Genomic DNA, 70213 nt, shown 5'->3' on the forward strand with positions numbered 1-70213 from the left:
GTTTGGAGGGCAGAACAAAGAGAAGGACTGCGACAAAGACTGCCACCGTGGCATCTGATACATACCTGAAGGATGGAGTGAAAGCAAAAATCAAATAATACCACAGTTTTATAAAGTAAATTTATGAATGAATAAAACTTAGGTGTTGAATTGTATGTTTTTCATAAAAATATGTATACAAACTCTGCTTGGGAGTTGAAGATATCTGTTGCCCAGCCACTGACAAAGCCTGGATCCCTTGTGAACCACAGCAACACGAGCAAAATGAAGAGACACAGGACGCTTATCTCTCCAAAAGACATCGGCCCCAGCAGGCGATGCTGTTCACGGATCACATTATATGCAGCAATCTCCTTTTCTGTCTTCACAGCCCCACAGCCCCATGTCTTCTTAAAGCTGGAGGATCACATGGGAAGAAAAGTCTTTGTGTCACTTCTACACTCACTCACAGGCTTAGTGCGGTAAAAAGTTTCTTGGTGGTGATTCAAGTCTCTGTCACTTATAATCAGGCTTTAAGCATTATCAAACTCACTTGAATCCCATGAAGACAAACTGCAGCCAAAGCCATGCCAGTGTGAGCATGATGATCATGTTGGGGAAGGCAAAACCGAACCAGGACACAAAGTTAATAATGTCCCCGTTTTCTGGAAACAATCTAATACAAAAGAAAATACAAACGTGAGGAATATATAAATACACATGAATTGAAATATTGGCACAATACTAATAACTGATAAGAGGACACTCACTGGTTCATCTGGCCCATGAGCACCAGATTGGGACCAGTTCCTGTCAGTGTGGCTGTTCCTCCGATGCTGGCAGCATAACAAACACACAGGGTCATGCCTTTACACATTCTCCGCCGTTCTGCTGCCTCCTTATGCCTGACAGCCTCAGTCGTGGCATCTAAGAAAGTCACTACTACTGGGCCTTTAAACAAAGAGAAAGAAATAAAAAGGGGCTACTAGCAGCTTTATAAAAGTCTTTGACGCTGTTGATTTTTATTGAGTTTGTGTCCTAGCCAAACATAAACAAGTTACAAAGGGCTCACCTTGTCCCTCATTCTGTTTCTCTGTTTGTGAATCAGCTTTATTGTCAGTCTCTGATGTTTGGACCTGCTCATCCGAGCTGAAGATTTGAGGCATTTCTGGCTCACTGGTGTTTAGCTGTTCCAGCACTGCTTGGACAATTGGCACCATCATAGCTGTGGTAGCGGTGTTACTGATCCACATGGATAAGAATGCTGTTACACCCATGAAGCCCATCATCAGTCTGCCAAGAAGATAGAGTAAAATTAATAGTAAATTAAGAAAAAAAATCAGAAAGGTGCTCTTCGTGCTCTTGGGACAGAACATGAAGTATGTTAAAGTTTTATGATGGGAGTGAAAGGATTATTTTTTTAATTTACATCATATCTGTGCTTTTGATGTCATAACAGATCTGAAAGGTAATTAACCGCTCACAGTGCTGGACGCACACCAACAATGAGTAGCACCCTCAAAGCTATGCGCTTGTGCAGATTCCAGTGCTCCACGGCTACAGCAACCATGAGTCCTCCAACAAACAACATGTTTGTGTCCTTTAGGTACTGCATACACACCTGAGACAAAGGGATCACACTGGATAAGATGTATGCACACATAAATAAGCCTATACACTGTGGCATATTTTTCTTACTTACATCTTTGGACTCCATGATGCCAAATAAAGGGAAAAGGAGAGCTGGAAGCAAAGCGGTTACAGCCAGAGGTAGAACCTCTGTGCACCAGTACACTGCCATCAGGATTATCACATAAGCACATTCTGCCACCTGCAATAAGAAAAAATTATAACATACAGACAACTGCACAAAACAAAGACATTACATTCAGTCTGTGTCAGCAACTTATCTATGAAAATCTGACTTAAGTTCATAAACAGCTAAGATCAATAATTATGATGCAATTTTAATGAGACACTATGATAGTTCAAAGGGTGAAGATAAGATAATCTGTAGTGTCTCATCGCCAGGTTCTACATCTGTCGGGATAATATAAGTGAGATCTAGACAAAACTTGGATGGTCAATGATACTATCTTATTTAGAATTGTTTCATTCTGGTTAAATATCAGCTGCTTGAAAAACCGATTTTTCTTTTTTTTTAATGCTTCGCATTTAAACCTGTGCCAGTGATAACATGCTTGCAACCTGTGATTTTTTTTTGTCTCTGTGACCCACAACGCGTAAAGAGCCCTTTTTACTCTGTGGCCCCACGCTTAAGCTTTATGCTACCAAAAGGAAGTTAAATTAACAGAACCGGAGAACACACCAGCCAACACTGGACAGCTCTCGTGCACTCGCTCCAAGCGCTGTGCACTTGACCGCGCATCAACAGGTGCAAAAGACCTAGTGCAAATTAAAATGCGCGAAAGGTAAAATCTCACTTAATTTCAGTTCATTCAAGTTCTTCAAGTAAGTAACATCTCTCTCATTAAAATTACTTTATTCTTTCATCCTTTCTTATCACTGTGTTTAGTTTTAAGCCAAACGCAGATTAATTACATACCTGTGTCCCGATCACCAAAGGCAGTGGAAGAAGAAGTAACGGAGTTATGAAGAGGATCACTTCATTTTTGACAGAGTAAAGGCATTTCAAGAATGCCATGTTGAAAGGAAAATGGAGAAAAGCAGACTTTGCACCGTGGATGGCACTTTTGAGGCGCAGAAGAGAGAAGAGGGAGGGGGGGGGGAGTCCCACGCAAATAAAAGAGAGCGAGAGCGAGAAACGTAATGAGGAGAGAGGGGGGGGGGGGGGGGGGAGGGGTGCAAACGCCTAAACTACTGACCTAAAGTACTGACCAATTAAAAGTGAAAAAGTTCATCCACGTAATAACCACAATAGTTTACATCTTTTACATTTACCATCTTGAAACCGAGGATTCCCCACAGTAGGTCTATCACCTCTATCACCCCCGCGGGGGAGAAAGGGGCGAATGCGGTTGACAGACTTCAGTCTTGCTGTTGCTCAGGCAAGAGACACAACAAATAATGCAACCAAGTATTTTACTTTTCAAGCTAGGCTTTCTTGAAATTCAATAAACGTATATAAGGTTTACTTTTCAAAATGCTAAAAGTTAAAATTTCTTGGTCACTGTCTAACAAAAGGGTTTTGGAGTTAGTTTTACAAAGGTCAAACAACTGGAAAAAAAATAAACCCTTATAACGGTGGCAGTAATCCGCCCAAAATCCCGTTGTATCTTTCTTTAAGACAGCACAATAAACATTTCACCAAAAACATCACAGAAGCTTTGACTGAACTGAATTCCTTTTCCCCTTTCCTTTTCCCAAACAAATAATACCCATTTTTATGCAATTTTATTTTCTCTAACCCGTCCAGTGAGTTTATTAAACATTGGTCACATTATTTCAAATGAAAACTATTTAATTATCTATGATCATAACCACTTATGGAACTAGTGTAGTGGGGGAGCTGGATCATGATTGCATTACAAAATAGTACAAATAAGTACAAACAGTATTTACTCCAGGGCTACTGTAATACACTGAAATGTGATGCACAATACGCTTCATTATGCCTCCCTTTCAATGTACTGTAAGCTTGGGATATTTGTAGTGAGTGCCATAAACCCAAGCCAACACTGCTTTAAGACATCAAACACATTCTGCATGGAAGTTAAATAAAACTAAGAGCAGAAGTAAGAGAAGAACATAAAATGCTGAGCCAAGGAATGTCATGTTTTTTGGCTGCATCTTTTCTTTGAAAGTGCTAACAGTAATTATCCTGCATTGGTGGTATGCTAGGATGAGAAAAGCTTTTAATTTGTGTCCCTGTAATTGTGAGTCTTCAACCATGTGTAGTGACATTTCTTACCAATTTTAAAGGCATGCAAATATATACTATAATGTGGACGGTCAATTCCCTTAATTCTGCTGCTTTACGTCCATGCATTTACAATATATATATCTATATGTATGTGTGTGTATACACACTGTTTAATACATGTTTTGTCCACAGTGTTAACATGAGTGCTGTCTCAGATGTTGACAAAAGGATTCATACAGCAATAAAACAACGTTGATCATTGCATAGTGAGAGCCATATTGTTCAAATGTGCTGTGTTTAGTGAATTGCGGCCATAAAATTTGCAGCTGTGACCATTGTAGTAGTCTGTATCTCAAATTTATGCAAGTTCTATTTATTTACAATATCAGAGAAATAATTTGAATAGAAACACTGAAATCGATATATACATGGAAACATAAAAAAAAAGATATGCACCCAACCCCCCATTTCATTTCATCTATGACATGCAATGTACTTCAGTTTATTTCATAGTCTCTAATTGAGTCACTAATTTAGTTGGGATAGAAACAACTGACTCTAAGCAGATTTCATGTTTTTGGTGTTGTAATTACAAACAAAAAAGTGACTGTTATGATGACAGGACCACGTTACAAATAACAATGGCAGACAAAGGTCCTAATGCAGGTATTTGCTTGGGATGTTATAAGCATAGCAGACACTCAAGCAAATTGGAAGAATTTCACTTGTGCAGATTGCAAAGTCTGCACAATCCTTCACTTCCTTCACAAGTGAAGGATTTAAAAATCCTTCACTTCCAAGGAATAAAAATACACACATCATGCCACCTTGTGGAGAGAATCCGTACAACACAGAAATCAGGTAAATACAGCATTTCTCTTTGTGAACTTGGAACACTGGGAAATTGGGAAGTAGCCTATCATGTGATGCGTCCTTAAATAGGATTTAGTTGGGATAGAAAACTAACACTAATTTAGTTGGGATAGAAACAACTGACTCTAAGCAGATTTCATGTTTTTGGTGTTGTAACTACAAACAAAAAAGTGACCATTATTGAATGCCAGCCATCAGTTATAATGACAGGAGCACATTGCAAATAACAGTGGCAGGCAAATATCCGAAAGCAGGTATTTGCTTGGAATATAAACTCAAGCAGATCGGAAGAATTTCACTTGTGCAGATTGCAAAGTCTGCACAAGTGAAGGATTTGTCTATAAAAATACACACATCATGCCACCTTGTGGAGAGAACCCGTACAACACAGAAATCAGGTAAATACAGTATTTCTCTCTGTGAACTTGGAAATTGGGAAGTACCTATCATGTGATGCGACTTTAAATATGATCAGGTGATTTCCTGGGTCCTTAAAGGTCAGAAAAAAATGAATAAAAACCTGGAAATTGTGGCTAGATTTCATCCATATTATTTAGACATTAATGGTAGTGCTAGTGTTTCTGTAATACGAGGGATTTATTGTTAGTAAACAGTATTATTAACCAATGCATAAAGAACCACGATGTGCCAAGAGGACTGGCTAAATTTCGGACATTCTTTACCTTTAATATATTATCCTTAATGTATTACATCAAAAGTAGGCTGTCAATACATCTTCTCTAAAAAGGTAACTACAAACATTACTTCTGCGGTTTATGGCAGAATAAAGTGCTGAAGAGCAAATATAGGTGTAGTGCAGAGGAAGCGCTGCCGTCACAGCTGCAGGGAGCAAGCATCAGTAGCAATCACATGAGAGGGGCCTGGTGTTATGTCACGTGAGGTATCGCTTCTAAAACATGGCTCCAAATAGCTCAGAGCAAAACACAATCGGCTGACTGACTGTCGTCTGGCTGCTGACACTCATCTCTAAATGCCAGAAAATGAAGCAAACACATGTCATCATGCAGGATGTTCAAGTGTTATGAAGTTAATGTCGGACAAACTCATCATGCATGGAACCGGGGTGCGTTGTTAGCTCAACGCTAACTAGCTGTCAACTGCTACAAGTGGTGAGAGGTGAGCTATACGTTGGTGGCAATTGGTCTGCAATTGCATTATCGTTATTGTTTAACGAGGTAGTTGCTTTCGTTTAGCTTTGTGCTAGAATTTTCAGCAACTAACTGCATGGTTGCGTTTTTCTTCCATCAGTTATGCCTCGTAAGGTTAGTCCCTTTGTTAAGCTAACTGTTAGCTAGCGATAACTTTCGACGTTACTTCCCTAATGATCATTTCTTTACCTTACCGACGGTTTTTATTAACTTTGTTCGTTGAGTTACTTACTATGTTAAAAAGGTTGCCATAATGTAGACACAGTTACGTGAATTTGTTAAGTTTTCATCCCCGAAAGAGTCGTTTTAAATTGGGAAATGTTGTTTCTTTGGTGTCATATCTGCCTGCAAGCTGTGAGCATTTATGAAAAGCAGTGACTTCAAAACCTGCCCACAGGGCAGATTAGATTTGTTGTCGGGTAGAACTTGAGTTATGTGAGCTGAGCTCAAACTTTATGTGAGAAGTAGAAAGCATCAAAGCAGTATTGTTTTTAAAGTGGTTGCTCATCTAACTGTCTGTTTATACTTTACAGTTCTTTTTTTAAAGGGACAGGTGGATGAGGAGATAACGTTTGCTGTTGGTGATTTTATATCTTCCACCATGGATATCTGAAAACTGAAAACTTCTAGTGGCTGACAGCGAGTGGAAAGTAGCTGAAAACTGTCTAAGTGAGAACAACCAGTTGCAGATTGACCATGGATTGGCTGATGCATGCAGTTGAAAAAGACTTGGGGATTGAAAGACGGCAGCAAGGCCCAGGGCGCCGTCCTCAGGAGCTTGTAGCCCTTGTTCCTGTGCGCTGGGTGATGGGCCTAAGAGAGGGGCGAGTCATGCGCTGTGCCCGTTTTGACAGCATCAGTGAGGCAGAAATTTGCACATACCTTCAGTCTTCTCAGGCGAAACTGCCCCCTGGGTGGACTAGAGTGTGCATTCAGGGTTTGAGGAAAAGTAAGCTGAGCTACAGACTGGCCAAAGAGCCATGCCACCAACAAATGGAATTTCTGTCACAGGATTCTTACGTCAAAACAATGCAGAGTGTATCACAGCATAATATCAGGTACTCAACATAATTTTAAATTCTAATGCAAAATATGTCTTTGCCTACCACCTTATTGTAGTTCTAGATCCCGATTAAGCTAAGATTATTTGTCTAAGAAAACATTTTCTGCAATATTGGGTAGAGCTGATCAAGTTAATTAATTGTTGAGGACTGAAAGACTGTGTGAGAGAGTATTTGTGAGGGCTTTTATTCAATAAATAGTTTACTAAAAATTGTTAGATTAGTCAGTAATGAAAATATGTTTAGGTCCACAGCTAATATGTTAGTGTGTAATGCTTTCATATTAAATGAGCTGTGTTAGGTATAATTACTTGCTTTAGTTAGGACATGGTTACTCATTACTTAGAGGCATTTCTTAATCATGCAGTCCTAACAACATTAGGCATTATGATCTAAGAGCAAGTTTAATGCCTAACAGTCTTCATTGCCCTTCTTTTTTCTTCCAGGAATCTATGGCGTGAAGCTCATAACAAACTTGTGCGGCCATATTCAGGAGCCAGTGAACAGATGCATGTTGCAGCTGTAGATGCAGTACGCCATGCATTACAGAAGCTCTTTAATTCCACATTTATCTCAACTGAAAAAGTATCTCCATTGCTTTCTCCTGCCAGAGACAAGGAGAAAGAAGTCTGCTTGCCATCTAGCTCTTCTTGTTTTTCCAAATCCCAGTCAGACAGTCTGTGTCCTAACATTCTGCCTGCAGAATGTCTTTTGGAGACAGCAGAAATGCTCTATGTGATTCTCCCTTACACTCAGTATTCACTTCGTGATATTGTCTCCTTCAGCCCAGCCAAGCTTGCTAACAGCAATGCCAAAGTGTTGTTCATTCTCTACCAGGTTCTAATAGCTATGCAGGCATGTCATGCAGCAGGCCTATCTTGTGGAGAGCTGTCTCTTCAGGACATAACAGTAGATGATCAGTTGTGCAGCCGCCTAAAGCTCAACCTAGCTCATTATGAGGAACTGGGAACAGAAGGGGATGCAGAAAGTAATGTTAGTCGCAGAAAAGAGCCAAAAAGTGTCCTGCCAAGGGAAATTCTGTGTGTGAGCCAAGAGAACAAAAGACTTTGCAAAAACTGCTTTGATGAATTAAGGACTTTGGTTCTGGACTGGGTCCATGGACGGGTCAGTAACTTCCGCTACTTGATGGAACTAAACAGATTAGCGGGGCGGCGAGAAGGAGACCCAAATTATCACCCAGTTCTGCCTTGGGTGGTGGATTTCACTGTGCCAGAGGGAAAATTTCGGGATCTCAGGAGGTCAAAGTTCAGGCTCAATAAAGGGGATAAGCAACTGGATTTTACATACGAGATGACCAAAGAGGCTTTGGCAGCTGCAGGAGGCAGTGGGGTTGGTGGAGGAGGTGTCGGTGGAGACCTCAGTGGAGGTGGTGCTGGTGCAGGACAGTCTGACCACCTCCATGTACCTCATCACATATCCGATGTTCTGTCAGACATTACATACTATGTCTACAAAGCCAGGCAGACTCCCAAGTCAGTTTTGTGCAGCCATGTTCGATCCCAGTGGGAGCCCAATGAATACCCAGCAAGTATGGAACGCATGCAGAGCTGGACCCCTGATGAGTGCATTCCAGAGTTCTACACAGACCCTTCCATTTTCCACTCAATTCACCCTGACATGCCAGACCTGGATGTGCCTTCGTGGTGCAAGTCTTCTGAAGAGTTCGTTGAGGTCCATCGGCGGCTTCTGGAGAGCAGAGAGGTGTCCCAGCATTTGCATCACTGGATTGATCTCACATTTGGCTATAAGCTGTCAGGTAAAGAAGCTATCAAGGCCAAGAATGTGTGCCTGCATCTCGTGGACAACCACACTCATCTAACTACCTATGGTGTAGTTCAGCTGTTTGACCAGCCACACCCACCTCGCTTATCTCCTTCTCAGTATGCCCCAGCAGAACCTCCTCCTCTTGGCCTTGCTGCTCTTACTGTGCCTTCTCTACCCATCACTCCAAATGAGACTCTGGCCGACACTTTGGATGGAATGGTGCCAGAATCTACAGGATGTGAGTCCAGTGGCTGGACCACAGTGGACAAAGATGAAGAGCTTGAACAAGGTACAGAAGCTCTGGACTCTTTAGCATCCACTGGCTCATCCACTTCTGCATCTTGCTCTGTGCCAATGCCAGGTATTAGTGCATCAGGTGGAAAGACAGGAGGAGAGCACACAGCACTTACTGTATCTCAGTCTCCAGGTTCATTCCCTGGTGACCTCTCAAGTGGTGTTGGTCCTGGTTTCCGAAGTGCCATGCTGCAACGAGGTGGGACGATGAACAAAAAGCATGGGGAAGGAAGCGTGACTGCCTCCAGTACAGAGGAAATGAAGATCATTCTCCCTGAAGGCTTTAACCCATTTCAGCCTTTAGAAGAGCTGGAGAAGTTGAACAATTTTCTGGTAAAAAGTCTGCACGCTGATGTATGGCATTCTTCAGGTTCTAGTGTACGATCTGACCTAATGAGCGAATCCCTCCCCTCTCTTATGCATCTCTACCAAAGAGATATGCAGGCTCTTGGTGTTCTCATCGCTGAGATATTTTACGCCACTAAACTAAGGGGACTGAAACCAGATACTGCACTCAAACAGCGTTTCCAAGCTGTTATAAAGCTATGCTCTGCCAGCCTCCGTGATGTACCACTGTGTTTGCACCATGCTCTTGAGACACTTTTGCTAATAGAGAAACATTCTGGAGAGGCAAACAAAGATATATCAGATTACCCAAGTCCTCTCCTCTTCAAATATGACCCCATCTTCAATGGTCTGCCTCCTCCAAGCCCCTCTCAGTTACTGAACTCTGTCATCACTCCCTTTCCTTTCCCTTCTTATTTTGCAGCACTTCATCATTTTATTTTTTCCTACCATGCTAAGATGGAAAATATTAGTAGCCTTCAAGGAAGAGATGTTGTCTTTCACTTGTGGCAGCAGCTTGAAGCACTGCTGCGGAGTAACATCACAGCAGAGGGTCTTGAGATCCTCTTGCCCTTTATTCTAGCCCTCATGCTTGAGGAGTCCACTGCTGTCTATGCATCTTGGTACCTTTTTGAGCCCATCTCTACAGTACTGGGTCCCAGAAATGCAAACAAATACTTACTGAAACCGCTGATTAATGTTTATGAAAGCCCTCACTGCCTCCGAGGCCGTTTCTATCTTTACACTGACTGTTTCGTTCTGCAGCTGATTGTGAGACTGGGCCTGCAGGCCTTTCTATCCAGCCTACTTCCCCATGTGCTCCAGGTCATCACTGGCTTTGAAAGCTGCAACTCAGGCTCTGGAACAGAACCTTTTAAAGGGTTGAGAAATGGCATGTGTAATATGGGAGAGGAGGAAGAAGAGGAGTTTCAGTGTGGTGAGGTTCGGCCAACGTCTGGGTCTGTTGGCGGTAATATGGGGGCTAGCGGCAGCATCAGTCTTAGTGACCAAGTGTTTCTTTCAGAGCCAGAAGACTTTCAGAATGGGTTTTATGTCAACAGCGGAGCAGGGGTGCTTACTGGGAAACAGCAGAGTCAGAACTCTGCAGCCAGGGAACAAGACCAAGAGTCTCTCAGTGTGGGGAAACTAAGTGACAAAAGTAGCGCAAGTGAACTCTCTCTGGGTGAGGACTCAATGCGGGATCGAACCAGCCTGAAATCAGCTGACAGCAGCCAGGACCTGAAACACACTAGTGAAGGAGAGGAGGGAGGAGAGCTGGAGGAAGATGAGGGGCCAGATGCTGGTGAGGATAAAGAGGGGACAAATGACCCAGAAGTCTTCAACCTTGAGCTTACTCTTTCTGGTTGCACAGAAGCTTCAGGTGCCACAGTTGCCATTTTAGAGGGTGAGTTTGTGAATGGGATGACACTGGAAGAGACAGAGAAAGAGATTGTGGAAGGACAAGACGAAGAGGATGACCATGATCCGTCAGAAGAATCTGAGGGAAAAGAGCACAAAATTCTTCTTGGTGAGTTAGTGACGGTGGTTCATTCAAATGTTTTTACATAAAGTGGCAGTATCTAACATTTTGATCATGTTTCTAAAAACAGATACAGTCTGCAAAACAGTTAGATGGCTGTCAGCGAAACTTGGACCAACAGTGACATCTCGATATGTAGCCAGAAATTTGCTGCGATTGCTCACAAATTGTTACATTGGTATGTAAATGTATGACAGGTAAAGCTTAATTGTCTAATTGGTAATTAATAAAATGATGCTCTGGAGTTTTGCATTTCTTAACTCTTGTTATATCTTATGGTGTTTTGTTTTAATTTTCCCTTTTCTTTCCTCTTTTTTTTTTTTTTTTTCCTCCCTTCCTTCCTTCCTTCTTTCCTTTCTTTTTTTGCCTTTAGGACCTCAAAATCACCAGTTTGTGACCCCGACATCTGACGGGAGCAGCCTAGAGAGTGTGGGAATGGGCAGTGTATATGAGAAGAAACCGGTTGTGGGTGACCACACTGCAGGGCCTGTGCTGGACTGCCTCATCTATATAGCTCAGCTTTATGGAGAGCCTGTACTGACTTACCAGTACCTGCCTTATATTGGATATCTAGTAAGAAGGGAACAATAGACTTTTTTTTTTTTTTCTGACAATTACACATGAAGCCATCTATTAGCATTTTGAGGCTAGTTTTCTTTGTCATGGGAAAGCAAATGTATTTTAAGATGTAAAAATATAAATGAAAATATGCTATTCATTTAATAAATGTTCATGTTTTCCAGGTCTCTCCACCCTCTTCTCAGCGTCTTAACACACGCAAGGAAGCAAGTCTGCTTGGAGCTGTTGCACTTACACAGAAGATCATTGTATTTCTCTCTGATACCACTTTAATGGACATGCTTATGAAGATCAATCAGGATATTCTTCTGCCATTGTTGGACCTGCTTACTACACCTCGTATGGGGTAATTTACAAACTAAATTATATACAAGTACATTATATATAATGTACTTGTATATAAAGTTGTATATATGAACTGTGTATAATAGACACTGAAGGGGTTCCAGAATTCAGTAAAACCTTTTTAAACAGCAAACTGTTGGATGATTTAGCTTTTTTTTTTTTTTCTTTAACTTGTTGAGTTGTTGTTATGTTTTGAAGTGAAAAAGCTTTAAATTTTGTTTCAGAAAGATGATGATTATTTAAAAAAACTCTGTTACATTAGATCTGTTTATCCTTTGTTTTGTTCTTCCCATTCTGCTGTACTCTGTAGGTTTCCCAGTGGAGTTCAGACACGCACTGCTGTCTGTCTCAAGACACTCAGCCTGATGGCTCTCATCTGTCTACGCATTGGGAGGGAAATGGTGCAGCAGCATATGGCTGACACTTTGCGTCGATTCTTTGCTGTTTTCTCGCTACTGCATTCTCTGCAGCCCCAGGTATGCATACACACACGCGTGCTTTTTCAAAATCTCCAACCTTAGCCGTCACAGCTAAATGCTGACCACCAAAAACTAAATCATAACTCTGACACAGAGGGTCAGGGTCTCAGTTTGGTCCTCACAAAGATGGATAACCCAACAACTAATACATAATGACTCGCGAGTGTTATGTTGCATGTTTGTTTGTTTTTCTAAAAGGCTTTCAACTAGAAATTTGTCACAAATAGCTTCATGAAAAATATTTGACACGAAGTGACAAAACAGTAAAACAAACAAAAAAATAGAAACCTATAATAACTTTTTTTTTTTTTTTAAATAAATGTAAAGGTGTATTTTAGTTACACTTATTTCTTGGAGTTGCAAAAAAGGAATACAATTTAAAATGACAGTTATGTCAAATATGTCAGTATAGTCTGTCTTTATCCTGTAGCTCAACAACGCCCCTCGCAGGGTTGTGGGAGAAGTCACAGTGGTAGATGTCTGTACCACTGAAGAGTCAAATGTGACATATGAGCTGGGGGTCTTGGAAGAGCTGCAGACTGTATTTAACCCTCAAATGGCTCATGCCTCTTACATCCCCTTCTACTGCCTCATCGGTAGGAGATGTCTTATGTTTTGTAATGTAATACTTTATCTAATGGAAATTCTGTGCTAAAAGTAATATTTGTTTTGTTTTTTTAATAATAAAGAGATATAAAACAGCATTCTTTTGTCATTGCTCTAGGTGATACAGCAATCCGGAAACTAGTTCCTAATCATGAGCTGGTCTGGGAGTTGGCCCAGTCTTACCATCAGAGTGTAAGTCAGAGTCAAGAAACAACCACCATAGCATCCAGGGTGGATCCACTTCCACCCTCTGGTTTTGGCAGACGTGTGGATTGTAGCACGTTTTCATCCCTCTCAACTAGTTCCACCCTGCAAGGAGACTTGCTTCCTGAGTCAGGCACATTTGGGAGCCACCTCGTAGGAAACCGAATTCAAGTATCCAGAGACACTGACTATGGTGGCTGCTCAAACGTTGGCTTGACTCACCCTTGGGGACGCTCTGGTCATACCACACCTATCATTACAACAGCCTCCACCTTCACAACACCATCCACTGGTGCAGCTTCTTTCTCCTCCTCCTGGGTGACAAGCCCCACGCCAGAGGACAGCGTCTTGAAACAGGAGCTCCCCCGAAGTAGCCGCTCCCTGCAGGGCAACTGGCTGGCCTACTGGCAGTATGAAATTGGTCTTAATCAACAAGATCCACATTTTCACTTCCATCAGATCAGATTACAGAGCTTTCTGGGTCACTCGGGCACCACAAAGTGTTTGGCACCTCTTGCAGGAGAGGATTACTTTCTTTCTGGTAGTAAAGACAAGACTGTGAAGCTTTGGCCGCTGTATAACCACGGTGATGGTACGCAGGATGTGGAGCCCAGGCTGACGTACAACGACCATCGAAAGTCGGTGTTCTATGTTGGACAGCTGGAGGCTTCACAGGAGGTAGTCAGCTGTGATGGTACCGTGCACCTGTGGGACCAGTATACAGGTAGGGAGATGAACTGCAGTGCATTACTACACACAAGTTCAACTGTTTCATTTAGCTTAAATATAAGTTTTTATCTCCTTAGGCAAACAGATCCGCTTGCATGAAACCGTGGATGGGAAGAATCCCATTACAGCTGTCACCACCATGCCTGCTCCACACAGCAGTGTTGTGTACGGCAGCGCAGATTCTGTTCTCCGCTTCATTGATCCTCGCAAGCCTGGCTTGCAGGTAACAATTTCAATCTATCTGTTAAGGCCTAGTTTATACATCACCCACCAATTATTTTTCATTACTGTGTTTTGAAAGCAATAGCTCTTTTGTGCTTCTCTACTATAATAATTATAGCAATCTTTCCCCATGTACTCAGCATGAATTTCGTCTGGCATGCAACAATGTGAGTGCTGGGCTCATCCGTTATCTGGCTGTAAACCCTTCAGGACGCACAGTGGCGGCAGGTTTTTCATCTGGCTTCATTGTTCTGCTAGATGCACGCACAGGGCTTGTACTGAAAGGCTGGCCAGCTCATGAAGGAGACATACTCCAAATGAAGGTATATTTACAGTTTGTATGTGGTGTATGCAGTTTCAGTCACCTTTCAGTCAAATGGGTAAGGTGGTATGTCTGGGTGACAGCTTGAGTTGTCAGGGGAGTATGTAGTCAGATTTTGACTGTTGTTCTATACGTGCGCTGGCCAATTTGTCAAGTACACCTATTTATGTCTTCAGACTACTACTTAGTACTACTGAAGTTCAAACTTGGCATCAGAATGGAAAAGAATTGTGATTTAAGTGATTTTGAACTTAGGATAGTTTTTGGTACCAGATGGGCTGGTTTGATTATTTCAGAACCTGCTGATCTCCTGGGATGTTTCCCACACAACCATCTCTAGTGTTTACAGAGAATAGTCTGAAAAAGAGAAATTATCAGTTAACTTGGTTAAACTGCCTTGTTGAGGAGAATGATTAGACTGCTTTCAGCTGACAGAAGGGCAACAATAACTCAAACACTTGTTACAGCCAAGGAATGTAGAAGAGCATCTCTGAATGCACAAAGTATCAAACCTTTAAGCAGATGGCTACTTACCACACCAATAAACTTCAAATAGGAAACTAAGGCTACTTTTTAAATGGGTTCACCAAAGTTGGACAATAGAAAACTGAAAGAATGTTGCCTGTTGCCTAATGTCTCCTCTTTGCTGCAACATTGGGATGGTAGGGTGAGAATTTGGCATAAACAACATGAAAGCAGGCTGAATGTGGTGGTATAATGGGGTAAAGGAAAATTTTCTTTTCTTCTAATGGCTGTTTCCAGCAGGATGATGCACTGTGTCAAAGTGCAAACTAGTTTCTTGAACATGACAATGAGTTCATTGTAGTCAAATGGCCTCCACATTCACCAGATCTCAATCCAGTCGAGCACGTCTGGAATGTGGTGGAGCAGGAGTTTGACATCGTGGATGTGCAGTCAACAAATCTGCAGTAACTGTGTGATGCTGTTATTTTAATATAGATCAAATGTAGATAAAAAGAAGGTAAAGGTTTATTCAGCTTAGAATAATACTTTCTCAATGTATATGATACTTTGATTCATGAACCTCAATCTTTGGCTACGTTCACACTGTAGGCGAAAGCGCATCAAATCTGACTTTTTTGACCCTATGCGACCCATATCCGATAGGGGTGCAACGATATTCGTATCAAGGACAAAAGTAAAACAGTATGTCGGATGTGCCACACAATGCTCAATTACATTGGTGGGAACTAGTGCGTTAGCGCAGTTAGCTCATTAAGGTTTTGGCCGTCCAGCGTTCCGCGGTAGCTCGTTAATGGAGATTTGCCGTGTTGTGGCGTCAACGTCATTTCAGATTAACGCTGACAGCACTAGTGGGAACACAACAAATATGACTGCACATTTACGCTGACATCATCCTAGTGCAAAGACAAGTGGAAGCAGAGTCATTTAGACAGCCGTTAGCACATGATTCTCCTTATGGGGACCTGATATGTTTAATATGCTGCTGAGAATATAGCCCAGAAGAAGCGTATAGTATAGCTTTTATTTTGGAAAGAGCCATTTCTCTGTAATAAACTCTCTTTTCCAAAGATGAGTGATTCCTCAATCAGATATATTTATTTTTATTACTTTGTTGTTTCAGCAACATTAAATTTAAAAACTGTACTTTTGAGTTAAAATATATATTTATAATTTTAATAAATGACAAATTAAAAAGGCATGAACATTCTTTTTTTTTTTTTTTTTTTTTTTTTTTTGTATCGAAAAAATATCGAACCGTGACACCAAAGTATCGAACCGAACCGTGAATTTTGTGTATCATTGCACCCCTAATATCCGATCATGGTGTGACAGTGTGAACAGCACAAATCCGATATTTTCAATTCAGACCTGGGTCATTTTCGTATGTGGATCTGAATCAGATACATATCTGATGTTTTAGAAAGCGACTGCTGTTTGAATGGTCATGTCGCATTAAATCCATCTTTCACGTCACTGACACAAGACGGACGCCAATTATCAGCGCCGGAGAAGACAAACGATAAAGCATGGCGGCCGAAACTAGAGACAGAGGGAGTCAGTGGACAGAAACTGAGGTTTTGGACTTGATTAGCATATGGGGTGACAATTCCATTCAAGCTAAACTTGAAGGGTCGTATCGTGACCAGGCTGTGTTCGAGTGCATTGCCAAAGAAATGGTTGAACGAGGGCACAGGCGAACGTGGCTACAGTGTCAAAGGAAAGTGAAGAGCCTCAGAGCCAAGTTTAAAGAAGCTGAAGATGTAAACAAACAAAGCGGACGTGGTCAAGTCACCTGCCCGTTTTATGATTAGTTTGGGCGACAAACCCAGCTGTCACCTGGCTGTGATGTCTTTTGCGCATGCGGGCCGCCTTGAGGGGCGTGAACCGTTCACACTAGAGCGTGTTTGCTGTCACATTTTATTTGTAATGTGAACAACCAGACAAAAAAAATCTGATTTGATCAAAAAATCGGACTTGAGCATTAAGACCTGCAGTGTGAACGTAGCCTTTGTTACACCAAGTACCAGTCAAGTTGTTTACAGAAGACTTGGGCTGGATGCATGGGAATCATGAGATTGTTAGATATATTGGTCTCTGCTTTGGTCAAGCTTTTTATTTTGTCACCAGGAGCAGTTAGTATGGGGTCAGATGATTGGATTATATAAAATCCAAGACCCCTGCAGTTATTTATTGGTATAATGTAACCATTTCATTGTACACTTCAACCAGCTGAATCTGGGCTGTACAAAATCACTATCGGGCTTTCTGGTAAACAGTGGAAACTTCTGGATGACCACACAGCCCACGCAGTGCACAGCTAATCGCTCGTCAGTTGCATAGACTCCATCGCTCTGAGTGACCCACATTACATCAGACACAAAATGGAAAATTTTGTTCTGTTACCTACTTGAACTGTTTTTGATGTACTTGGTATAATAGCAGCATCATCGCATTTTCCTCCTCTGATTACTGAAAAATGCATTTTATTATGTATGTGCATCTAACCTCTAGTTTGATAAGTGTAGTAATAAAGTAGTGATAATTTACCAGCGTTTATTTAAGATTTACAGATATTGCCTGACACCAGGATTGTCCAAAAAAGGGGTCAGACTTTTTTGCTGTTGGATTCCTAAACTAATTTACTCAAGCCAGGAAGTGTAGCTGTGTTGTTCAGTGGTCAGGTAAATAAATATTAAAACAGTCAGTCAAGTGTCTTTTATTTTTTGGTATTCCCCATAGGTAGTGATTCAGAGATACTAAGGGGCACAGAGATGGTGAAAGTTGTACCTAGCAAATATGTTGTTAACATAGTGCAAACTTTATTTAACCCCAAATTAGGTCAGAGATAAGGGCCCCAGTTTTAAACTCACAAGTTTGGGCAAATATGGACACAGGTTAGGTATTAGAAAGACCACGGAGATTTCTCATTGGCGCGCACACATCACTCGGACCTCCCCCCCTTTTTTTCTTTTTTTTTTTCTTACCTGCAGCAGCCTATTCCAAATGTACTTTAAATATTAATTTTCCTTGCTTCTAACTGAAGGTTAGGAATCTATGGATACAGAACATGTTATTCAGTGGTTGTTATTTATTTTGTTTTTTTGTTTGTTTTTCAATGGTAGTTACTGATAGTAAATGATTATTTAGAAACTTAATATAAACAAGGCTAAAGGCTGATTTTTATTTATTTATTTATTTTTTTTGGTCTGTCTGAATATGTGCGAAATGTTTCTGTTTTAAATATATTTTCAAATAAAACCCCTTTGCCATTTAATTTTATTTACTAAGAGTCTGTGTTTCTGTGTTTATTCAGCTCATCTTTTGTTGTATTCCTTAAATTTTAGAGTATTTGCAAGGTCTATAATGATTTTGCTGTATTTGACATTTTAGTCTTTTTTCCTAATTTTTGTTTTGTTTTAATTTACTGGGACACGACATCCACAATCACTGATTCTTGTTTCTTGTTTTATTTTTCAGGCTGCAGAAGCAAATATTGTTATCAGCTCCTCCACTGACTACACACTGACTGTGTGGAAAGATCTGGAACACAAGCCTCTTCGCCTGTACAAGTCACCATCCGACCCCATCCACGCCTTTGACCTTTACGGTTCAGAGATTGTAACGGGAACAGTGGCTAATAAGATCGGAGTGTACTCTATGGCTGATATCTCCCTGAGCCCCGTTAGTAGCACAAAACTGAGCACGGAGAACTTCCGCGGTACTCTGACCAGCCTTGCGGTCCTGCCCACCAAGAGGCTTCTGCTGCTGGGCTCTGAGAACGGTGCCATTAGGTTATTGGCTTAAATCAATAGTTACAAGCTATACTAAACACTCTCTGCATTGACCTTCAAAGTGTCTTATTCATGCCAGATGCCAAGTGTCTGAGCTCCTCTGTCCCTTCTGTGCTTTTGGTCAATTATACTGATAGGGCAGGTTGTCATATCCTTTAAACTGTTTGTTGAATGAGGCAGCACAAGTAGAGGCATTGTATAAGCTTCATGTCTACTGCATATTGCCATTGAGGCTATTGACATGCATCATGTACATTGATATTGAATTCCTTTATTATTTTGTTCTTTTAAACCTATAAATGTATATACGAGGAGATTCTCATATAGACAAGGTCACTTATTCTTTTGACTAGGTTCCTTATTCTGTTCAAAGGAATGAATTGGAAGACAAGCTCAGGAAGGTCTTATGTAGTGTTTACACTTTTCCAAATAGATGCATAACAAAACCAAAAATACATTGACCTCACCTTTTATTTCCCTCATGATAGAACAAATATGTATCCAAATGCACTGATTAAACTATGCAGTATTTGTAGATCACATCCTTTGTTTGTGTTAGTGTTGCTCCATTTTTCATTAGATATTTCAGTGTTTGTGTATACATCACGAACAATAAAAGTACACTCGCTGTTGTGATGACAGTCTTGGTGTATCTTCTCAGAGAGGAGACACTTAAGTTGTCACATTAAAAAGTTAGTGACTGATGCACAGCCTTTATTCTACTGCACAAGTATGGCCTGAATTGTAACATTTAGAGTCTCACTCAGATTTTAAAGATTGAATGTTTTTTTTTATCCACTAATAAATTACTTGAAGTTGCTTTGGGATTTTCTAAACAATGTTTAGGTATTCTTGATTTAACACTTCACAAAAACCTGTAGCAACAATACACTGGAAGCGGAACCCGGCAGATGCTGCTTTAAGTGGGTTTGCCAACTATTGCAGAGACTTCTGTAATCAGCTTCTTCTAATTTTTGACTTTAAAAGCTAGCATCAGAACAGTCAATGCCAAGATAAACTGCTTTTGTATTTTAACCATTATGTTTAACTGCTTAAACTGCTGAGATGGCAACAGAAGCTACAGATCAATAAATGTGTTGTATAATGTAGTCATGGTGTGATGCAAATTAACATACAGTTGAAATTTTGCTCCTTAAAATTAGCCCAATCTCAAGTTTACAAAGTTTAGTAGCATTTAACTATGAAAGCTCTGCTCTTTGCCTACTTTTCTAATTATTTGCCTAAAGTTCAAAATTGTTAAGTGTACTACATGTTTTGAATTTTTTGTTTTTGTTTTGTTTTTTAGAAAATCCAGAGTGAAAGCGCAACCATTAAAAAGACCAACTTTGTTTTAAAGTTTGTAGTTGCACATTGATAATTGGTTACAATCGATATTCTGTCTCCGAACATTTTACAAGAAGTCAGTGAAAAACGTATTTATTAACTGGATTAATAAAAATTACTCCAATGTTTTTCTGTGTGTGTACCAGTTGTTCTGTGATTCACATACATTGACTGCTAGCATGTCCTTCGATCTTGGCTGAATCACTAAAGCTCAGATTGTACAAAGTCCTCTTTGTGTTTGCAGACTGCAGTCATGTGATCTGAAAGATATCGTTTTTGCTTAGTGGTAAAATGTGACCAAGTCCAACAAATGAGTTTCTTTTTTTATATATATATTTCTTTGAGAATCTAAAGGGTATTATTGGTCACAACACAAAACAGTGATTTGTTAACCGAAGCCTCTGGTTTTGCTGCCTGAGATCTTAAGTTAATTATGGATTAAATCCAGGGCTTCTGGGAAATGTGGGGGTGTGTTCTCTGACATCAAATGTATTACTTTGAAATAAGCAACTTGTATTTGTTTACTGACACAAAGATGGATTAATCAGACCTTTGCAATAAGTTGCCGTGTTTCCTTTGGATTTAAATGCGTCATGAAATTATCACCTCCCCACTGACGTGCTAAATAGCTGCTCGTGTTTAGCTTCAACATTTAACCCTGCAAGAGTTTCCAGAGCTACATTTACAAACAAATAGTGGCTTAAATGAGGCCCCAATCAATCTAAGTTGATATTTAACTGTTTGCTGAGCAAATGCCAATCTCTTACTCCCAGGAATCCTGACATGCGCCGCACTTAGTTGCTCTTTTTTTGGACAAGCCAGCAAGTTTTTTTTCTAATTTAAATATAAGGTAAGACATACTCACATATTTAAACACTCCTGCACATTTGAATACTTTAAAGACTTAAATGGTTACACAAAATATCACTGTTTTAACATTTTTCATGTATAAGGTCTGCAAGGGAGGTAATGTTGCAATCCGAGTTAATGCCTTTTTGACATTTGACTTAGATTTCCATACCATGTTTAAATTCCACAGTACAAATGGTTTTCAAAATATTTGTAAAGCAAATAATTATTTAGAGATTAATCTGCTCTATTATAATGTGCTTTGGCAACTTGAATAATACTTGAAAGTACACAATTTATGGTTGAAATCCACATGTGTTTTAGGCACATTTCTGGGGATTTCCTTTGAAAGTGAGCGCAACTAAGTAGAGTGAAAGTGCTCAATTCTTTCAGACAATCCATCAAAGTAATTCTAAATAAAGGTGAGGAATGTTGTGTCTTAATGTCTTTCTTTTTTCAATAGCTTGTAACTATTAGCTGGAAGAATGAATATGGTGCTTTCAGAGGCATACTCATTTTTATCGCATAGCATGCTAAATTGCAGTGAGCATGAAAGGTAATTGTGTCGATCCATAAAATCTAAGCAGGATATAGAATTTTGCCGTTAACCTAATTTTCTCTTTCACAGTTGCATTGTGAGGAAATGGACCTCTGCCTGACACTCCTGTTGATCTATCTCTGTAGCCAAGGAGCCACTGTAAACCTCTTAAAGATCTCAAAAAATCACTGTTAAGATTATACTGGATGATTACGTCCTGTGCCGATTGTTAATCTATATTATCTTTGTGCTCAACAGAATGCTGAGGTGGAAGAAAATCAACCAGTCTCGCTGGTGCCTCTTACAAAACCAGAGGAGGTTAGAGTCAAAACGCTTTTGCTGTTTTTTTTCTTTCTTTTTGTTTTTCCGTGGTCATGGTTCTGGACTCCTAAATTAACAACTTGGAAAATAATAAGCTTTGGAATTCTGATGTGTGTCTATAGGAAACAGGAAACAGCAGTACAGCACAGCCAGAATCTGCTGGTACTACAGAAGCCTCTATAATTACAACATCCTATCAACCACCTACAACAAGTAGTGGGCCCACTGGAGCCTCGTCGACAGAAGAAGATGATGGGGGCTGTCTGTCTCTTGGCAGAAGCCCACATTCCAAGGAAATTGTTGCTGCTGCCATTCAGAAAATGGGTGTGCAGCTGCTGCAGAACCTGGAGATGACGCCAGAGCAGCCAAATATTATCATATCTCCTTTAAGCATATCTCTAGGCCTTTCCCAGCTGGCTTTAGGTATGCATGTCTTGTTAATGTGCTTTTACTGCATCATATTTTATCTAAGCAAGTTGTTATTTTTATATGGTGTTACCACATCTGATGAATTGTGTCAGCAACTTACCCTAGTTTATTATTGTCTAGAGAACACCATATTTCTCATCCAGTAATTGTACCCCTCTTTTTTTTCTCTTTTTACAGGTGCTGTAAATGAGACGAGGGAACTGCTGATGCATCATCTTCATGAAAACACTCTCCCCTGCTACCACCAGTCTCTGCATAGTATCTTGATGCAGCTAAAAAACAGTGATCTACACATTGCCACACGTATCTTTCTGCGTGAAGGTTATGACTGAGAAGATTGTGTCTTTAAATTTTAAAACAATTTTTCTCGTTACACCTTAAAGATGATCTGAGAGTATTTAGGAGAAATAAAGTCGGGATGTTTATGTTTTTAGGGTTTAAGCCAAAGGAAGTATTTGTCAATGAGTCTCATCGCTTTTATCGCTCGGAACCAGCAATCTTGGAGAATCTGGAGCAAATAAACACATGGGTAGAGAACGCAACTCAAGGAAAGATAGATGACTTCCTTTCTGCTTTACCTCCCAATCTGCTTCTCGTGCTCATTAATGCCGTCCATTTCAAAGGTGAGTGAGATTTTTAAATGCCACTGTATTTGTAAAATTCTGCCCATTTTATAAGATACTGTTTCCTCTCTAATCCCGAATGAAATCGACTGTTCCGAAGTGTTTTACATTTTGCTGCTATCTCAAACCGAGATCCTCCCTCCTTTGCTCCCACAGGAGAGTGGAAAGCTCGATTTGACCCCCGCTTTACCTCCAGAGGTGTGTTCTATCTCGATGAACAGCACATGGTTGATGTAGAGGTAATGGAAGATGCCAAACATCCCTTGAGTTTCTTCATTGATCATGAACTGGAGGCTCAGGTAAAACAAAAATATTTTCAAACCTCAAATGTTTGAAGAGAAAATTAAATTCCTTGGATACCCTCCATTTTACTAAAGCGCCATTCTTTTTCTTTGTGCAGGTAGCAAGCTTCCCATTCCTGAAGTCTATGAGTTTGTTGGTGGTCGTGCCTATGTCTTTGCAGACAAATATCTCTTCACTTGCTGCAAAGATCGATGTCTCTAACCTTTATAATCGACTGCCCAAAGAGAGGGCAGTTCAAGTAAAAGTCCCCAAATTCAAACTAGAGTATGGACAAGAGTTAAAAGATGTCTTTATCAAATTGGGTAAGACCTGTTTTCTGTGAACTTAGTGTTACATTTATAATTCATGACTTATACATTACATTATTGCTTGATGAAACTACTGGACTTTGTGTGAGATAAAGGTAGCGACATTTAACCCATGAACTGACCTTATACTCTGTGCTCTTTGTTAGGCCTTGGTGAGATATTTTCTTCTCCCAACTTGGCTGAGATTTCAGATGGCCCTCTGCTGGTGTCCAGTGTAATGCATAAGTCCAGCATGGAGATAAATGAGGATGGTGCAGAGGCAGCTGCAGCTACTACTGTGGTTATTTCAAGGGCATCCAATCCAGTTTTCCATCTCAGCCAACCCTTCTTCTTTGCACTTATGCATGATGTAACTAAAATACCGATTTTTATGGGTGTAATCAACAACCCCAATCCCGGAGCTCCTGTCCTACAGAAAGGGGAATTTGGAAGCAAGGATAAAGTGGGATTTCCCATTGACAAGAATGATGGGGCCCAATTTGGAGGCCCACCTAAGTAAGGACTAAAACCCTTTACAGCTCTTCCAGAGAAACTCAGACCAGTACAGGAAAGACTATTAGTTAACTCAATCAAAATATTTGTGAAAACTGATTCTGTGAACAAAATGGGGAGCCCAAAACTTGAGTATTCCTTTAAAATAATATAGTTGCTATTAGATGAGATGTCCTTGTCAAAAATAATAATTAAACAAAAACAGTATGGTCATTGTTGCTTATACTGAGCCTATTTCAATTTGATGGCACATACATTTTGATCTCAACACAAAGTAAATTGGTTAGTGTCAGTATGAATCAGTATGTGTATTGGATGGTTTGATGTAATGACTCAATAAACTGAACTGATTTGAATCACACGTCATGCTTATGAGTTTCATTGTGACACATCGTGAAAACAGGTCGAAGCTTCAGCAACACTAAGACTACAACTTTATTACTTGACCAGCGCGTTTCGGCCTGTGGATGACCCTGGCTACAGACCGAAACGCTGACTTTTTCCAGATCCTTGTTTTTCACCATGCAGCTTAGAAGTAGGTGAAGTTGTGGTGAAAACCTTCATTCTGTTTTCAAAATGACATATCTTTAAAAGAAAAGGGTTGTTGTAAGTTGTTGCATTTCTAAAACTGGGAAAATGTAATGACGCAAACAGTGGTAGGGAGTATTCTTACATATATTGTCTCAGCAATTGCTTGCTGTGGATAATTGTCTTTGCCTCTTCTTTTCAGGTAATGAAGTGGTATCTTCTACCTCACCATTTTCCTTTTTGTGATTGTTATGAAAAAGACTTAACGGACACGATCTTCCTAAATGCAAAGAAAAGAAGCAGATGTTCAGTTAACATTACAGTTCGTTTTTTTTATTTTTTATTTGGCAAATAAAAATATTAACATATCAAATCTATGTTCCTTAAGGGATTTCTTTGTATCTTACAAAAAATGTTACGGTAAAGTCTGAAGAATCCCAGTTTCCTATAAATGGGAAGGCACCATGAAACCCGCCTGACGTCACGTCATTGTTGGCGGTGACTTTAGCGAAGCTGATCTCTGATCAGTTTTCAGTATAACCAAGACACGCAGATGCACGATGTTTAGAAAGGCTAAACTGAACGCAGATCTGTAAACGGAAACGGAAGTCGTGGCAGCGCATACGCGCCTTGGCGCGTTGTTACAAGCTGTTGGCGCCACGGTCATAATTTTGTTGCTTACTGTCAGTGCTAGTAGTACTGAGGTTCTGTCTTGTTAAAACTTTCAGATATTTTTCTTTTGTTGTGGTAGCTAAAATCACCCTTTGTCAGCCATGACGAAACTCTCGGAGGGAACAATAGAGGTATGGTATATTTTTACAGCATAAATATTACGCCGTTTAATACTGCAAGCTGTAGAAGCTCAATGTAAATTGGCGCCGTCTACTTAATGGTGTCTTTGTTTAGGTGGAGTTGTTCGCTATCGTACGTTTGTTTGCATATTTTTGCATCCGCTGTAATCAGAACTGCGAACGTTGTTCGACGGTAGCTTAATTTGACATTAGCGGTTATTTACGTTTTTGTCTTCTAAAAACTGTGATTGTAGCAAAATGTGTTAAAGTTAAGGAGGGAAAGGGTGGTTTTGTTTTCGACAATAGTTATATTAAATGTAGAATTTATTATCTGAACGTATTTATAGGCTCTTTCAAATGGCACCGGTGTCAGCGACGCAGTGCTTCAGTTGGTGGTGAGTAGCAACTTATTTAATTATTTATTTTTTTGAAAATGTATATTTAATATTACTCAACACAACCACATATATTTAAATGAGATGGGATGAATTCTGCAAAACAAAGCTGGATTAGTTCTAGGTCATTCCATGAAAAATCAATCCGTAGTCCCCGCCTAACTTTTTTTTTTTAATGGAGGCCTGCACGTTTTTAACTTAACCCTTTGACCCCACTCTTCCACGAGTGGGGTCAAAAATGACCCCAAATAGAAACAATGCATTTTGCTATAAACTCGGTTGTTATTCTTCAAAATCTTTAAAACGAAGAGTTGTAATATTTTCATATTTGAGGTATTCCTCATAAAACATGTTTGTGACATGAGGCCCTTTACATTTTTATTTATTTTTTCATAAATTTTAAGAAATGGCAGTTTTTGTATCACTTGTCTATGCTTGCTCGGCATATACTGCAGAAGCTGGGCCTTCCCTCTGAAAGGCACAAGTTGTTCAGCCACTGTAACACAATCACTGAGAATAAATTTCTGCCTGCAGTTGACCAGGAACAGGCCCCATATGTAGCTGAAAGCTGCCATATGGTTTGTTTTCAGTCTGTAGGCTCTGGTCCTCTTGTCATCAAAGTGCAAGAAACGTCAAATATCTTTAAATCTTTGAATTGATATAGTGGCCTTGTACAATGGGTTATGCAGAGGACTCCCAAAAAGCACACCGACTGGTACATCCCAGTTCTTCTCACTTCCTGCAAAAATGGTCAATCAAATGAAGGCCGGAGCTTATGTTTGATTATATTTTTCCACTCTTTTCCCCTGTCTGTGGCTACTCTTCGTGCCTCCATGTTTGTGTATGACAGCACCTCTTCTATTATATTATCAGACATGAACATCTTCCACGCATCTATTGGGGAGACAGTACTAAACCCAACTGCAAGCCCTGGCCGACTAATTCAGAATATTGTGGCTAGAGCAGTAAGAGGGGCTCATTCTGTTAGACTCAATATCCATTTGCTCTTCAGAGGACTCATCAGAGGGCTCCTGTATCTGACTGGCCTTGTTAAGTGGGGGGGACAGTAGTCTGGGTCCTCTACATCTGAGATGTCAGATTCTGAGTCAGTGCCTCTGATGGGCTCTTCATCCCATCTGTCCTGGATCATTTGTAGGTCCACAGGGATCCTAGCTGGCCTCATAGCAGCCATGCTACTATAAATATTAAAAAAAAAAAAAAAAAAAATCAGAAAGGACAATGTTTGAAATGCACAGGAAACTATAAACAGCGCTGCACATAAATGGTCCGCAGGTGCGCATTTGCAGAACCAGATAAGAAGTTGGAATGCGCGTTTGCGAACATAAGATGTTCTGGAGGAGGACAGACATTTGTTCAGAACTCTTAAAGATGTCGAAAAAGCAAGCTCCGTAGGCAATTACTTTGGTGTTTTTCCACAACAAAACAAGCGCCTATTCTCTGAATTTCCGGGAATACTTTTATTTTGACAGCGAATGCGCACCTGCGGACCACTTATGCGCAGCCCTTACTATTAATCACGTATGTTACTGTGTAAAAATTAATTCTTGATCCATCAGAAGTGTAAGTGGGTCAGTCAGAGTTGCTAAGAATGAAAGTTTCACAGAAGATTCCACAGGAACTGCTTGGGGTCATTTTTGACCCCGCTTGTGGAAGAGTGGGGTAGTGATACAAAAACTGCATTTTTCTAAAATTAATGAAAAAATAAATAAAAATGCAAATGGCCTCATGTTACAAACATGTTTTATGAGGAATACCTGGAATATGAATATATTACAACTTTGCATTTTAAAGATTTTGAAGAAAAACAACCCCTGGGGTCATTTTTGACCCCACATGTGCATCTAAGGGTTAAAGCTGGTTTCTGTCCCTGAAAGTATGTGTAGTGTGTGGGGTCGAGATTTTGCGTCAGTTTTGAGCCCTCTTAACTTAGTAGCTAAATATATGTACAGGGCTGAAAAGCTCTATTAAAAACTGCTGTCGGTTCGACTGTTATTGCCTGTGACAGGAGCACAAACAAACAATGGGACACTGGATTTTCTGTCTGTTTTCCGATTATTTACTGAAAAAGTAAATAATCAAGTCACACGGTTGGATGCTCTGTTGGGAGTTTGTCGATTCATTCCACGTTCAACTTGTGGCAGTCCTTTTTACTGAATTTATAAAAATCTAAATATCAAACTGAGGTATTTCAGTTCATATCTTATTACTTGTTTTGATGGCCCTTGACAGTTCCCCCTGAACACATACTTTCCTGCGGTTATGTTATGAGGGCTCAAACATGTTTAAAAATGGTAAAAGATTTGGTTAAATTTTTTTAGGGACTGACCCCTCTTAAGGGGCATGTCTGACAAATCACTATAAGACTTCAAAAGGCTAGTTTCTTAGTTAAAACCTCTCTCTGAGCAGTGACTTTACTTAAGAGGAAAGACTACAGGAAAACCATCCTTACTGAATCCATCTCACTGTGAAAGCAGCTGGGAATAAGGAGTACAGGCCCATAGGCAATAACTAAATATCCTCTATACTTTAAATAATGCAATCACAGAATGTGTAAGTTTACATAAGGGACACAATATTGGTCAAAAAATGTGTTTTGTTTTTTTTTTTGTCTTTTTTTAAATTTTATTTATTGAACAGTTTTAATCATATATTGTTTTTCAGAATATTCGCAAGCTTGATGGAGGAAATGGTCCTTCTCGCTTTCGGGTGATGATGAGTGATGGAAGGCACACTCTGTCATGTGAGGTTTTTATTAAGTTTATTCACTGATGTATTTTGCATTGAAGTTTTAAACATGTTCATGTACCCATTCTAACCATCTGTTCTAAATTATTGAGAGTCACGAGTTTTCTCTGACAAATCTCTTACATGAAATTCCATTTTAACTGGCTTTTTTAAAAGATGTTCTACTAAATTGACTACTTGCATGGGGTTAAAGACGAAGCTATTGCTCTCAAGAGGCTCTTAAGTAGGGGGAACCTGGGTCACTCTTGTCTGACTTTCCTCTCTTAAACCATCTGCAGCATTCATGCTCTCCACCCAGCTGAACCATATGGCTGAGGAAAACATACTGGCCCCAAACTGCATCTGTAATCTGAAGAGACACGTGACCAATATACTGAAGGATGGACGGTATACACATTTTCTGCACATTTCTTTTTTTTTTTTTTTTTTTTTTTTTAACGTTCTCGACTTAATGGAAGCAAGCAGGCCTTAAAAACACTTAAATATGAATAAATACGGAGCAGAGGGCTGTTTTCTGTTGTTAATGGACATGTCTCATTACAGACGAGTAGTAATCATTTTGGAAATTGATGTCATTAAGCCGGCAAAAGATGTTGCCGGTAGAATAGGAGACCCTACTCCTTACACTGAGGGTAAGTCTTTGAAATATACTTCATTAATATTACAGCAGTGCTCAGTGAATACGCTTATGAAGTGGGACTAATTTAGAGATGCATTAGTCACACATAATGGGTCATACTGTTACTGCAGGGTAACACTAATGTCAGGTCTTTCTTACAGGGCAAAGTAAAGGCCCACAGTCAGCTCCTGTCCCTGAAAACCGACCCCCGCTGCAGCCACAGAACAGAAATGAAGGTGAGTGAAAGGTTTATTTTAATCTTGAAAATGAATTCAAATTAATGAAATCTTAAGATTTGTGTGTGTGTGTGGGGGGGGTCATTGTGACATCACCCATTGGCTTTGGATTCTACATTTTGAAGGTTTAACACTGTCAGAAGTTACCTTTATGTGGATGAAAGGGTGAGATTTTTAATGTATCAGCTAATACTAGTTTAGTGAGCACGCGGCATTCATAAACTAAGTGCAACTCGCAGACACACACTGGCTCATTAGTGTCAAGGAAGGGACTAAAAAAACGCCTGTGTTGGTACACCTGCCAATCAGTGTGGTGTTACCCCTAATACAACTGTCCAGGTGGTTGAGTTATGTAAAAAAAAAAAAATAAATCCCATTCAGAGTTGTTGTAAATGGGGAAACTTTCCTTGTGATCAAAATCTTTTTTTGTACGAGGGCTAGGGCGTAGCTCAGGAGGTAGAGTGCTGCATAGGATTTTTTTCTTTTCTTTTTTTAATGCTGCAAAATTGGGCATTTAAACTTGACTCAGTTTTGTGACCAGCCTCAAGTGGCACCTGGAGGAACTTCAACTTTTTCCATGTTTACTTCAATTTTCAGCTCTGGAGGTTGTATATGGGAACAGAAAAACACACTGTGAGCATGTAGTACATAAAGGACCACCAGGTGGTAGCATTTTTCTGTTGCTTTGTGGTATTCTGGGTGACCCACAGATTTATGGGACTTGAGTAATTTTGACAACCCCATTGTGAAATATTTTTCTTTTTAGCTGCCTCAAATGTCCTATTATTGACACACATCTTCCAACTGTCTTGTTTCATGTTACTGTGTAGCATCATGAAATTCAACAGCTACTTGAGCTTGTCTAGATGGAGAGCTGATTGTGCCTGCGTGTGTCAATCACCATGTTTATCTTCCTTTGACTGAAAGCGCTACTGAACAAACACGCAGCAACACAGGCTCGCAGGAGAGTGTGAAAGAGATGAATGAAGTATTGAATTTGCTTTTGAAACACTGTCACTTGATCATGTCAGAGATGAGCAGTATATCACAGCATAGCGGACAACTTGGACCAGGTGAGGTGTGCAGTCCAGCTATCATAAGGGTTTTGCTGTCTTCCAGTGTGTCATAGCAGGTATTCATCCCTCTAATCTGCCGTGTGGGAATTGAGGTTGTGGCAACCACCCTCCTCATCAGCACAGTCATTGTTCATTTCTCTGTGTGTGCTGCTTGATCTGGGGGCTTAATTACCAGAAGTGCAGTGGTTGGCAACGCGGGAGGACTTAAGTGGACACTTTGAACTCTAATCCTCCGCGTGAGACGCACACAAATCAAATGTGCAGCGCTTGTTCAAACGGAAAATCTCAAAGTCAGGCAGCACCGCTCTCCGGGGGAAGAGCAGCTCCAGTTTGTTATAGCATTTCACACTCTGCCCTGATTCTGTGAAATGTGAATCATCCTTCTCACCAAAATGCTGGATCACACATCGCCAACAACTTGGCTTGACAGGATTTTTGTTTCCTCTTTGAGTTGTTCCTGCTTGCTAGTTTCAAGAGTCAGTGATGGTAAATGTACTTTTAAGTCAATGGGTTGTTTTTGTTGGGTTTTGGTGGGATGGACTTCTTTCTCATGATACGAGGTAGTTACAGTGATCAAGCAATTGCAATCCAAAGAAACTGGATGGTTTCTTTTTGTAATTTGTCTCTGAATAATGTGCCTCTCTCATGACTCTTCATCACTGCTCTTCATTGATCATTTATTTTTCTCCTCATTCCCTCAGCAGTGAACAGAGGTTTAAACAGAGACTTTGGGAAGAAAGCTCCATCTGTTATGCCAAATACTCCAGGGGGAAGCTCCAAAGTTGTGCCCATTGCAAGCCTCAACCCCTACCAGTCCAAGTAAGTATTGTTGCCAGTCACGTTAATCTCTAAATGCTATATATTTGATATTTCTGGGTCAGCAAAAAGGCATTGTGTACATATGGCAAAAAACTGAATGTCAACCAAAGAAGTATTCATGTGAGGAAAGGAGGCCATCATTAAGCCAGCTGTTTGTCAGTGCAGTTAGGAAATGCAAAATTAATACTTGGGAGATGCTGTTTGTCAAGAAATAGCAGAAAACCAGGGAACAGCTGGCACTAAAACTGCTTTTGAGTCATTAATCCAGTAATTTTGAACCCGATAATTCCTAAACATTATTGCAGTATTTTTGCTAAACGCTAAATAAAGTAGAAGGTATAAACTACAATTACATTTCAATCCTTAATTCAGTCCTTAATTATCATAGTTATTGGTGGCCAATTTAAAATAGCCAAACCCGTGTTTATCACACTGTCTTTGGACTGTGTAACCGGAAAGAATCCACTTGAACAGAAGAACATGCAGTTTCCTTGAATTTATACCCAGGACCCTCGCTGCCCTGGGGCAGCAGTGCTAACCACTGTACCACTATACTGACAATGGAATTCCAGATCCATAACTTTGGAATAAGGATGGGATCTGAGGGGTGGCTTTGCGGGGCTCGGTACGAAGGGGGACTTGCCGTGGGTGTCGATGGTGATTGGTGGAAACTCTGGACATATCCTGGGGCCCTTCTCGCTGATCGCTTCAGCTGTGGTGCCATGACTGATGGAAGTAATTATGACTCTAAGGTTCACAATTCTGTGACACGCAAATGTCAAATAGCCAAGACTTGGTCAGGCTCTACAGTGTAACGACAGTGTTGCATGGAACACGTGTTTGGAAAACTTTTTGGAAGGTCAGTTTCAGTCTTAAAATGGATCAAGGAGACTACAACCCAATATGAATGTATGCATGTTAGACTGCACAAGCCTTTCCAACAACCAACACAGGCACTACTAACCGTCGACCAAATCTTACAGAGGAATGCCAGTGCAGAGCTCATACTGCTGGCACAATTAACTTAATATTAGGCTAATTAAAGTACATCTGTTATTTTCTTTCTAAATGGTAATCAAAATGTCTGTGAAAAACCTGTTGCAAAAGAAGCAAGTAAATTAAACGGGTTTAATTATGTTATTGCTCAGTGATATTTATGCAAAGGTCTTCTAGGGGGCAGATGTTTAAAAGGTCACAATACCAAGTGCATGAATCCCTACATGTGTGTGGAGCTGACATCTGGGCTCATAAGGTGCCCGAAAAATGAAGAATGCAGAAATGATAAGCTCAGATTTTTATTTTTATTTTTTGTAATAGGTGGACGATCCGCGCTCGTGTGACCAACAAGAGCTCCATTCGTACGTGGAGCAACTCTCGGGGGGATGGCAAGCTATTCTCCATGGAGATTGTTGATGAGAGTGTAAGTGTATTTGTACTCTGACTGTTAATTTTTGTGTTTAAAAAAACAAACAAAAAAAACCCCACCAAACATCTCCTGATTTAGAAACCATTTGGACATGTTTTTTGTTTTAAATTAAATATTTATATTTTTCCACAGGGAGAGATACGAGTGACTGGTTTCAACCAAGAAGTGGACAAGTTCTACAGTCTTATTGAGGCTGGCAAGGTGAGATGTTCCTTCAGATAATGATTCAATATGTCCTAATTTTTATGCCAAAACCGCCTTTTACTGCGCCGTCAAAGACTGATTTGGCTGTAGATTGTGCTATCAACAGCTGCCAGTACTTTGTGAGTTAAAACCACAGAGACTATGAATGAGTCATCTGGCTGCACTGTACCCATACAATAAGCTGCTTATGATCATCTGCCAGCCTTTGTTGATCACCTCTCCCCCTCCCACTGACTGCCTGAAGTCCTATCTTGTTTGCACCATTCAGTCAGGTGAAATGCTACCCAGATCTCTGATTAACATGTGGTTCATCCATCTGTGTGGGCCAGGTCTACTACATCTCCAAGGGCTCCCTTAAGCTCGCCAACAAGCAGTACACATCAGTAAAGAATGACTATGAGATGACACTCAATGGCGAGTCCACCATTATCCCCTGTGAGGACAGCTGTGACGTTCCCATGGTGCAATGTGACTTTGTCTCTATCGGTGACCTGGAGAACAGAGACAAAGATGCTATTGTTGGTAAGGAGTAGAAGTAACAATCTAGACAGGAATTTCTGAACCCAGCATGTGTCTTTAAGGTCCCACATAACTGTGTCAGTTCTTTCTTTTGTTCGCACAGTTTATTTTGAGAGGTGAACTGATAAACAGCCTGCAGCCTTTAACTGCAAATAAATGGCACTTTGTGTGAAAAAGAAATCAAAAGTGCCTTTGCATATTCCTGAAATATTATCAGCAAAAAACTCAAGTCTGGTTTTCCTGCTGAAAATTAGACTTGTGACAGTTTATGTTTTTATTTGTCAGTGTGTTTGTGGGTATTTGCAAAGTCCAGTGAGTGAAGCTGGCAGGTTGAAACTCTCAAAGTGCAATACTGTTAAGAAGACGGGCTGTATAAACATAAAAATTTAGCCTGTAGTCCTCATAAATATATGGCAAAGGCCGATCTGTTCACCAAGTCTTCTCGTCAGACAATATCCATTCATTTCATTAAAGCCTCTTAATCCTTCCAACATGTTCCCCAAAAAGTACAGAGAAAAAAAAAACTGGACATCTATCACATGAGAGAGGTGTGTCATGTGTGTCTGAGTACCTCAGACGTTGGAGACATAATCTAACATGCAATGAATTAATTTGTATTGGTGCAAGACTTTCATCAGACAAATGGTTTGTGACAGAGAGAGACACAACCTCACCTAGGAATTGGCTGCGCAATCAAGCAGTCGGTAATTAAGAGAAGCACAATAATCAGTGCAGCAAAAAATCGTAAAGGTACATCAGGATTTTTTTTTCATTAAAAGATTTCGGAAAGTCTCAACTGGCTAAAATTAATTCTGAAAAGAAATCCTACGCTATGCTGACATTTTTCATCTTAAAGTACAAAATATTGCATACAGCTTGCTACACCTGTCATGAAAGAGAGCATGTTTCTAAGAACACATGCAATAATTTTTTACATTATTTTTAAATCATTTGATTTTTGATATTGGGGAACCATTTGGTATAAGCTTGATTATTCAGAATGGGCATATCTAAATCGTTGCGATTGACATTTTACACCCCCTTATACCGCAGTACTTTAGGAGGATGATATTTTTAAATGGTAGCCATGTTTCCCCAATCTATTTCATGAGACATTAATTCTGATGTTGCCTTATGTAACCGGAACAATAGAGCAGAATTGCATAACGCAGTGCACAGGGGAGCGATAATGTAATTTTCAATTGGTGAGCAAACTGTTCACCAAACTGCAGGTGACTATGAGGCCTAAACGCATTACATTTCTCTTAACTACTGTGTATTACAAAAAGCACAAATCAACCAGCCGGTGTTCTGAGCCCAGCTCCAACAGAGGCGTTCCCGAGCGCCCAATAATAAGTGATCATAAGGTGAGAATAAAGTCTGAATTGGAAAGTCGAACTGGATATGCTGGGAGGTTGAGGTAATTACACTATACGAGCAGACAGATAAAAGTGGTATTAATAAACCTGATGACAGTAATGGCCTGTAGTGCAGATTGACTTTGGGCCCTATGGTAAGAAAATGAGAACCTGCTGTCATAGGTAAAGTGAGGCGGTAATAAGAAGCTGGCTTGTAATTCTTTCAATGGAAATTGCTTTTTGAGTAACTTCTCTTCTGCCTGCTAGGTAGCATCAAGAAGTTCTGTAGTGGTTAAATGTGTTTAAAATCCTCGGTGGCTCAGAGTTGGAGTTTAAAAATGACTGCTGATGGAGATGCCGGTTTACTGTGCTTGATTGCGTTAGTCAGTTAAAGCCCTTTACTGATTTCTCTCCAATATTATGGATGCAAGTTCCTGGCGTGCTGGCCTCTGACGTCTTGAATGAATCGCCAACTGCCAATTTGTGCCGTAAGCTGTGGGACATGGAATGACCTGTGTGTGGATGTAATTGTGTATGGGGAAAAAAACAAATCAGACACAGTATTTATTTGTTTGTGTGTTGTTGTTTTTGTGTTTTGTGCTAGATACTTGTAACTCTGCTGTAGGCTGTGAATCACAAGGATGCGGAATAGAAAAACAAATGCTCTCTGCTTTGTATATCCTTTTACAGATGTAATTGGAGTGTGCAAGAGTGTGGACGACATATCCCGCCTGACAACCAAGTCCAACCGTGAAGTGTCTAAGAGAACACTCAGTCTGATGGATATGTCTGGGAAGGTGGTGACTGTCACACTGTGGGGAGAGGAAGTGAGTATGGACTTGACAAAAAGTACAAAATGTGTAATGGAACGTGTGTCTAGACTTTTCAAATAAGTGGTGAAAGTCATTAACAGGTTTTCAGTGCATCAACATGTTAAAGCTTTCTTCTCAGAACAATTTTCTTTCCAAAAATTAATTATTACCTGAACTAAATTTAAGCAGATGGTTTTATTCTACGTAGGAGGGATAAAAGTAGTTGGTGTAAATGATAGATACTGGTCTAAAGCTAGAGCCCAGTGACTTGTAAAGCAAATGCCTACGCTAAATCATCCTTGTGTGCAGCTTTTAATCCATAGTTTTTGGTTAGAATTATGTCAGAAAGGCGTTGAATGAAAAAGGTTCTTCAGTGCACTCGGTGGTCACAGGTGAACAGCTCTGAGCACTGATTTAACAGTGTGCGTGTTGCGTGATAGAAGGCGATAGATTTGAAGTTATTGACTACATTTCCTGTCACTGTGTGATAAAGTAAGCGTGCTCTTGCAGTTGATTTTTACCTGTGGCTCAGAGGGACTGCGCTGAGTTCACCACCAATTCTTTTCCTCCAGACAAGAAGCAGTGTTCCCTGTATTTGTTCGACATTTACACTTTCTCCAGAGGGATTCAGAGAACTGCACAAGATGTATAGTTTATAAAGAACAATAGATTTGCCAAAAATCAAGTGTTGGAAATATTTCCCCCAATATATGAAAGCTTTACTGTTGCGCTGCTCTTCTTTCTTTGGTTTTATGAGCTGAACAGCAAGTGTGTTTATAGTTTTATCTTGTTAGAAGGCAAAATATGTTTGACATTTGATTTTTATTTATTTACTTTTTTTTTTACCCTGCTGCTGCCACTACTGGGGGAAATCAGACCTCTTGTAATCCTTAGTTTCTAGTTTTAAGGCAAAAACAATTTAAAGTTATGGCAAAACTAATTGAATCCAAAATGAAACCACATAACCAAAACGATAAAAATATAAAGTGGGGGTGCTGTGTAAAATGTAGATTAAAAACATACATAAAATTATATGCAAGTCTCATAATCAAATGTTCAAACTGATAGATTAGGTGGGGGGGGGGAGTCATTTTGAATTTGATAGCATCAGTATAACTCAACATCTTGACACAGGGCCATGTTTACCACTGTGTAGTGTCCTTTCTTTTTTTAACAACACCACAGTCTCAGAACTGAGACCAGCTGTTGGACCTTTGGGAGAGAATCGTTGTCCCGTGTTTGTCTAATATAGGACTCTAGCTGCTTGACAGTCCTGGGTCTTCTTTGTTGTACTTTTCGTTTTATGATGCTTCAAATGTTTTCAGTTGGTGAAATATGTGTATTGCAGGCAGGCCAGCTCAACACCAACCTTTTTCTGCTATGAAGCCATGCTGTTGTAATATCTGCAGTGTGTTTTAGCCTAGTCTTGCTAAAATATGCAAAAAAACCCCCCAAAAAACAACAACATATATAGCACATATGTTGCTCTAAATCCTGTATGTACCTTTCAGCATTGATGGCGTCCTCCCAGACGTGCAAGCTGCCAATTCCACAGGCACCCGTACACCCCTATACATTCAGAGGTGCAGGTTTTTGATCTAAGAGCTGATAACAAGCTGGATGGTTCTTCTCCCCTTTAGTCCAGTGACACAGCATGCATGTTTTACAAAAATAATTTCCAGTTTATATTCTTCTGACCACAGAACAGCTTCCCTGTTTGTCTCGGTCCATTTTAAATGAGCTTTGGCCCAGAGAAGACAGCAGTGTTTCTGAATGTTCACAAATGGCTTCTTCTTCGCGAGAGAGCTTTTAACCTGAATTTGTAAATGGCATGGCAAACTGTTCACAGACAATGATTTGAGGAAGTGTTCCTGAGCCTATGGAGTAATTTCCATGACAGTCTCATGCCTGTTTTTAATGTGGTGCCGCCGGCCTGAAGATCATGAGCATCCAATATTGATTTTCTGCCTTGTCCTTTGTGGACAGGGATTTTCTAAATCTTTTGATGAACCTCTGCCCATATTTATTTAAAACCATAAAAGATCTCTTTGTCCAAAAACACGTATATCTGATGTTGTCAGTTTGCAAAAATGAAGGAGAAAGCAAATTAAATATTGTATTTCTTTCTTTTCATAGGCAGAAAAGTTTGACGGATCTAGCCAACCTGTCGTTGCCATTAAGGGGGCAAAGCTTTCAGACTTTGGAGGCCGGTCACTCTCTGCATCCTTCAGCAGTACTCTTATGATCAACCCAGACATCCCTGAGGCATATAAGCTCAGAGGCTGGTAAGTAGGCTCGAGTTTCATAGATAATGCAGTGTAGAAATTGCTCATGTGTTCTTGCAATCATACAAAGTGGCTTTACAGCAAGTGTAAAATCTGGTATATATTTATTGCCATAAGGCTTTACTTATTTTTTTCACAAACTTAAAGACTGCTTCATAGATGCAGATATTGGTTACAAATAAAGAACTCTAAGGATTTAAAAGGCAGCTTGCATTTCCCAAGTTGTAAGAGTACATACACTGATTCTCATTATCAAGATTAGCTTTCCCCCATTAGCCACAATTTGGGGGTTGCTTCAGTGAAGCATTAGATAAAAATGAAAATCACATTTAATCTATGAAAATGTGTCTTTTGCTCTTCTAATCGCCTTTCAGAAGAAACGAAATCCCGACTCATTTCTGTGTGATTATGTTGATTGTAGCATATTTTTTTTCTCTTGCTGTGTGCGTGTGTTTGCGTGGCTATGGTGTGTGTATATGTATGTTGTTTGTGTGTGTTTTCACTTGAACACATACAGTTATGTGGAAATTAGCCATAAAGTGTGTCTTCATGGCTCTTTCTGTACATGTGGTCATGTGTGTTGACGCTTAGCTGAATTTATTAAGAGGTGGATGCTGAGTTATAGAACAGTATGCTGACAATATGTCTGTGAAGGTTCTCAGTCATCCAGGTCATCGTAGTCAAAGGAGCTTGGAAAGAAAAGCGTCTGGACTTCTTTAAGTTGCTTGAAGACGTTTCACCTCTCATCCGAGAAGCTTCTTCAGTTCTAAGGTCAAATGGTGGAGAGTCCCAGATTTAAACCTAGTGGGAGTGTCCCCCCACAGAGGGACAAAAGGACCCCCTGATGATCCTCTAATCGCCTGAGCCAAGGTGTGAAACTGGGTGTAGGTATAAGGTGGGGCCAGGTTTCACAATGAACACACCCGAAACTCTGGCTGATTGGGACCCACACCCGTTTTCACACCTTGGCTCAGGCGATTAGAGGATCATCAGGGGGTCCTTTTGTCCCTCTGTGGGGGGACACTCCCACTAGGTTTAAATCTGGGACTCTCCACCATTTGACCTTAGAACTGAAGAAGCTTCTCGGATGAGAGGTGAAACGTCTTCAAGCAACTTAAAGAAGTCCAGACGCTTTTCTTTCCAAGCTCCTTTGAGTATGCTGACAAGTTTACAACATTTTTTTTTTTAAATATTATTATTATTATTATTTTTTTGCATTATGTGCCAGGTTTTCAATTATCCCCTAGTGTTCAACATGACCTGAAATAGCCGTGCACTTTGTGTGAGACGTGAGGTGGGTAGTATTTTTATAGGCTGCGCGTTAGTTTGTGTTTCGATTGGCACATGATTGATACATGAGGCAGTCCTCACATGGACTAAAGAGGGTGGTACTTAACCTTACTCTTGCACTGTGGCGCACTAATGGATCTGTCCTCTGTATTGATCCTGCTTAAGCAGGCTGTGTCTGACCCCTCCTCACTGACATGAAGGCAAATGTCTATGTTTGTGAGTGGAGGGCCAATCGATTGTATCCAAAGGGTTTTGTTTATTTACCTTCCAATACCAGTGTCTGCTCTACGCTAAGAAATAAGACACTAAACAGTTGAAATTTATTTTGTGACAAGTCGGCGTAATCTTTTCTTCTGCCTTATAAAATGTGACTGGGTATTTATACTCGGGACCTGATCTGCATAATCGGAGCAGTGAAATGTGACTCTCCTTTGCAGGTGAGAAGGCAGCAGACGATAAATTATGCTCAAAGTGGCTTTTTAATCTAATGTATAGGGTGATGGTAATTTCTTTATGATAGTTTTTGAACAGCCGCTGGCTTCTCTGAATATTTTAGATCTCATTTCTCAGAATGCCAACTACACTGAACTTCTCTGAAGTTGAGCATCATCAGGACCACTCTGGGGTCCTACGCTTTCTTTTACTTGTACACCATGAAGTCCTTAATCGCATTTCCAGACCCTTGCAGCAGACTTTATACACTTACTACATTCTCTCTTCCCTTCTCACGAATGGAAAATGCCAATCCTGACTCATTTGTCAAATGAAAAGCATTGACAAGCATTGGTAGACAGTACCATTACATAGCTTATCTGTAAATGTAGCCTTAACTGTCTAAAGCTGTGAAGATGAAAATAATTGCTTGTTATAGTTATATGATATATTTGTAAAGGCTATATCCAAAATTATATCTAGGTAACACGAGAAGAAATTTCTCTCTCTTGTACCACTGATTGCTGTGAAACGTGTAACATGGATTTTGTGCTGTTGATAAACTTGGGCCATGGTTACAGACTGTGTTTCTCTCTCTTTCTGTAAGCTGAGACATGAAATTCACAAACAGAGATAAGGGAAGGAAAAACAATTAAACTCTAAATTAATCTTTTGATAATTGTTTTTTCTAATCTCGCACAGAAGAGAATCCAAAGTGTTCTCTCCATCAGCCAAAAAAAAAAAAATCTTTTAAATGTGCCAAGGCTGCTGAAACATCATTGTTTTACTCCTGCAGAGGCATCTTAATTTGATTGTGTTTTGGCGCAGACCTTTGGGACCTTCTCAAATGAATAGTCTATCCTTGGTGAGCTGTTGTCTCAAACTCATGCAGCATATTAGCAGTGCTGCTCAGTGCTTGCCAGTGGTCTTATATAGAAAGCTGAGTAGCATTCCTTTGGCACACTAATTAATCTGGGAGAGGCAAAAATACAGTTTAGGGCATATGTATTTGAATATTGACAGTTTTTATTTTCCATGTTTACCAAAATACATTCAAGCTAGTTACATAAAGGATCTGAGCTTGAAGTACAGATGACTTTAAGCTTGAATTTAAGGGCATTCACATCCCAATTAGATGACAAGTTAAGCAATTAAAGTTCTTTAATGAGAAACCTTAGGGTTTTCAGGTGACCAAAAGTAATTGGACAACTGTTACAAAGGCCATTTATAGGCAAGTTTGGTGTGTTCCTTCATTAAACATGTAAAAGGACTAGATTTTATTCCATGTGTTCCAAGCTGTGTTACAGTGAGCCCAAAAAAGTCAAACTCGGGAGAGATCTGGCAAGACAGCTACCAAATTGACAGTCAAGTAGACTTTGCCAGGCTTACCAGCAAATATGTTTATTTTGGCCCCTCAATGTCTACAGTGAGGACAACAGTGGTGAACACAGAACACTTAATTTATCTTCATAACAGTAGGCTACTTATAAATAGAAGACCTCATACAAATAAAAACATTTCACAAGATCGAAACCAGTCATCAATTTGGTAACAGTAAGGTCAGGTAAGACTGCTTTAAATAAACTAGAATTGTCTTAAACCAGAATGATGGTACAAGACTATGAAGAGGACCTGGAAGTGCTCACGATCTAATGTGCACAGCATCTTCTGTAAAACATGGTAGAGCAGTGAGATGCATGGGAATGTTTGGTTTCCTGTGGGACTAGGGTCACTAGTGTTTCTCAGTGATGTAACAGAAGACCAAATGCCTTAGAAGTATGAAGTATATAAAGATCCACTGTCTGCTCATTTACAGATGGGCATTAACTCAAAAAGTAATGTTAACATAACCTAAGAGCTTTTGAAGTCGCAACAAAGCAGAAATCTCCAGGACTGAAAAATGAAGCCAACATGCAGTGCCAAAAATCACAGCCCCTCTAGTAGAGCTGGGCGATATGAGATTTTTTCATATCGCGATATGTTTTTTTCATTTCAGGCGATAACGATATCTATCACGATATAAGCCAAATAACTATATTTGTAAGATTTAAATGTGCCGTTGCTCACAAGTAAAATGTGAAATAATCAGCAGCTTGTTTTTTATTTAAATATTTATTTCCCATAATAAATTCAACAGGGTAGATGTACTTAAGGAACATGAGACTTTTTCAGATAAATAAAGGCAAATATTGCAAACTACACAAAAGGCAGCCGCTAAAGCGTTTAAGTTTCAAAATAGAACAAACGAAACAGACTAAATTGTCAATTCCACTTAGAAACAAAGTATTAATTCTAAAAATAAATCTTAGTTTGTTTTACAGAAGAAGAGACAAAATTGACTAACTTTTGTCAATATCAAATAAACTGAGAACTAAAAGGAAATTCTCAATCTCTCCTTGTTGTATAGCTGAGCTTTTCAAACAGTTTTAACAGTTACTTTAGTCTGACAAAAGCCGAATGACGAATTAGCGCTTCCAGTCAGAGACTGAGGCTACGTCCACACGTACACGGGTATTTTTGAAAACGGAGATTTTCCGTTTTCGTTTTAAAAAATAATCCCGTCCACACATAAAGGCAGAAATGAAGGAAAACGCTGCTATGAACATGCCAAAGCAGCAGGTGGCGCTAGATTCCTAACCGTGCAGAAATGTTGGCCAATCAGAAGTCTAGAAGCCTCGGTGGGAAAAAGTAAACAAAGCTGGGGCATAGAAGCAGAACCGAGTCGTATGTGTGGAGGGACAGTAACTGTGTGTATATGTAAGCATTTAAACACTGCAGAGAGTAGAATTAACAGTAACAGTATTGTAGAAATTCATTTCACCGAAACAATAACGTGGCGCACAGTGTGACGCATGCACCAGTTTATTGTATTTCCAGACTTGCTTTCGGCACAATTTACAGTGCACGCTACTCTGTTTTTTGTCAGACTTGAAATAGCCGAAATACCTTCACACTACGGAACTTCTATGGCTCTTCCGTTCGACAATCTCTCCGGCATTGGAACCATCATCTGTTTTCTCTTCGGTCACGCTCGGTTGATTTTTCTAGTCGGCACACTCATTTCCTCCATTACCCGCTGGCTCCATTACCCGCTGGCTGCTTCCCAAACAAACACACGTGCGCTTGGCACTTGTGCTGTATGTAACAAGTCACGCGACGTGACGCTGCGGCTGTGATTGGTTCGGCTCTACGCTACTTAATTTGGATTGGCTGACCTTTTTATTTTTTTTATTTTTTTTTATTTTAAAGAGGACAAGAGCGGCGAGGTCTATCGCGATAGCTTAATTTCTCTATCGAGTAAAAGTTATATCGCGATACATATCGTTATCGTTCTATCGCCCAGCTCTACCCTCTAGTGGCCACTTGAAGCTGAATCCCCATAGTCCCATGTTAAAATGCCCAAGTTTAAGGCATTAAAATGCACATTTACAGTCTACCACAGACAACTTTTTTTTTTTTTTCAATAAAATGCTACTATTATATTAGCTTACTTAAAACTAACAAGAACATGCTGTTTACGTATCTCTGTGAACAGTTTATATGACAAGATTTTGGGGAATAGTTTGTTAGTAACAGGCGAAAAGTTAAGTGCTTCAATAAGTTAAGTTATATAAATCTAAATAAAATAAAAATGCATTATGACAAAAAAAAGTGTTCACTGTAAGCTTATTTGGTCTAAAGCGGCACTTTTGCGATGACGAGGTTTCCAGCTGTCTATAATTCCCAAGAATCCCAGCATCTCCAAAGTATTGGTCAGAATTTAATCTTACTTAAGTAATTGGTCTTCACCCAGATTGGGCCATTTTATGGGAAATAACCTTAGAATTGTGATGAATTGTGAGTCGGATAAGCTCCTTTAAAGCAGAGTCCAAACCAGTGGGTGATGGCACTGTGGCTACATCCATCCTTTATATACTGGTCTATAATCTCAGACCAGTCAAGCAGCATTGGGCAGAAAGACCAATACACAGCAAAAACACATGAAGACCATTACAGTGAAAACCCTGGCGAAGCATCACAAAGCAAACCCATCCTTTGATGTTGACATGTTATTGACTACAGGCAACAGAGTGCAAATGACTACAGAGTCATTTGCATTGCCTGCAAATGACTCTTGACAAAGTACTGAAATTGAGTAGTTTATTTATGATTATATTAATTTCTTATGGTAACAGAGGGTTTCATATATTTTGGTTAACCCTTTGAATTAAAGCTGAATTGCAGCTGTTTCTTCTAAACTCTATTGGTGATTAAAAAGACCAAAAAAATATCCCTGTTAAAACATTTCATGACCTTGCTGGAGAATTCATTTATTTTGGTAACAATCCAGCACTAATATTCTTGGCCTTCTGTTAGTCTTAGATGTTTGTACCTTGTTCTGAGACATCAGAGTGAAGGCCTACGCCCTTTGCAGGAATCTCCAGAATCAGACTTCACATTAGCATTTTTTTGTATCTAAATGTGAAGTTTTGGTTGTCCATTAGGTGGCAACAGCACATTTAGATCGCCTTCCTGTCTTTTCCTAAAATGTCAGGTGGTGTAGTCCCTGTTCTGACACTTTTGTCAGGTTTATACTCTTTTTTTTTTTTTTTTTTTTTTTAAGCTGTCAACCTCAGACATTCGTCATCAGCTCATTTAGTCACAGTCCAAACTGACATTTTCTGTCTTGCATATTGTGACTACAGCATTTGGATTTGTGCATAGCGCATATGTAATTAGGCCAGCTAAGATGCAAACAAATTTGAGCACAGTTGTGGGGAGAACATGATCTATCATTGAATTGACTGTTATGTTACCATAATCTTTAACTGTGCTGTATTGATTTGATTTAGAAAAAAAAAAGTAAAATATGTTGCTTGGACGTACAATGTACAGCTTATTGCACCAGCAGCATCTGTTCTTATATAACTATCATTAGGTTACAGCTTTAAGTGTTTAAGGTATGTGCTAACTAAAAATAAAGACAAGATGATAGTTTATTAAATTTTAATGAAATTTGCAGATTGTGATCTGTGAGTTTAATAAACTCAGCCGTCTGCTCCTTGCTATCTAAAATATAACGGGACACTGGAGTATATTCTCGAGCATCTCACACTTCTGATAATCAGTTGTCTGCTTGACGTTTATTCAGCTGTGTAAAAAGCCAAACCGATTTACTCAGGAACAAATAAAATACTGAAAAAAGCCAAACAATAACATTTTTAAGTTATCTAAGTGACTTATATATCATGTTTAACCTGAGTAGCGAAAGACCGTGGTGGGTTTTAAAACGATTTGCCGGGAGTCCGGTGTTCTCACGGGCTCTAGTGAGCCTTGAACCCCGGCTCGCTATCGAGCTGTTGGATAACAGACGTCTTCGAAAACGTTGGAGCGCTTTTGAAAATATGTGGTGTCTTGATAAACTGAGCAGATATTTGAGGTTTACACAGCTACATTCTCTCCTGAAAATAAGTTAAATGTTTATTTTGTGACCCAGAAAGAATAATAAGAGTAATATTAAAACTAACTAGTTGCCGCCATTGTTGGAAACTGAGCTGGGCCGCGCTAATTCTGGGATAGGTTGGGCCACGAAGTATACACCCGGACCCATCCTTCAAATCTGGGGAAATGAAGGGCGCATTTGTCGGAGTCTTCGAATTTGGACAGTCTTTGTCGTGTCGCTGTAACGTAATCGGCCTACAAATGTGGGCACAGGAGGATGCGGTTCCCGAATTTGGACACAGCTACGATACCGGACACTGCTTCTTCTTCTTTGGGGTTTAACGGCAGCTGGCATCCTTGTACATGCAGTGCTGCCATCTTCTGTTTCAGTCCGTTATTACACTCTTAAATTCTACTATTTATTCCTGTGTCTTTTGGGATCTTACAAAGCTTCAAACGACGCGTCAACTATTAAATTAGTCGTCAACAATTTTGATAGTCGACGTAATCGTGGCAGCCCTAGGCTGGAGCTTAGTCTTCCACCATTACTTCATGTCCCTTTATCTGACATGTCCCCATTCCTGTACAGTGACACTTGACATGTCTGTGTTATGCACATTCATGCGTCTGCCAACCTCCAGCCAGATATCATGGTGTTCTTGTCTTACTGAAACCACTCTGCTCCAGGCCTGGATCTTTCCACTCTCACTTGTCTGTTGCACATTTTCTGCCAGACCGAATTTGCCCTCTTTTTGTCTTCTTTATCACAACCACTACTTTTTGTGAGCCATTTCTGTTTCCTGCAGCAGATTTTCTTTTTTAAAATGAACTCAGTCACTATTTTCTTCTGGGTATTTGTCTATCAGGTTACCAGAGAAGCCATGTGAAGTCTTGCTATTCTGCAGTTTTTTCTTTTCTTAAATATTGTGCATTTGCCTTCTCTGGTGATAATTTCTTTAGAGACATTAATCCATGCCAAGGAATGCCATCTGTTTTGTCATTTGATTGGTCAGGGGAAGCTCCTGATTGGATGCAGACAGAATTGGGTACACTGGTGAGGAAATTGGTGCCACTTTAAGGAATTGTTTACATTTGTTAGGAGGAGCTGGAAATCGACAACCTGTGTTTCGCTTGGGCCGCAGTGTAAAATGTTAATGGGGATATTTTCTATTAGCCATGCTTGTCAGGAGCACAGCAAGTTCTCCCTGTATTTACAACCCGGCCTTGCCATTGTACGCTGCTCTGCCTTGTGGCCAACAGATTACGAAGCTGTATTGATCTTGGTGACCGTTTTAAACTGCTATTTTTTTTTTTTTTTTCTTTTCCCCCCCACTAGTGCATTTTACCCTCATCCGTCTTCTCAGTCTACCTTGCCTTACCCCCCCCCCCCCCCCCTTTTTTTTTTTTGAAAAAGCCTGGTTGGGAATGCCTGAGAGTCCCTTGGAGACTCTGCACTAGCAGTATTAACTTTTTGACTGTTATTCAGCACCTTTACAAGTGTGATGTGATGGTTGGTTGGTATTGAATGTGTCCTGCCAGTCCTCCACTGTGAAAGCTGAAAATATTTTGGCTATTGGAAATCAGAAAAAACGGCAAATGCCCAGTGCTGAAAAGATGCTCAACCCCTTGTCACGGCACTGACGTTTTTAGAATCTGTAAAAAATGCGCCGCTCCCATTTCAAACTGTAAAAATGCTTTCCAGCTTAGGGGTAAACGCCTTTGATGTATTAGTGGAGTGATCAAACTGTCCATTAGAGAGAATTGCATAGAATAAAATATGAGCTCTGATATTATCAATTATAGTTTTTCTTTTACTTTTACTGTCATATAATTCAGGAATCTAGTGAATGTAATAAAAAGATATACTTAACACAGCTTTTATCATAAAATCAGTGACAGAAAATTAAATGACAGCTATTTACATAATCAAATAAGCCATTTGTATTTAAACTGGAAATATTTGTTTGTCAAATGTGAAAATGCTTTGTTTGTCTTGGTCCTTTGTGAGTGAATTTAAAATGCGTTGGCTTTGAACTATTAGTCTGACAAAATGAGCAATACACATTTTAATCACTTTTGCAAATTTGTAGTCCAAACAATTAACTAAAGAATAATCGAGAGCTTAATCAGTAATAAAACCATTTATTCGGGTCAAATCAGCAGCAACTGGTATTTGCTGTATTCTACACAGGTATGACAAGGAGGGGCACGCTATGGATGGACAGTCTCTGACAGAGGTGAAAGGTGGCAGCGGGGGAGGAAACACCAACTGGAAGTCTCTATCTGACGTTAAGACTGAGCATCTGGGACACGGAGACAAGGTACACACACGCACGGCTTTGTGTTGACACGCTTGAACATTAAAGATATGGTAACCCCAATATTGTTATTCAAGGTTGCCTCTTTGAAGATATTCAAGGACACACTGAAAGGCCGCTTTCCCAAACAATAAATATGAAATGCTCGCAGTCAAAATGCATTTGTTATTAAAAATCCAAGGTGCATGCTGCATTTCTGTATAGGCTTCTGTATTGTAGCTTTTACTTCTAGCTCTGCTTTGCAAACCTGAAGCAAAAAGGCTTTGGAATCGGCGTTGTATAAAAGCACTGCACCAACACGTACAGTGGGGCAAAAAAGTATTTAGTCAGCCACCGATTGTGCAAGTTCCCCCACTTAAAATCATGACAGAGGTCAGTAATTTGCACCAGAGGTACACTTCAACTGTGAGAGACAGAATGTGAAAAAAAAATCCATGAATCCACCTGGTAGGATTTGTAAAGAATTTATTCGTAAATTAGGGTGGAAAATAAGTATTTGGTCACCTCAAACAAGGAAAATCTCTGGCTCTCACAGACCTGTAACGTCTTCTGTAAGAAGCTTTTCTGTCCCCCACTCGTTACCTGTATGAATGGCACCTGTTTGAACTCATCATCTGTATAAAAGACACCTGTCCACAGCCTCAAACAGTCAGACTCCAAACTCCGCCATGGCCAAGACCAAAGAGCTTTCGAAGGACACCAGGAAAAGTATTGTAGACCTGCACCAGACTGGGAAGAGTGAATCTACAATAGGCAAGCAGCTTGGTGTGAAAAAATCAACTGTGGGAGCAATCATCAGAAAATGGAAGACATACAAGACCACTGATAATCTCCCTCGATCTGGGGCTCCACGCAAGATCTCATCCCGTGGGGTCAAAATGATCATGAGAACGGTGAGCAAAGATCCCAGAACCACACGGGGGGACCTGGTGAATGACCTGCAGAGAGCTGGGACCAAAGTAACAAAGGTCACCATCAGTAACACACTACAACGGCAGGGAATCAAATCCCGCAGTGCCAGACGTGTTCCGCTGCTGAAGCCAGTGCATGTCCAGGCCCGTCTGAAGTTTGCCAGAGAGCACATGGATGATACAGCAGAGGATTGGGAGAATGTCATGTGGTCAGATGAAACCAAAGTAGAACTTTTTGGTATAAACTCAACTCGTCGTGTTTGGAGGAAGAAGAATACTGAGTTGCATCCCAAGAACACCATACCTACTGTGAAGCATGGGGGTGGAAACATCATGCTATGGGGCTGTTTTTCTGCCAAGGGGACAGGACGACTGATCCGTGTTAAGGACAGAATGAATGGGGCCATGTATCGTGAGATTTTGAGCCAAAACCTCCTTCCATCAGTGAGAACTTTGAAGATGAAACGAGGCTGGGTCTTCCAACATGACAATGATCCAAAACACACCGCCCGGGCAACAAAGGAGTGGCTCCGTAAGAAGCATTTGAAAGTCCTGGAGTGGCCTAGCCAGTCTCCAGACCTCAACCCCATAGAAAATCTGTGGCGGGAGTTGAAAGTCCTTGTTGCTCGACGACAGCCCCAAAACATCACTGCTCTCGAGAAGATCTGCATGGAGGAATGGGCCAAAATACCAGCTACTGTGTGTGCAAACCTGGTAAAGACCTATAGTAAACGTTTGACCTCTGTTATTGCCAACAAAGGTTATGTTACAAAGTATTGAGTTGTATTTTTGTTATTGACCAAATACTTATTTTCCACTCTAATTTACGAATAAATTCTTTACAAATCCTACCATGTGGATTCATGGATTTTTTTTTTTTCACATGCTGTCTCTCACAGTTGAAGTGTACCTCTGGTGCAAATTACTGACCTCTGTCATCATTTTAGGTGGGGGAACTTGCACAATCGGTGGCTGACTAAATACTTTTTTGCCCCACTGTATGTGCGCTTAAAACCGAATCCTACAAAAGTTCCTAATCCTAATGCAATATAATACATTGCCTTGTGGGTGTCTCCTCCATAGCCCTGTTGTATGTTCTTGGTGAAAGTCACATTTAATTCTAGTGCTGATTAGATTCTACATTGGCTTTATTCTTTGCCCATTTGTAATGTAATTCCTTGCCCTCAAATAGGTAAAGTAATATATGTTCAATTTCCTCGTTTTTTCATCAGTGCTGTTGAGGGAAATGGAGCTCAGTGAGGTGTATAAATTCTCCAAAATGGATAATGTGACCTGTGCTGAGATCTTAATTTGTGTAGTTTAACATAATTTAACACATTAGTAATCATCACAGTATGATGAAAACGCCCCATAAAACTGGGACAATTAATAGATGCAAGCAGTTATGAGGGGATCAATGAGAACAAGTTTGAGACTGTAAGGATTGATATTCTGGCTACATGGAAGCTTAGGAAAGCAAGAAAATGCTTCAGACAAAGTACAGGAGTGAGACTGTTAAATAAAATATACTTTGTTTAAGGAGTAATTGTGTTTTAAATAGTGAGCATAAGTCAATTAGTGACCCCCGTCAAACATCTACTGTGCTGAGATGAATGATTTCAAATTACAAATAACGCTATTGGTTAGCAGTGGTTTACACATTTGCCTCACAAGCAGAAGAGCTCCGGTTCGATCCCAGTAGGAGACGAGATCCCTTTTGTGTCCTGTCTGGAAGGGCATTGAGGATCTGCCAAAACATGAGGAGCTACTTACTGTGGTGACCCCTTGTGATTAAGGGTGCAGCTGAAAGTATCTGTTCCTTCTTCTTCGTCCATCAACGCAACTTGTTGATGGATTTAATCTTTCTAACATTTTTAACACAAATATTCAGCCAATTTCAGGTGAATTTCTTTTGGGCACATGATGAGGCTCTGTTTTGACAAATGAGGTTTGTCCGGTCTTTAACCCTCTGAGGCATCCTATACATAAGGGCATGGGGTCAGGCTTTCAAGGCCGCACCCAGAGAACTTTGTTGCAATTAATTGTTGCCGTCACAAAGTCTTTGTGTGCCACAACCTCAAGTTTCCACATTGCCCCTCTGCCCTTTCTGACAGCAAGTGGTCACCCTCCACTTGTTGGCTTGACATCCCATTTGTAAAAGCCAGTGACAGGGCCAAAAAAAACAAGTTCTTCTGCCCTGTTCCTACTGGTCTGTCACACGTTAATTAAAGAGGTATTTACTTGATTAATTGGAGCTCTTGGAAAACTAGTAGAGGTTGGTGTCAGGGTTATATTTTTGCTCAATCAAAATAGTCAAGGGTTTAAAAAAAGAAAGCTTAGACATTTGCTGTGTGTTGAAACAAGATTTGTTTCCCCCGTATTTTCTCCCTGTCATTTACCTCATTCCTAAGGGCAAGTGACATTAAGTAACAATTGTCCTTGAGCTGGAAGTTAATTGAGGTGATTGTATGTCATGTAATAGCCATGGTCAGTATGAACAGAAGAGCAGTTTAAAAATCATATTTTTATTGCACTTTGCTCTTGTTTGTATTTAAGTTAACCAAGTTATTACAGACATTTTCATGGTTTTCTGACATCTGACTTGAACATTATCAGACATGGAAGGTCAGTTGCTTTGCCAAGGCACAGTTATTCATCCTTCATCAAACCATAGAAAAGCCAGACTTATGTTATGACAGGCTATTCTGAGGTTAGTATGAGGTGGGAGACTCTCCAAAAACAGTCAGCTTTTGGACTGCAACAAAGACGGAGAATAAAAGGACAACTAGAAACTAGAACTGTCAGGAGATTTGTTTCCATCGACTATGGCAAATGTCACTTGGTTGATGTTTTCCATGACAACAAAGAAAACTTCCTGGAAGCTGTTTACATGCAGCATGTTTCTCAAGTTTGAATCCGTGGAAAAGCAGCAGCTCCCTCAATAGTTGGCATTTGTGTTGCCATTAGCATTCTGGTTGGCAGTGTTGGTTATGCATCTGCTCCTTAAATGATAATAAGTTTATTTCTGACTATTCGCATATATCACTGCATAGTCCCAAAAATGCCATCTTAATATTAATTTTATCCTGTTTCTATTTTGGTTTGCATTAGTCAACATCCACAACACAAAGGTCATGAGAGTGAGACGTGATGAGTATGTCACAGTTACAATGTTTATACTTTTTTTTTTTGGGTCTTTTGTTTAGGCTGACTACTACACCTGCGTAGCTACGATTGTGTTTCTGCGCAAGGAAAACTGTCTTTATCAGGCCTGCCCGAGCCAAGACTGCAACAAAAAAGTGGTTGACCAGCAGAATGGCATGTTTCGGTGTGAGAAGTGTGACAAGGAATTCCCCAACTTCAAGTACCGCCTCATCCTCTCTGTAAGTGATTCAGCGTGGGTCCCCCGAAAAGCTTCTGGCAGTCTTTTCTTTCTTTCTTTTTCTTTTTAAGCGATGGCATCCACTTGCAGAAACATATATGCCCATGCACACATTGAAAGATCGTTTTCGTTGAATCCTGAGTCAATGATTCTTCTAATACGTCTAATAAATAATCTAATAATACATCTAATAAACTACCAGGCATCAGATTGGTGAAGATTTTGTAAATTACATGTCATGTACAAGGAGGAGAACAGTGCAATGCAAAAGACTGCTGCAACTGTCACGAAGGTCTATCTGTAGCTCGACTGCAAAAAAATGTATTAAATCAGGTCTAATATGAAGTCCACTAACTAAAACTAGCACGTCACAAGTCTGCCACAACTGTGCACAGTCATTTGAAAGCGAGCTTCAAAGAACAATCAAATTGCTTCCAGCGAAAATGTTGTAGCTTTTTTTTTTTTTTTTTTTTTTTTTAAAAAGCCCATCCCTACCTTTATATTGCCTATTATATCCTGGGGCTCAATCCAATCCACCCCTTTTATGGCTCTCTCTGTTTAAACATATTCCCAATCTGCTCTTTGTGATTAAATTTAGAGATGTATAAATCCCATTCTGCAGTTTCTGTGACGCAGTGTAATGAAGACACATGTTGTATTCCCATTTTGCGTGGTTAGTTACGTTGGGTTAATTGCAGCAGCTTTCCCGTCGGCATTACCATTTTACACAAAACAGACATGAATGCAAACAAACTGCATTTTTAAGTATAAAAGACAAACTCGGTGAGCAACAAGCAGTGAGAGGCATGCATCTGAAATAGGCTGGTTTTGTTTCGTACCACTCACCAGTTGACTTATTATTATTATTATTATGCTCAAGCTTTAGCTTAACCTGTGTGCGCGCGCACTTTTGTGTTTGTGTCACACTTGCCGGGAGTACATAGGCTATCCACTAACTGTTACATTTTGTGAAAGGGTGTTTGTTTGATATAAGCCAGGCTACTCTGGTCAATAGTTGTTTATGCATTTAACTTTTTTTTTCCCCCCTTTATTATCCGTCAGGCCAACATTGCAGATTATGGGGACAACCAGTGGGTGACTTGCTTCCAGGAGAGTGCAGAGGCTATCCTGGGCCAGAATGCAGCTTACCTGGGGCAGCTCAAGGACTCGGTGAGGCTTTCTCTGCTGAATGTAATACTTTCCTCAGGGAACGACCAGGGCAGAGCTAAACTTTAAGCTTCATGCTCCCCAAACATGCACACACATACGTTTCTGTAGACAAATGCAAATATGTCTGAAACCTGTGGTGCTTTGTTTCTTCTATTTATAATTACTTAGAAAAATCAAAGCTTTTTGTTTGTTTGTTTTGTCAGACACTTACTTTCCTTTGCACTCAAGACTGTTTGATGAAACTGGCTTTTGATTAAAGGATTATATCTGAACTTTTAATTAAAATTCAGAATGAAGCTGCCTTCGATGAGGTCTTCCAGCATGCCAACTTCAACACTTTTGTCTTCCGCAACAGAGTGAAGCTGGAAACGTATAATGTAAGTAAAAATTTTGTGGTAGTGTGAAAAAATGCCCAGGGTTTTGTCGCTGCAGCACAGTGTCAGACAGACCACATGCATTTAGAGAGAAAAAAAGAAATCTTGAGAAAAATGAGGCCGTGTCTCTGCGTCCCTGAACTACTGAAACTTCACAGCGGGAACATAAGAGGTTCTGGTTGTTTTTGTTGTTCTTCTTTTTAACATGGGAGAGTTTTCCCATTTTGACTGGCAGAACTGCGTCTTAAAAAAAAAAAAAGAGAGAAGCCGTCAGTGTTTGTCCTGGGATGCTGCTCATTTTCAGTGGCTTTGTGAAGGATGCACACACAGATTAGCTGCGGTCAGTATTTCCTGTAGGCCACACAGATAGAGGTTTGTTTTGAGGGAAGCACATAAAAGAATTGATTGGGCTGGGACTCTGAGCAGGAAGTCTGGAGCCAAGCCAGAGACTGCATCCGCCTTCAACACACAAAAAAGGGCCACTGTGTCTGTCACATTCAGCTCAGCATCCTAACTGCCAATGGCACTGCTACAAGCATGTATTGGCTTCTGTCTCCAAACCCCATATTCCTTCAACAGAGACACCTGCAACCCCTCTTTGAGTTTATTTTCTACTTCTCAGCGCTACAATCCAGCCATTGTGTCATGCTCTCACACATTGTTGTGTACTTTGATTTATAGGCTTGATGTGGGACAAAGCAGGTTCTTAACAGTTGATAACAGTCCGCTGTAACACAGTGTGACTTGCATATTGACCGGACCCCTCTAAAGAGCATCATCAGAATATTTTAGGGAATTACACTCTTCGTTTTAACTGAATGAAGTTCCCCCGTAAGGAGTGTAATAAAATTACCTTCTGTAATGCCAGTAAGACAGTGAAACACACCATCAGCACATTTAAAGGTCAGTCTAGCTATATCACATGTTAGAATAGAATCCATCACATTTTTAGCCAAATACACAGATGCGATGCAGTGCAATTATTCAAATTAAACTTAAGAAGGTAATCAAGCACTGGCAATTTAGATAATTATTGGATTGTTTCAGCAATTAAGGACTTATTAAGTATCGTTGCCATCATATCCTTTGTATTTTATAATGCTGGTTAAAGAAAATGAAAAGTTTCATCTCATACTGTAGGAAATCCTTTCCCATTTTATTGCTATTTTTTTATTACATCTTTCTCCTTTTATTTTAATTTTTTTTAACTGGTACAAAAAAATTTTTTTTTTTAAATGTATATGTACAACAAAGTAGAGCGCCTTCTCTGATTATCACACTATTTAATGGTTGTACAGTTAAAACAGAGTGTGAAGGAGATATGTTTGGAATTAACGATGCGAACAAACTCAAATTAGAATGAAACTCATACTAAAATAAAAAACAAAGACAGGGTTGTGGGATGTTGCTGGTGTCAAAGTCAAAACCTGAGGTTGCCATTATTAATCTCATTGAACTACATTTCTATGCATAAGGTCTTAAATAAATGATATTATTGTCCTTTTAAGCGCAGTATGGGGGCTGTGTAATACTATGATTAATTGGTGAAACTTCTTAATTATATTTATCATGCAAAAAATGTTATGCATAATTTAATTTAATGTAAATCTGTAGATTAAATACTTTGATCAATTGTTTATTTGACCTCATAAATATTTCAAGTCAGTACTTGACCTTTTACTTGCCTGGAACCAAGTAGCTCTAGAGTTTTTATTGTAGCTTTTCTCCCACATTGATCACTACTATTCCAGTTTTAAATAGAAATAGCTGGATTTGAAGGGATATCTCCCTTATTTTGCCCTCATGAGTTCTGTCTGATGGGATGTGGTCCTCTCTTATCACACACTTTGGGGCTTTAGTGCAAGGTGAGGGGTGTGAGTTTAGAGGGGAGCCAAGTGGTTTCTGGCACTGATTGGTCTCAGCACAGCAGGCTTTTTACTCCACCACTCCAAACTGGATGAGTTGCACTCATCCATTTTCCAGTCTGGAAGGAACTACTGGTATAACACTCCCAGGATAAACAGACTGTATATAAAAGGACATATCTACCATGATGTCAACTGTTGGTAGTTGAAGTTCAGTCTGTCACCTGAGGGACATTGCATGCACATAGTAAAAACTTGCCAATCACAAAGTAGCCCTGGAGTAAAGCAAATGAATTGCCCAGTCTTGCACTATGTGAGACTACGTGACTCTTATGGGGACAAAAAGAGCATAATGTTGTAATAAATAGGACTGAAGTCTTTCTAGGAAAGCGTTTACTGGGGTTGTAGGTGAGCAGTGCACTTGTTCTCCTATAGTAATCTCTTCACAGTACATGACTTTTCTCCTAGCCAGATGAGTCGCCCCTGCTGGTTTTTGGAGAGAGTGAAGGTTTTACACACTTTGCATTGGTTTTAAGAGTGGAAAGCTGTGTCCACCTTTTTATGTGGGATACGTGGAGTGTGTTCATTAGCCTTCAATTTTTGTTACAGTTTAGGCAGAACTGGTACAACTGCTTTGTGTTTAATTGATGAACTTTACTTTTCGTGATAATTAAATAAAACACCCATATTTATATCTGAACTTCTTGCTTTTAGCATTTGTGAAATTTGGCCTTCCTGTGCTAAAATGTGCACCGTGCAGGGCTCCCCTAGGTCTTCTGCCCTGATTCTAACATCAATTTCCATTCATATGATTAAATTTGAGCAGTTTGAGGTCGCTTTATATTTGTCTGCATATTTCACTTACAAAAAAAACCAAGCATTAAGATCTAAAAGGATTTATTTTTTCTTAAAGAATTGGGTTCATATCCAAAGAAAAATGGTTTACTTTTCACCCACTTAAGCAACAGATGATCAGCGGAGACAAAAGGAGTGTAACCACTGTTTAAATGCAGAGTAATAGCCCTGGTAGAACGGCCTTCCCCTGTCTAGACAGCTATGGAGATGTCTAAGGCTTTAAATGTTCGACTCTGTCTTTCATTGGTAATTAATTATATTACATAATGATTTTTAGTCGTTAGCAAAATCTTGTTGAAAACATTTACCATGGGATAAATGCCAAAGTCCAAATGGCTCTATATATTTATACAGCCATTTGGAGATATATCTATCTATATCGATAGAGACAGATATATATTGATCTGTCTGTCTTTGTTGTATAGATGGATATCTATATATGATATAGAGAAATGGAGATATATATATGTGTATACGTACATACATCTATCTGTTGGACTTGATTTTTTTTTATGCCATTTCTCATATGAATGTCATTTTCTTTCTGACAGGATGAATCGAGGATTAAAGCTACAGTGATGGATGTAAAGCCTGTTGATCATAAAGAGTATAGCAAGAGGTTGATCCTGAACATAAGGAAACTGGCGGCTAACCACTAGGAACCTTTAACAAGTGTTCTAGTTTTGTTTGTCCTTGCAAATCTTTCATTTTCTGTACAAAAAAAAAGGCTGTCACTGTGTTGTAGTTTTTGCTTACCAATCAGCTAGGTCAAAATGATCTTTTGGTACTCTTTGTCCTTTTGTCATGATCATATAAAAAGGATCTTTTCTTTTTTTGTTATTATATGAAGTCAGAAGAGAGAGTGGGTCAGTAAGGCACAAAAGAAGAAATCACCACAGTGTCTGTCTTAAGTAAGCCACCTGTTTATGTGTATACTGTGGTCATGTGGAGGTGGTAGCTGCTTTTAAGCAGAAAACCAGCAAAGTAGCAAGCACTCCTTTTCACCCTCTGACGTGCACTTAGAATGGCAGGGCTGGACCTGCGCATGCCAGATAAGACCATTTGCTTTCCCACTCTTTCTTTTTTTATTTTATTTTTTCCTCCTCCGACTCTCACATACTTGCAAACATAAGCACATACACACATGTGCAGTGTGGGCCTAATGGGAAATGTACTACGTTCTGTTTTGTGTTAAGTAGAGACATATTTGTGTCCACTGTGTGTTTCACAGATTCTGTAGTTTTGTTTATTTGTGATAATTATCAGTCGGAATAAAGATATTTGTAATCACGTTAAAAAAAAAAAGTGTATTCCTGTTAAGTATTGTGCATAATTAATGCAAAACAATAGTGCTTGGAACACCTGATCCTGGGCTGAAACCCCCCCCCCCCCCCCCCCCCCCATTTTTCTCTTTTTTTTTTTTTTAATTTGTTTTTTTTTTTAAATAGTAAACATCAATAATGTGTGCGCCCCCCGCCCCCAGTGTGCATTCAGGGGATTTATGCGAGAGCTGGTGCACAATGCCCTCAATCTCCAAAGGTTTTGCTCAGATGTGCAACAGATTCCCTGCAAACTTCACTTTCATGTTCTATTAAAGCAGAACATCAGTGAGGCTGCACCTTCCCATTTTTCTTGTGATAACATCTAGTTTCTGTTGATCGTTTCTGTTGCCTGTAGTGTGTTGAAATGGATTCGACCTGTCTTTAAATGGTAAGGAAAGGTAAGTTTTACTTGGAGGGGAAACATGCTTGGAGACATGGATTAGGTTTACTATAACCAGACCCCTCCATTTCTTTCCAGGTAGCCTTTTAAAAAACAAACAAACAAACAAAAAAAACCTCTCTTCCTTTTCATTTCAGTTATTAGTGCTTTTCTAGATGTTGCAGTACATTCAGAGTATTTTCAGAGCAACACAACTTGGATGTAGTGTCAGATGGTGTCAAATATAGACAGTAATGCTTTATTCTGTTTAGTCTACCAAACACAAAGACATTGGGGCTTTTAAGGCATCCAAACTGATTTTTGTTTTTTATTCATGTGCTTGTGCACTACTGTTGAGGATGAGGTTTGTAGATCTTGCAGCATCTCTGGGGACTTTGTTGTGGTGAGGTGGCATTGTCCTTGTTTACATCTGCTGCCCCATAAGCTTTTGTGAAAAAGGAGAACTTGTTATGTTATTGGCTAAAGTAAAATAACCAGGTAATTTAATTCTCACACCTGTTTTCAAGTTGAGATGATTACATAGTTCCAGGCAAAACAAAACAAAACGTAAAACATCGTAATCTGTTTATAACTGGATTTCTTACTTGTTAGACTGATAACACAAAGTGGACTGAATTAGATTCGTTACCCAAGAATAAGCTGCAGTTGCAGCTTTATTAGCAGTGGGTGAGTATGGCTGGGCAAAACGTTTGTGACCGATAATCAGTCAAAAGACCCATTTCTGGTTCGAACAGCTCGGGCACAGTTTAAAAACTTTTTAAAATGGCGAGATGGCGCATCAGTATAGTTCACGGCTTTCTTCCCAGGACTCTGTACAGTACACTGAAAATGTAAGTTTGTACCAGATATAAATTTAAGCTTAGCACCCTAGTAAAGGCCATTTTGTATCAAAGATAATTGCATTTAAATAATTAACCTACCTACTGACTGTTTGGCAGAAGCAACAACTTAATTTCAATCACAAAATGTTTTTAGTTAATCTCTATCATGCAGTGTGCAAAAAGCAAATTGCTGAGAGTAATGATCCCAGCAACTGGTCTTGTTCAATGCCCTGGAGACGCCTTGAATAATAGAGCAGTAAGATAAACTTGTCTGTCATTGTGTAAATTAGTTAATATAAATTAGCTTTATTTTTGTTTACCCTTCAGCTTATTCTAATAAGTAGTCTGTTTTATTGAGAAAGCTTACTGTTGTTTTACTATAAATGAATGCAGTTTCTTTTTGATGACCCTGCTTTGACAGGGTTCATCCATCAACTGTTAAATAACAAATGGTTACTGTATTTGTCTCATTTCTCTGGTAGATGTTTGCATTGTAGTCCATTTATACAGTTTAACTGAAAGGACTGCTAGCGGTGTTGAAAACGAGTTGCTTGTCAGCAGTTTGAACTCTTCCCAGTTTAAAAAAACACATTTAAGAAGGTGAAATTAAATTATATGAAAACTCATCAAATCAACTGTTGTTACAGGACTTGATTGCCAACTAAACAATGTGTGCAATTACCCCTGTGAACATCATAATCAAACTCAAGGTGATCATTTGGTTGTAGCAATTAGAGCTCATAATGTAAAATACTGAGTGGGACAAGCTATTAACTACTGCCAAGCCTTATGGCTTTGTCTTGTAATTTCAAAATTTACATTCAACCCAAATCTAAATTTTATTTACAAACTTGGCACTAGTATTATTTTATCACAATATCTACGGAATAAACTAAAAGCTTGAGTCTGTCTTCATATCATAGTCGGGTATTTACACAAAGCACTAAGGATGGGATTTTGGCAACAGTCAGTATGGGGCTTCCAACAGGTGAATCCAGCCATCGCCTTTGGACTGGGATAAATTAGAATTGCAGTAGTGAATAATAATAAATATTTATTTATTGCCATATGCATTAGTTTAAAAATGCATCTGATTATATTATACTCGCTGCCAAAGGTATTTTGGCTTTTGGTGCAAGGATGTCACACGGTTTCTGTCTATTCCTCCAAATGTGAGTAAAATATTCTGAAATGTAAATAATTTCCCTGAAAGCATAGCACACTTCTGTGATGTAGTGATTACACGATTATGACCAGTAGGCATGAGCATATTTCAGTAGTGCAGAATAAAATGGATCAGTCTTATTAACGTTGTGCTCTGTGCCAAACACCACTGGGCATGTGTGTTGCTGAGTTATGAAGAAAGTATTCTTGTTGCCCCAACTTACACCAGGCATAGTACATATTGGCGAACCACAGGCGGTGCTGCTGATGAGCCATTGATTGCTTCTTTGTTGTGCTCATTTATTTCATCGAGGTGTTTATAGGGTTGACATTTTCTGTGTCAGTGCTGGAAAATATAATTTATAGGTTTACATGTCCCCTTAAAGAATGACACGAATTTAATTCTGATTACAACTGCCAATAAGATGGAGCACCTAAGGCACCTTGTAATGCTTGATGACTCCTGGGCTGTTGCTGGTTGCCTTTCTACCTCTGCAAATATTTTGATCTTTATTTTATGTCATAAATTTTAAAGATTAAATGCTACAGAGTCCTTTTTTTTTTTATTTTTTTGCATAAGAGCAATTTTTTTAGGAACAATGTTGTTTTTGTCCCGGTTGTGGAACATTGGACTCTTTTCATCCTCTTGAGGATATTCAAGGGTGTGTGGGAGTTTGCCCAACCAGTCTATGTGTTTGGTGAAAAAGTAGAATGAATGGATGGAGTGTGGTTTCAAAGCTGTACGATGTCTAAAGAAAACCCAGTAAAGACTTCTGAAAACAGATTATTAGTGCTATTTCCCTCTCTATGCTGCAGATCTTTATCCAGGTCTGCATCTAAAGAAGCTCCATCTTCATCCAGAACCCATCTCACCATTCCCAATTGTTATTCCCCCTCCCAACATCAGGGAGCATCTGAATCAAGACACAGATTTTTCAACAGCTTCACACCTTAGGATGAACCCTTTTACCCCTTACCCATCCTCCTGAACCATCCTATATCCCTACAACTATGTAGACTTTGTGACACACACACACACACCAACTTTCACCTACACGATCACCCGACTTCTCCACCTATACAACTTTGCACACTGCATTGTAAACTTTGTGCATAATTAGACTACCCATCTCCATTTCAAATACACAACCCTGTTCACTATGTGAATATTCATCTTGCATTGTGTACATTGTGTATTATCAAGTGGATATACTGCTGTTTTTCAGTCTTTGGGAAACAGCATTTCATTGTTGACTATGGATGCAGGAGTAATGGCAATAGGGTTCAGTTCAATAATACTCCATGATTTGCTCATCTGGTAAATTTGTAATACATTGTTATAGATAGCTGTGTTATATGTCGATTTGTTTACATAACGGCTTGAGGAGAAAAAAATCTGAGTTGTTGCCTCAGTGTCTGCTTTAACATAAATACAAACAAAAGCCATTTTGCGAGTGGGATCGATTAATCCTATGGAAAAATGTATTCCTGCAATGCACTGATTTCAGTACAGGCATTTAATGTGTTTCTGGTAGTCTGTATTTCAGCTTCCTGATTGTGGAATCGGTCCAGACATTATGGAGTGCATGGTCACTTAGAATACACATAGACTACAGGGTCTTTTTTTAAAATGAGAATATGTTGTATATCAATAAGTTATTGTTTTTATCAACAGCCTCAGCCTTGGCCTTTCCCAGTCTGCTGTTTATTCGCTTTTATCGCCACTACTGCTTGTTTGGACCAGCAGGTTGAGACTGTGGAATGCAGGAGAGCCTGTGGCACTGACATTAAGAAGATGTATGGGCGGTAGGAGGACCCCTTGGGTACTGCTGTAATGAATGGGAGTTAGCAGTGTGTGTGTGTTTCTTATGATTCATGAGTCTTGTTGCCTTCCTGGTGCACGGGTGTCCTTTCCTGGGACCGGTGGAAGGCTGTGTTTGTATTTGAGCGTGCAGCAGTCCAGACTAGTCTTGGGACCTGTTGACCAAACACAAGTAGCACTGTCTCAGCATGGCTATTTTTAAAAAATTTTTTTCCTGACTGGCCACTTGGAGAACTGTGATTGTACGAGAGAGGGAATACTTCTGCCAGGATTTGTGTTCAGTCTTCAAATAGGGTGCAGAAAATTACACTGACAGTCAAAATGTCTGGCAGGTGGAAAGCCGATCGTTACAATAATTGTTGCAATCAAATAAAGTAATAATCCACTGTTGTTCTGAAAAGCAGAGCAGATTGAATCTGTAGATACAATTGTGTCTTGGGCCCCAATCCTGTTTCCACTTTAATTGGATTTGGGTATAGATAAAGTTCTGCTTGTCTTCACAAGCACTAGATTATAAGGCCGAGCAGTGAGTTTGTATTGTTTTCTGCAGTGACTCCTCATCATTGTCAGGATCCTGGAAAATGCACTTTACTTTGATTCAATTTCAGTGAATCCTTTTCATTTCTGTGGTCCGTTTTTCTCACACAAATATTCTCAACAGAATTGCAGACTGCGGACACATCTGTTTTGTAAATTCTCCAGAGCACGGTAGCATCATCTAGTTTGGGTTTTATAGTTTTGGTCTCTATAATTTTGTCTGGCAAAATCTTTCAGGAGACTGCTTGCAACATGTAAGTGATAATGATTGGATACTTCAGAGCTGAGTATTGGGCGATTTGGTATGTGTGAAGGATGCTGTCTGCGTCATTAAAAATTAATGTTATATAGATGAATTGTAAGGTGCTTACTTTCCTCTGACTTTGTGTCCCCAGTTCCACACAGATTTCTCTCAATTTATTCACTTGTTTTGAACAACACTTTTCACACCTACGGGTTGTGAATGCATTAGCTGCAAACAGCTCTGCTCTCCAACACAGTCAAGAATGGGTCACTCAACAGAGACAAAGCTTGCCAGGCTGTATAGTATATCATTGTGCTTTCATCAGTCCCTGCAATTTAAAACCACTTTGCAATGTTAATAAATTATTACATGACGACATTTGTTTAATTCTCTCTTTTTTTTTTTTTTCAAGAAGCCAAATACAGTTCATATGTTGTAAATAGCTCTTCTTTTGTCCTCCACTTGTCCACATTCTTGAGGGACACACAGCACACCCTGCTGAGGTTTGCCAAGTTTCCAGGAAACGGCTCTTAGGGAATCACCTTGGTAGGAAAATATTATTTTGTGACTGTAAAACTGTAATCTTTCAGAAATTTAACTTCTTAAAAAGATGTGTTTTGTGACAGGTTGTTAGTAACAAAGGTTCCTTGCTATGTGTAGGAGCAACATTGGTTCATCTCTTGAGTTGGCTACATTTTTTTCTGAATAATTTAAAGACCTTCAGAGAATCTAAGACCACAATAAAAATCAGAAGAAAGTCTGGCTCCTTTAAAGAAAATATATAAAGAAATGAGGAATGGTTCAAGACTTGTGCACAGTATTTTATGGATATTAGCCTGAATAGTGACAAAAAGAAAGATGGGAAACATATTTTCAGAAATAATTAGAAAAGGCACTCACTTTCTGTCAAGACCTCAGCTACATTGATTTGTTTGTCAGTAAATCTTATCATTGAGTGGCTGACTTCCTTGGCTGTTTTTTTTTTTTAATGATCCTTTAAGGTTTGTTATGCAATCTCTCAACATAATTACTGAGGGTACAAAATATATCTTCTGTTTCTTCAAATAGGAACCCACTTGAGAATATCTGATGTGTTTAAAGCAGCAACATTTTGATATAATTACTGTTTTTGGCTTTCTTTCCATATGTGTTAGGAGAGACAGTGGTGATGTGGGGTGGGATTGTCCTGTCAGTCATTTTATATTTATTTATTCTTGTCTTTTCTTGAAGGGAAGGTATCAGCACCACAGGGGCATTTTGAATCATGCCAGTATATTTTCCATCTACTCATTACATTGAAGCAGGAAAAAAGGAAAAAAATAAATAAAAGAAAAATACATCAAAGACTCTGAGCGTCACTGGAATTACTATTCTAGTATGGTTTCCAGTTTCAAAATAACTTTGAAGTTTCATGTTGCTCTTTTGTAAAACTCACAAAGGAACTGACATGCCATGCACTGGTCTTCATTCTGTATGTACAGGTGCTGGTGACCTTGTCTCGGCTCTCTTTAATTGGATGACCCACTACTTTGAATAAGGGCTTCTCATCAGTGAATATCGAGGAGTGGTATCATCTCAGAGTTCATTGAAGTGTCAAGATAACAAGTGATTAGACAGGCCAAGGAGAAGTGTTGGAGCCTGTCAGAGGCTGTCTAACCGCAGTGTGAACGTACTGCGTGTGGGTCTGTTGTCTTCCCTCTGGAAACACTTGTCTCCTTGAATAAACTCCGATGGCATTGTAAACAGTAATTTACTGTGATGCCAGTACTGTAAAGTCCAGTTCTTGGATACTTACACGTCATCACTACATCCACCTTCTCCATTCAGCCCCTTTTCTCCATCTCTCGCTGCTTCCATTTTCCATCCTTTCCAGCTTCTATACAGGGACATGTCCCTGTGGAGTAGGAATTGGACAGGCCTTTTAGTTACGTAACTGGTTCCTCCTTATGCTGCTTTTGTGCCTCACTTTCCCTTCCTTTCTTTTCTTCTCTCTAATTTTCACTCTTTCATGCACTGGGACTTTAATTGTTAAGAAATGCTGCTGCCTTCAGGCTTGAGTGTGTGACCTCTACTCTGTCCCTTTGTGTGCGTCTGCATGTGCTTTGAGGACACGCAAGCTGGAGAAAGGGGATTCTACACGACTTCAAACTCACTCAGTCCCATCCTCTATGCTTCTTTCCTCATCTCTGTACTTTCTATATTTATAGAATTCCTCAGTGTGGAGATTCACTTTTAGCATTTCCTGTTTTTATTTTTTTATTTTTTTATTTTATTTTATTTTTTTATTTTCTCTTACATTGTTATCTTTTCTCAATATCTGTCCTTGGTCACATTATCGCCTCAGTGCAGTGGGAGTCCAAGTGGAACTCATGCATTCAAAGATGTTTGTTTGATGCTTGTTGAGAAAACAAAATTTGTTTGCTCCTCTGTGTCTCTCCGGGATGCAGATTATATCTCCATGTCAAGTAGGCTAGGCCAAACGGACCCACTGAGTGGAGGCCGTAGCCTCGGGCCCTGCTACAATATGTCTCGGTAGTCTGTCCCTCTGGATGCTTAGGATGATGCACCGTGGTGACAGAGTAATTTTTCTCCTGTATCTGCACTGTGCTCCATATTCGCAAATCTCTTTGTTGTTGGCAGATGCTAAACCGGATCAGCCAGAGGGACACAGTTGGAGGGACAACTAGAAAGCAAGGCAAAATTGGCTTATTTACTTACTTACTTGTCAGTGGAGCCTTCTCCTGTTTCTGGGATAAGATGAAAAAAGTAGGAGTCAGGGAGAGCGACTTTGCTGTCTCGGGAGCTGACAGAATGCCTGCACAGGCAGCTTTGCACACTTCCTGCAGGAGATGATATTTTGACATCTTTTTACAACCCCCTTGAAGACAAGGCTGAAACTGAAGAAACCCTTTACTATCTGAAAGCGATGGAAAAGGAGTGTTGGCAATGAATGAAGGCTTGAGTTAAATGAATAACGAAAATCCTCTTGAAAATCTCAGTTTTTTCTCCTTTTCTTTAAAATGTGTTGTTCTGTTTATGACTGTCTCATTTAAAGCATTCCTACAAAAATGTGCTGTCTTGGGCTTATTACCGAGAGGATGCATGTCTTCGCAGTTAGTGAAGTGAAATGCCACACCATATCATGCAAACTTAACAAATAGACCTCTACAAAGAGACATTGAGAAACTAGTTTGGTGAAATAATCTTTTTACTGTGAGATCCTTGTAATATTCATTTGTGAAGGACACACAAAAAAAACATTTCTGTGTCACATACCGTGGCGTCAGCTCTTTTGTCAAAGAGAGATCAATGCAGAAGAAGCAGAGCTGATAATTTAGAGGTCTTGACAAGATCAGTGACTCTTGTTTGTGTTTCTGGCAGGGGACTTTGGAAGTGTAGTCTGCTCTTTCTGTGGCTGAGCCTCACATTATTATGTGTGGGGAAAAAAGAGAAGATACTGAACTGCACACACACTACCCAGCTGTCAAGGTGTTTCACTTTCTGCCCTGCCAACTCGGTGGCTTTAATTCAGCAAATACCCTGCAGCTATCATTTCACATCATTACTTACAAGCCATTGTGCCTTGTGTTTGACTAATAAAACCAACAAACTGAAAATATGGGTTACAAGAGAAGCCATGGGATGCTTTATGACAACCATTAATGAGGAAACATTAAGGTAATGTGCAGCATTACTGTGAAGAGCTATAATTAAACAAGAACTTCCAATGCCAACTGTGTGTCTTGTCTGCGAAGCTCCAGGCCATGCATGCATGTCTGTAGTGTGGTAGATAACACTGCTGTGTGGGTGGGAACATCTCCTCAGGCCAGTAGTAGCCTCAGCTAGCAGTCATTGTTTTTTGCCTAATTGAGGTGTTGATTTGGCCAAGCAGCAACATATATGTTTCCTTACTGGTGCTCGACTTTCATGGTGAGGTATCCGTTGGGGGACATTTAATGGTCTGTGTGTCTGGGCAGTATCTGGACTGTTTATCTCATCAGCCACTGCACCACTGAGCCACACAGGGAATGTAACAAAAGTAGATGAGCAGAGGGAAATGTTACATTGGAACCTGCGGGTACATCTTTGACTGGGAGCGGTGCTGGAAGCTTTACAGAAGAAAGCAATGTGGCGGGATTGTGTGATACTGGGCCTTACTCACAGGCTTCAAAGTCAGGTGGAGAGATGTTTGGGTCAACATCTAAATCCCTTCTTTCATGCCTGTCAGTTCTGGAATCAACAACAACCCCTTAAGACGGGGGTTTACACTGTGTATAAAGACAGAGGGCCTGCCACTGGCCCCTGCCATGTTGTATAACCTGAGTTATCCTGATAAAGAATAAGCCCACCAGGAGAAATGCTTCAGTCACTGATGATTCTGTTTGACTGCCTTTCTGTTTACAGTGCAGTAAAAAAAAAAAAAAAGCTTCATGTCAGAGGGAAAGATGGACAGTTTCCAAAAGCAAGTCAAAATGAAGCAAAAAAAAAAAAAAAAATTAAGTGTGAGGGAAATACATTTTGTATTTTGTAAAACATTTTATGTACTGCATAATACAATATATGTGAATTTTAATTAAGATGGTATTGGTAAAAAGGTTGGTTAGTTATTATATTGTCAAATTCTGTCTTCATATTTTCCATCCATCCATTCTCTTCCACTTATACAGTTCAGCGTCACAGAGGGTCTGGAGACTATTTTAGCTGTCATAGGTCAAGAGGCGGGGTACACCCTGGACAGGCTGCCAATCTGCTCCAGGGTTAAGACATATAGAGACAGACAACCATTCACAATCGCATTAACACCCACGATCAATTTAGAATTGGCAATTAACCTAACCCCCACGCATGTCTTTGGATTGTGGGAGGAAGCCAGAATACCCAGAATCCACACACACATGAGGAAATGCAAACTCCTCTCAGACGAGCCCCAGACTGGATTTGAACTTGCTGTAACCGCTGTACCACTGTGCAACCCTTCATTTTCTAAACATTTTCTTTTATAGCAGGACTTTGTAGGTCATTTGTTCTTGCACTTGACAACACATGCTGTAGTTGCTGAATTCAACTAACTTCAAAAATGAATCTTTTTAAGTGCATCATATATAATTAGTCTTCTCAGCATTGTATTATTTTTGCTTTTGTGTAGCAAAATCTGAAATTGGAACTTGAACTTTTAAGTCTGATAATGATGCAGGTGGATACCTCTCTTTTGTTCTCGATTGTGCATCTTCAACATTGCTGATCACCTTGTCAGACACACAACACGGTGGCACCACAAAGGACCATCCTCTCCTCTTTCCTTTTCACCCTCTGCACCACAGACTTCAGCCACTGCACAGAGACCTGCCATCTTCAGAAGTTTTCTGATGACTCTGCGGTGGTTGGATGCATCAGGGTGATTAGGTGGAGTACCAGGCTGTGGGTGACTCCTATGACACGTTGTGTGAGCAGAATCATCAGCAGCTCAACGTGACAAAGACCAAAGAACTGACCGTGGACTTCAGGAAACCTGTGACCCGTTTCAATCCAGGGGGTCGATGTGGACATTATTGAAAACTATATATGCCTCGAAATACACATTATTAATAAACTGAGCTCTGGAAGAGCCAGAGTCATCTCTATTATCTGAGGCTGCTGAGGTCTTTTAACAATACTCAGGATTTTCTATGATTCTGTTGTGGCCAGTGCCATCCTCTATGCTGTTACATGCTGGGGTAGCAGGTTGAGGGTTGCAGATGCCAACAGACTTTATAAACTGATCTGCAATGGCAGTAATGTTGTGGAGATGGAGCTGGACTCCCTTAAGGTGTCAAGAGGTGGATGTTGTCTAAGAAAAGGATGATGTTGGATAACACCTCCCACCCATTTCATGACATGCTGGTCAGTCACAGGAGCACGTTCAGTGAGAGACTGAGGTTACCCAAATGCACCACTGAACGACACAGGAAATCATTCCTGTCTGTGGCCATCTCCCTGTACAACTCTTCCATATAATGCACAGTACACAGTGCAGTAGTTGCACCATTTTTGGACATCCTACGGAGCAACCGTAACCACATAATTTCCTTAGGGATTAATCAAGTATTCTGATTCTGATTTACAGATGATTCAGATAAAGACATCGCATTCGAAGAATCCTGAGATGAACTTTTTCTGTTACAGCAAAGATGGTGTCAGAAATATAAATTTATGCACTCTTTAGCACTGTTGGCTCATTGTCAGAAAGTTCTTGGTTAAAATCCCAACAGGGGCCTCCTGTTGCGAACTTTGTATGCGTCTCCGTGTGCCCGTGTGGATTTATTCTAGGTACTTTGATTTCCACCCACAGTCCAAACACATGCATATTAGGTTAATTGTGGATTATAAATTACCCGTGGATATAAGGTAAATCAATTTGATGAAGTGTACAGAATCAAAGCACAGCATGAATGTGTGTTTAAAATGTCATGTGTAGCCGAAAGCACTTTGAGTGCTCAGTAAAGTAAAGTGTATTTTATTAGATGGACTGGTTTGTTCATGCATTTTCTTTTTTTTTCTTTTTTGTCCTAGTGACCGTTGAAATGAATTACTTAGCTTCAAAATAGCTGCCCAGTGGTAAGTCTTGCTTCGTCAAGGACTTTTATTCAGCTAGGGACGTTTGTTCATTTATTCCAAAACGCACCCACTGTGAGTCATGTAACATTTTCTGTGGTAAAATGGGGTTGAAGCTGGAGTACCTCCACCCACTTTGCAACTCCAATTGTTCTCTCTGAGATGTGAAAAACTTGCTTTTGTTATTCTTATTGTTACTGTTCTTACATTGTGAGGCAAATATATATTTAAGACTAGATGATTCCAGGAGACTCCAACTTTGGCATTATCTGCATGCTTTGTCAAATAACAGCCAGATTCAACTAACGACATGCTAACTACATAGTATTATTATTGGTTTATGGTGAAAAAATACAAATGATTCATTCAATTGCATGTCAAGTATGGAAGTGCCAGTGAAAGTTTCCAAACATTTTAAAAGGATGACTTGCCAGATGGTTCTGAAAAACAAACCATCTGGTGCGTCAGGTTAAATCTCCAGTGGTTTACTTCTCACCTTGCAGGAGTGTTGTACAGGTACACGGTGACATCACTACTTGGTGTGTTTACAACACAGTAAATCACCTTTCTGATCACACCCAGCTGTAATGCTGATATGAAGTTAGTAAGCCATTAAAGTTTCAGCCAGAGATACTTTTTCAAAAAATTATGAGCAGACACACCTCACTATTGTTCTTAAAAATAGCATGTATCTATTTTAGCAACTTACTAATAATCAGTAATTAGTTTTGCATATTTAGGTGTATATGTAAGAAAACTATTATGATGTAATGCTGTACAAGTATGTCAAACTGAGCTTCAGCAATTCATTTAGAAGCTGGTGGAGAAAAGCACCTTTTAAACTCTAGAATAATCTTACTTCAAAGCTAATTTGAATGTGCACAGTGTGCAGGCCTATTATTGTGACACTATCGACAGACTTTGCAGTGAACAGACAATGTTATTGTAACCCCTATAGACATGGTTACTAGTATTTTCTTGTTTTTACCTGGTAATATTATTTCCGACACCCCTTGAACACACTTTGATTTTCTGTAGTTCAGTGAATGCAACAAAAGCACGTTGCTGCATTAAGCTAGGCAAAACGGAGCAAGACACCGAGAGCAAATAACAAGCTACACAGTGAGTCTTTTGGTATAAAATAAGTGTTATAAAGTATTTTCAACAGTCTCTAACTTAAAGTTATGTACTTTTCAGAGGCCTTTATGTGTTTTACTCTCGACCAAAACCAGGCAGAGCGTGTATTTGTTTCTTGGGAATTCCGGTGAGTTACTAGAGATGATAAGTTAGCAGGAAAACTTATGCTAATTTTACATGTGGTAAACACTGCAACAGTGCGAATTCCGTATTGTCTAAAAAAGGCTAAAACCAGTCGGAGTACTTGAATCGTGTGTGAAATGGAATGTCGTATTTTATTTTATTGTCTATTTGATTGGGCATCTTCACAAATGTGCAAAACTAATGCAGGATGCACTTCTCTTTTAGCCATAAATATTGTCCAGTGCCTTTTCTGCACTTTGTCATTTCAGTTATAGGTTAATACATGTAAATAAGTTATTTAAAACTAGTTACGTTACAAACATTTCATGATGTGATTACA

At 39.8% G+C, this 70213-nt stretch overlaps 4 protein-coding genes and 2 long non-coding RNA genes across 9 annotated transcripts in view; 5 read left to right on the forward strand and 1 right to left on the reverse strand.

Annotated features, from left to right (window-relative positions):
- slc13a5b (solute carrier family 13 member 5b) overlaps positions 1 to 2710 on the reverse strand; it is a 7725-nt gene extending 5015 nt beyond the window's left edge. Inside the window, exons 1-8 of one of the 2 annotated variants that reach the window (XM_026193482.2) lie at positions 2546 to 2708; positions 1682 to 1810; positions 1464 to 1600; positions 1052 to 1272; positions 750 to 930; positions 533 to 655; positions 184 to 396; positions 1 to 65 (exon numbers count right to left, since the gene is read on the reverse strand). The exon at positions 1 to 65 is cut by the window's left edge and continues 42 nt beyond it. In XM_026193482.2, the coding sequence (XP_026049267.1) occupies positions 1 to 65; positions 184 to 396; positions 533 to 655; positions 750 to 930; positions 1052 to 1272; positions 1464 to 1600; positions 1682 to 1810; positions 2546 to 2644 (1168 nt within the window). In that variant the 5' untranslated portion in view covers positions 2645 to 2708. Of the gene's footprint in view, positions 66 to 183; positions 397 to 532; positions 656 to 749; positions 931 to 1051; positions 1273 to 1463; positions 1811 to 2545 lie in introns of both variants that reach the window. The other variant, XM_026193481.2, reaches the window with a different exon arrangement.
- A 2819-nt stretch (positions 2711 to 5529) lies between these two features.
- Positions 5530 to 20125, forward strand: wdr81 (WD repeat domain 81). Its single transcript, XM_026191886.2, has 12 exons — positions 5530 to 5833; positions 6399 to 6923; positions 7373 to 10878; positions 10961 to 11068; positions 11264 to 11463; positions 11634 to 11815; positions 12125 to 12290; positions 12724 to 12889; positions 13018 to 13827; positions 13910 to 14055; positions 14195 to 14377; positions 18340 to 20125. The coding sequence occupies exons 2-12, from the start codon at positions 6562 to 6564 to the stop codon at positions 18664 to 18666; spliced, it is 6156 nt and encodes a 2051-aa protein (XP_026047671.1). The 5' UTR covers positions 5530 to 5833; positions 6399 to 6561; the 3' UTR covers positions 18667 to 20125.
- Positions 20126 to 20609: 484 nt separating this feature from the next.
- On the forward strand, positions 20610 to 24221 carry serpinf2b (serpin peptidase inhibitor, clade F (alpha-2 antiplasmin, pigment epithelium derived factor), member 2b). 2 transcript variants are annotated; one of them, XM_026191887.2, is made up of 10 exons: positions 20648 to 20847; positions 21171 to 21268; positions 21475 to 21543; positions 21643 to 21702; positions 21828 to 22128; positions 22312 to 22455; positions 22569 to 22757; positions 22914 to 23056; positions 23158 to 23362; positions 23515 to 24221. In XM_026191887.2, the coding sequence occupies exons 3-10, from the start codon at positions 21490 to 21492 to the stop codon at positions 23865 to 23867; spliced, it is 1449 nt and encodes a 482-aa protein (XP_026047672.1). In that variant the 5' UTR covers positions 20648 to 20847; positions 21171 to 21268; positions 21475 to 21489; the 3' UTR covers positions 23868 to 24221. The 2 variants fall into 2 exon arrangements, with proteins under 2 accessions (XP_026047673.1, XP_026047672.1); XM_026191888.2 differs by lacking the exon at positions 21171 to 21268 and having other exon boundaries at positions 20610 to 20847.
- Positions 24222 to 24263: 42 nt separating this feature from the next.
- Positions 24264 to 24761, forward strand: LOC145420055 (uncharacterized). Its single transcript, XR_013901344.1, has 2 exons — positions 24264 to 24395; positions 24591 to 24761. It is a non-coding gene; the product is annotated as an uncharacterized LOC145420055 (long non-coding RNA).
- A 160-nt stretch (positions 24762 to 24921) lies between these two features.
- On the forward strand, positions 24922 to 57017 carry rpa1 (replication protein A1). Of its 2 annotated transcripts, none has more exons than XM_026192757.2 (17): positions 24922 to 25191; positions 25527 to 25574; positions 28257 to 28335; positions 28619 to 28727; positions 28884 to 28972; positions 29121 to 29195; positions 30973 to 31090; positions 32408 to 32510; positions 32649 to 32717; positions 33050 to 33242; positions 35288 to 35424; positions 37546 to 37694; positions 47029 to 47158; positions 51273 to 51449; positions 52511 to 52618; positions 52909 to 52995; positions 56264 to 57017. In XM_026192757.2, the coding sequence occupies exons 1-17, from the start codon at positions 25162 to 25164 to the stop codon at positions 56369 to 56371; spliced, it is 1809 nt and encodes a 602-aa protein (XP_026048542.1). In that variant the 5' UTR covers positions 24922 to 25161; the 3' UTR covers positions 56372 to 57017. The 2 variants fall into 2 exon arrangements, with proteins under 2 accessions (XP_026048542.1, XP_026048543.1); XM_026192758.2 differs by having other exon boundaries at positions 30976 to 31090.
- A 12540-nt stretch (positions 57018 to 69557) lies between these two features.
- The window catches only part of LOC113013861 (uncharacterized), a 1243-nt gene continuing 587 nt past the window's right edge, over positions 69558 to 70213 (forward strand). Inside the window, exons 1-2 of the long non-coding RNA XR_003270879.2 lie at positions 69558 to 69735; positions 69811 to 69877. This is a non-coding gene — a long non-coding RNA (uncharacterized LOC113013861). The remainder of the gene's footprint in view (positions 69736 to 69810; positions 69878 to 70213) is intronic.

The sequence above is a fragment of the Astatotilapia calliptera genome, chromosome 14 (assembly GCF_964374335.1).
Source record: "Astatotilapia calliptera chromosome 14, fAstCal68.1, whole genome shotgun sequence".
Taxonomy (NCBI): domain Eukaryota; kingdom Metazoa; phylum Chordata; class Actinopteri; order Cichliformes; family Cichlidae; genus Astatotilapia; species Astatotilapia calliptera.

What these genes read in the sequence shown, in the direction of transcription:
- rpa1 (XM_026192757.2), top strand. Translation starts at nt 25,162, where the DNA reads ATGACGAAACTCTCGGAGGGAACAATAGAG. An exon ending in TCACACTGTGGGGAGAGGAA is followed by an intron (nt 35,425 to 37,545) that starts GTGAGTATGGAC and finishes TTCTTTTCATAG; the next exon opens with GCAGAAAAGTTTGACGGATC. An exon ending in GCATATAAGCTCAGAGGCTG is followed by an intron (nt 37,695 to 47,028) that starts GTAAGTAGGCTC and finishes TATTCTACACAG; the next exon opens with GTATGACAAGGAGGGGCACG.
- wdr81 (XM_026191886.2), top strand. Translation starts at nt 6,562, where the DNA reads ATGGATTGGCTGATGCATGCAGTTGAAAAAGACTTGGGGATTGAAAGA. An exon ending in TGCCTTATATTGGATATCTA is followed by an intron (nt 11,464 to 11,633) that starts GTAAGAAGGGAA and finishes CATGTTTTCCAG; the next exon opens with GTCTCTCCACCCTCTTCTCA. An exon ending in CCCCTTCTACTGCCTCATCG is followed by an intron (nt 12,890 to 13,017) that starts GTAGGAGATGTC and finishes TCATTGCTCTAG; the next exon opens with GTGATACAGCAATCCGGAAA.
- serpinf2b (XM_026191888.2), top strand. Translation starts at nt 21,490, where the DNA reads ATGGACCTCTGCCTGACACTCCTGTTGATCTATCTCTGTAGCCAAGGA. An exon ending in CTCTTACAAAACCAGAGGAG is followed by an intron (nt 21,703 to 21,827) that starts GTTAGAGTCAAA and finishes GTGTGTCTATAG; the next exon opens with GAAACAGGAAACAGCAGTAC. An exon ending in CCTTTCCCAGCTGGCTTTAG is followed by an intron (nt 22,129 to 22,311) that starts GTATGCATGTCT and finishes CTCTTTTTACAG; the next exon opens with GTGCTGTAAATGAGACGAGG.